Source organism: Polyodon spathula, chromosome 16 (assembly GCF_017654505.1).
Source record: "Polyodon spathula isolate WHYD16114869_AA chromosome 16, ASM1765450v1, whole genome shotgun sequence".
NCBI classification, from domain to species: Eukaryota; Metazoa; Chordata; class Actinopteri; order Acipenseriformes; family Polyodontidae; genus Polyodon; species Polyodon spathula.
Genome location: NC_054549.1, coordinates 35,407,404 through 35,479,492, shown reverse-complemented (window position 1 = coordinate 35,479,492; position 72,089 = coordinate 35,407,404). Strand labels below are relative to the sequence as shown.

General features: G+C 35.5%; 5 protein-coding genes across 9 annotated transcripts; 3 read left to right on the top strand and 2 right to left on the bottom strand.

Moving 5' to 3' along the window:
- Nucleotides 1-4,397: 4,397 nt before the first annotated feature.
- LOC121328517 (homeobox protein BarH-like 1) lies at nt 4,398-8,651 on the bottom strand. Its single transcript, XM_041273211.1, has 4 exons — nt 8,096-8,651; nt 6,399-6,672; nt 5,935-6,019; nt 4,398-5,583 (listed from the first exon to the last, which is right to left on the bottom strand). The coding sequence occupies exons 1-4, from the start codon at nt 8,295-8,297 to the stop codon at nt 5,416-5,418; spliced, it is 729 nt and encodes a 242-aa protein (XP_041129145.1). The 5' UTR covers nt 8,298-8,651; the 3' UTR covers nt 4,398-5,415.
- An 8,226-nt stretch (nt 8,652-16,877) lies between these two features.
- LOC121328316 (protein tyrosine phosphatase domain-containing protein 1-like) lies at nt 16,878-31,304 on the top strand. 4 transcript variants are annotated; one of them, XM_041272933.1, is made up of 11 exons: nt 16,878-17,064; nt 23,059-23,132; nt 23,564-23,659; nt 25,405-25,576; nt 26,084-26,164; nt 26,452-26,570; nt 26,954-27,091; nt 27,384-27,817; nt 29,475-29,660; nt 29,892-30,002; nt 30,366-31,304. In XM_041272933.1, the coding sequence occupies exons 3-11, from the start codon at nt 23,572-23,574 to the stop codon at nt 30,495-30,497; spliced, it is 1,461 nt and encodes a 486-aa protein (XP_041128867.1). In that variant the 5' UTR covers nt 16,878-17,064; nt 23,059-23,132; nt 23,564-23,571; the 3' UTR covers nt 30,498-31,304. The 4 variants fall into 4 exon arrangements, with proteins under 4 accessions (XP_041128867.1, XP_041128864.1, XP_041128865.1 ...); XM_041272930.1 differs by having other exon boundaries at nt 27,384-28,648; XM_041272931.1 differs by lacking the exon at nt 23,059-23,132 and having other exon boundaries at nt 27,384-28,648.
- Nucleotides 31,305-32,461: 1,157 nt separating this feature from the next.
- On the top strand, nt 32,462-34,943 carry LOC121328330 (E3 ubiquitin-protein ligase TRIM63-like). Its single transcript, XM_041272948.1, has 4 exons — nt 32,462-32,635; nt 33,022-33,180; nt 33,766-33,936; nt 34,284-34,943. The coding sequence occupies exons 1-4, from the start codon at nt 32,462-32,464 to the stop codon at nt 34,941-34,943; spliced, it is 1,164 nt and encodes a 387-aa protein (XP_041128882.1).
- A 9,517-nt stretch (nt 34,944-44,460) lies between these two features.
- Nucleotides 44,461-50,482, bottom strand: LOC121329296 (F-box/WD repeat-containing protein 12-like). Of its 2 annotated transcripts, none has more exons than XM_041274835.1 (10): nt 50,245-50,476; nt 49,872-49,909; nt 49,166-49,329; nt 48,693-48,805; nt 48,149-48,358; nt 47,815-47,979; nt 47,276-47,486; nt 45,689-45,870; nt 45,452-45,582; nt 44,461-45,166 (listed from the first exon to the last, which is right to left on the bottom strand). In XM_041274835.1, the coding sequence occupies exons 1-10, from the start codon at nt 50,341-50,343 to the stop codon at nt 45,067-45,069; spliced, it is 1,413 nt and encodes a 470-aa protein (XP_041130769.1). In that variant the 5' UTR covers nt 50,344-50,476; the 3' UTR covers nt 44,461-45,066. The 2 variants fall into 2 exon arrangements, with proteins under 2 accessions (XP_041130769.1, XP_041130770.1); XM_041274836.1 differs by having other exon boundaries at nt 44,462-45,166; nt 50,424-50,482.
- A 4,331-nt stretch (nt 50,483-54,813) lies between these two features.
- Nucleotides 54,814-71,363, top strand: LOC121329389 (protein Wnt-7a). The gene is made up of 4 exons (XM_041274974.1): nt 54,814-55,280; nt 56,959-57,185; nt 62,524-62,795; nt 70,260-71,363. Exons 1-4 carry the CDS (start codon nt 55,210-55,212, stop codon nt 70,737-70,739), a joined length of 1,050 nt encoding a protein of 349 aa, XP_041130908.1. The 5' UTR covers nt 54,814-55,209; the 3' UTR covers nt 70,740-71,363.
- The last annotated feature ends 726 nt before the right edge of the window (nt 71,364-72,089 follow it).

Here is a 72,089-nt window from a genome sequence, read left to right as displayed (position 1 = left end):
CTGCATACTCATAAAATATATATTTTATTGTTTATTTTGTATTTATGTTTTTACAGATCATTTGCAAGAATATATATTTAATGACATAACTATTTTTGAAAGAAGAACTATACATTTGGAATTTGTTTTATTAATGAATGAATGTTTGGAGGGCTGAAAGAAAACAAGGAAAACAACTGTTACTCTCTGACATAAACATTTAGTGTTAATCTATATATCCCACTTTAATTCAATCTTAATAATAGTAATTAAAATGTAGTAAATGTGTTTTATTCTTCATTAGGCCTGCTTGTAAAATGGAAGCTATTGTTCGAGTGCTGGTTATAACTGTTAAATTACCAAGTTAAGCTTTTTGATTGCCAATAACACATGATAAACGATCAAAGCCGTCAACTACCATGGACTACATACAAATATCATCAACAATGAATAAAAATTGTTTATGAAATATCTGATCAGTACATTCTGTTTAAATAAAGGCCATGTAGGGCTTACAGCTGAAGGAACATCAAGCTTTCCCGAATCAATACATTCATGGAGTTTATAGACAATCTAAGAATGTATAGAATGTAAGAATGTACAGCCTGTGTATCAGAAATTTATATTTAGCTTTAGATTTTAAAAAGCCACCTACACAATCTTTTAAAACTCGGTGTAAGACAAAAAAAAAACCCCAAAAAACATCCCAAACAACGTGCGAAATATGATATTTAGAACATTAAGTGAAATCATTGGAACAGCCGTTTAACTACTTTAATACGTTGCAGGCAGAGATACACAATTGTTAAATTGGGGTTGATAATTACGGGTAATTGCTTTCAATAGGATATTTATAACCAACAATGAATGTGGTTTAAAATACTGCTGAAGGAGCTTAGGAAGAGTGTAGGTGTTTATTTTTGGATGGAGGTATTCGCTCTGCTGATGCACATGCACAGTGCATTTAATAACTAGTGTTCAAATCAATCAGAGCAATCAGCTCCTATTCTGACAGGTCTGCTTCTGTGTGTCCTCTTTGTTCCTGTGGTGCATGTGAGATGAAGGGTGAAAGAGATGGAGTGGAGTGAGAGTAATCCGTTCATCTACATACTTAATAAGAAGTAATATGACATTGTTCCTGTTCTGAAGGCAAAGCCATCGCCACTAATACTTGACCATGTGCTGGGGTCACCAAGTTTTTTCAGCAAGGGAAAAAAGTAAAATATCAATAATAATAATAATAATAATAATAATAATAATAATAATAATAATAATAATAATAATAATAATATGAAGAAGAAGAAAAGAAGCAATGATAGTGTAGCAAAATATGGATGTTTTACTAGAAAACACACTAACCAGACTTCACGCATTTATTAAACCATTTTTTTGTAGTTTAGACTCAGTATGCTTGAAATACACATATTATACCGTCTTATGTCTGAAACAAGCTAATAATACAGCAGAAGTATCTACAAAGCTGGATAGATCAACCCATTTTAGCCAAACATGCTTTAAGAATATAGGTAAAGTTTTGTAAATAACAAATATATATGTGTATATATATATATATATATATATATATATATATATATATATATATATATATACTAATATATATAATATAGATATATATATACCTCAGCTCATAGTAAGGGGGTAATTTGCTGACTGGGTGTGTCTGCATTGTATTGCAATGACTGTCCTAATTACTGTACATACAAAGCATGCCATAGAGGTCATTTTATGTGATTAAACGAGTTCCATAAATATTTCTGCAAGAATAAATAAGTTGTTTCAAAGTTCTGAAAATGTTGTGTTAGTCAATGGCACATACCACATATTTACACTACAGAGTAAACAAGTTCTCCCTGAATTAAAGTTTTAATGAAAATTGGCATAGTTTGTGGATTTTTCACTGCCAAGTAGTTAACGTTAATTCTAAACACTTCTGCCCTAAATTAAAGATCTTAAAGGTCTTTATATATGATGTGGTTTAAGGTTATATATAACCTATTTTTAGACTATAAAAAACACAGACTCATTGAAAATGAAACTGAACAAATCACTACTCAGAAAACCGTCCAATGAAAAATGAATTTAAAAACTTTAACACGCTTAAAAAAATATATGCAAAACACAGACATTTCTTCCATTCCTGTGAATAATGATTTGTGTTTGAAATTTCTGTTACAATAAATAAGATGAAGGATTATTTAAAGTTGTTAACTTTATGGAATGATAACAATTGATGGGATTTTCAAAATGTCTTACAGAATGTCAGAATATCAGTCCAACAATACCAGCTTTTCAGAAATATACTGAGCATACTGGACTACACACAAGCGCTGGAACTAGGGGTGCTGGGGGTGCGGAAGCACCCCTTGGCTTTGCACGGCTTCCATCATATACTGGAGTTACAGTTTTGTTCAATGGCTTTCAGCACCCCCACTTTAAAAATTGTTCCAGTGCCACTGGGACTACAATGAAACAGTTAAGGCTTGATAAATGCACCAAAAAAACAAAAAAAAACAACTTACATATCCAGAAATAAACAAGCTCAGGCACTTAACTGTCTTTTTAGAAAATTTCTTTTCTAGTAAAAAAAAAAGTGTTTACTGTAGGCCTATATGCATTTAAGGCAAGTATGATGTTTACCGCTCTATCTTAAGTATATCAATTTAGCAAAGGAATCAATTCAACACAGTTACATTTTACTAGATGCAAATTCATGCCACTTTAGAAATGGCTAGTTGGAAATGCACTAAACCCAGATACTTGCCTGTATTTAAAAAAAAAAAAAGTATGGCCTTTGTGAAGTTGATCTATGGTGACAGCATAGTCTAATTTCATTTGGGCCTGTTTGTCACTTGGGGTTTAAAAGCACAGGAAGAAATGGACACCTATCAGTAACATTTGAAGCAAGCACCAGTCACAGCACACAGGAGAACTAGTCATTTAAAGAGGAGAGGCATGCTGGTCTCATGCTGTTTAACAAATCACACAAAACACTGCCATCTACAAGAACACATTTAGTGACATATTCACAATGCTGTTAACATCAGGTTTATTTAACATTAATTTTAAAAAGCATTGAATAAATAACTCAGGGTGTTGTATTACAAACTCCTACAATAAACGTGCATTTTCTTCCTATGTAAAGACTGCAGTGAAAACAGTAAACAGAAGGTCAAATTAATATACTACATATACAAATAAAAATGAAATTTAAAAAAAAATTGACACGCCGCTTATGTTACATATTTTGCCACTATACAGAGGTTATGTATAGAACGGAGCCACTTTACAAACACCTGTTTGTTTGCAGGTAAATTATGGACTATGAAATAAGTTTTGGTATAAGTACCATTGCTTATTAAAAAAAATAATTAGGTGAATGGTCCCAGTGCTTTAACATTTTTATCAATGATTTATACAATCAGTAGTCTTATTTCTAACAAATGACACTTGGAAAACCACAGCTAATTATGGTCCTCTTCATTCTAATGTAATCATCTCATAAGTGGTACCTATTAGCGGAATATGAATACGATCTGCATTAGCTAGGCCGAAATAGGAGTAATACTGTGAGCCGAGTTCGGCTCAAGTTTTCACAAAAGAGATATATATATATATATATATATATATATATATATATATATATATATATATATATATATATATAATATATAATATATTATAAGCTATTTATTAAGCTTTTAAAATTGGATTGTATTTTTGTCTTCTGTTTAAATTTGTCATAAAACGTCAATCAATATGATGTGAAGACTCCCCCTCCCCTGTCCTCTTCTGCCCTCCTCAGTATCCTCAGTACACACCTGTTTGCACTTTCGGTCACCTTTCGACTTCGTAATTTTCCTATACTTTGCCTAAAATTGAAGCCCTCCGGCAGCGTTTGTGTCAGATTTCCAAAAACTTCCTAAACGGTGCAGCCCAGACGAAGACTCACAATTGTTTTCATTGTGACGTAAGGGGGAAATCAACTTCATGAAAACAATAGACATCAGCTTGTAATGGGAACCCCGTTTCCATTTGATAGACATTACAACGCTCAATTAACAATTGGCCTATCGCCATCGTTATCGTGTCAGTTAAGCTATGAAGATACACCGTAGCTGTTTCTCATTAAATAATAATAATAATAATAATAATAATAATAAATAATAATAATAAGATAATAATTAAAATAATAATATTATGATATAGGATCTAAATGCACTCCTGTAGATTTACGTGCCACATATTCAAAACTGTGTGCTATTTTGAAAATGATGCACACCCTGCCACACGTATGGCCTTTTTCCCATACCGGTGGGCAAGCGGATCTTTCAACAAGAACGTTGGGCTTATTATTATTTATTATTATTATTATTATTATTATTATTATTATTATTATTATTATTATTATATTGTGTTTTTAATGCTTTAACAAATGCCCTTTGTTTGCATTGACCACTGCTGTTTACAAATGTAACAATAGGCAGTATTTGGAAATGACGTGCTTTTCAAACAAGAATAATAATCCAAATAATTTGAAGTTCATAAGCGTTGTGTGAAATAAGAAAAAAAGATAAGTAACATATGAGTTAAAGGGTGATTTAAAATATAGAAATATTTATTTTATAACAAGAAACCAAACAGAACAGAAAACATCATGCAGGCAATGCAGGGAATCGAAAGGCTAGAAGCGCGAAATGAGATCGGTGTTATTTACTGTTTATCTCAATTTGTTACAGTACAGACTGATAATGTCATTCAAGAAAATGGGGCACATTTGAATATAAACAGAATCCTACCTAATGGCTAACTGCCACGACCTTATGTATAATGTTATATAAATATATTTAAATAAGGAATGCCCCAATAACTCTAACTCTTCCGCTTATTACAGCTAGCAGTACCTTTTTATTGCATATACAGCATGTAAAAAATAGAGCCTACCACAGAACAGAAACAACCCAAATACTCGATGCTTGCAGTTTAAAAATAAAAATTAAAACACTCTCTGGTGAAATGCATAGACTATTTTACATGAAGAAAATGTGTGTTCGTGTGAGGTTCAGAAATAATACCCTTAAATATATTGGAAATTAAAAAGGTAGTGTCGATCTACTGACCACAGACTTATCTTCTTCAATTAAAGTCATTTGTTTTGTATCCTCCACTGGAAACAAATGTATAGGTTTGCATCAGACGAGTTTATCCGGCAAAAAACAAAAACAAATGAACTGTCCATATTGCGGGAAACAAAAACTAGACGCTTACAATACTTACAATATAAGATATGGCACATCAGTTATTATATTAGTTCCAGACTGCAAGCGGCGGAGCTGCAATCACAGTTTCCTCTCATTAGAGAAGGCGTTAGATTGCTACTGTCTCATTAGTCCACACGCTCACGGCCTGCAGCACAGTTTAGTCCTCCTGATTGATGTCCGAATGTGACGAAGAAGATCCTTCTGACTGTCGCTCTGCTTCTTTTGATCGCTCTTGCTCTGAAAGCTGTTCACTGGATGGAATTGAGTTTTTCTTGGGGCGCCCTTTGGGTTTGGTGGGTGATTCTAGGCCTCCACCTTGCAAAACCTGACAGAAAAATAAAGAAGTATACTATTAATGCTTGCATACAGTCTCCACAAATTTAAATTAGGATAAAATGGGTTTGGTTTGTGAAACGACAAAGCAATCAGTTAAGATTTGTAATTTAGAGTAACAATAATAATAATAATAATAATAATAATAATAATAATAATAATAACTAACATATATCCAGTATCACTTACTATAGTTCAATTCCAAGGTTACATTTTGATTGATATTCAAGAAGTCCCAGTTTTCTTTAGTCTCCCGAATGCAAAAAGATTGCTGCTCACATTAAATTCAGTCGCTATTAGTTACAATATAATGCAGGCTTATTATAATAAAAAATAAACTTACTATTTTCTTCCATTTCATTCTTCTGTTCTGGTACCATGTTTTTACTTGCAGTTGACTGAGACCCAGTGATTCTGCAAGATCTATTCTGTTGAGCAATATATAGAAATAATAATAATTGTAATTATGATGCCATATTTTCTAATAAAATGACTAATTGCCGATACTGTATTGTACCACTTGTAAATACACTGTGGGTATAAAGACAGAACGAGATATATTGATCTATAGATACACAGATATTGTAGATACATATGTGACAGTGTATTAAATGGTAGACGCTTTTAAATGGAACACTTTTAATATTTGAAGTGCACTAAAATGTTTAAAAACATAGTCGCCGTGTTTTGGTAAAAACAAACCACACGGCCTGTTTTATTGGCGTGCATTTTATTGGAAACAAAAATCTAGTGTTGGTATCGTTTTGCAAACATAACGTGATAAACATTTAAGACCTATCTGCGTACCTGTCTGGTGTTGAGAGGTATTTTTGCTTCTCAAATCTTTTTTCCAGCCCCATTAGCTGTAATTCAGTAAAGACAGTCCGACTTCTCCTGCCTTTTTTTGACTTGTTGGTTAGATCTGACCCCGGGTCCAGTTTACTCCGAAGGTGAAGGTCCAACGGCAGGTGATGGGAACTCGATCCGCCGGACAACAGCGCTGATCCGAGAGGAGCGCCCAGCGAGCAGGACAGAGGGGCCATGGGGAATTTAAAAACACTAGACTGGTCTGCCTTTAGAACTGTAAGACATGAAATAAGGCTATGAACATTTAAAAAACGTTTATATAGCAAGTTGTTCAGCAGTCATTTTTAAGACAATGAAAATGAACACAATTTCAAATATTTACAGTAAATACATTTTACAAGTAAATGATTCGGACACAGAACGATTATAATTTACTCTGGGGTATTTAATTTTCACACGAGGCTACAATTGTTCTGTTGCCTATAGTAGGCCTATCCTCAAAATGTCCCCTAACTTAAAATGTGAAAGTAATAGGCCTCTATTTGAGTGGAAACGTAACATATTGATGACGGACACAAATGTACAAATACCAGCAAATTGTTTTCATTCCATAAGGTTTGTCTGGATACTTTTTGCACAATCTGATCAATTGCTCCTTAACACTAAAGTCTAACTGTATGCTGGGAAATAGGAAATGAGCATAATCTCAATTAAACCATTTATTGCTTGACTAACAACTCCCTAATACAAAGCTTCTCTTATGCTATTAATTTTGCAGAGGAAACACTGACCTATCTGCCAGACCGCAGCATTCATAATTTGTTTTTATTCATGTATAATGAATTGAGTGCTAATATTTATGGAACAGATGACTCTAAAGTACATTACCAAAAAAGTGCAGAGAAGTCAACTTCCAAAAATAACACTCAACCCGAAGACTTAAAACTAAACTTGGTTTGTGCGGCACTGCGTACAGGACGAGTAAGTGCTTGAAACTGCCAACAAACAAACACCAATCCATGTTAATCAGGGTAACAAACCTGGCATAATAACCATATGGATGGAATGCATCCATAGCAGGTATTAATCATTTCTGGAGATATATTCAGTTATGGCTTAAAATGTGCCGTATACATTACAAAACGCCACGGTGGCATATCTTTATTAACAATACAGTATATAGTTTCCAATTGTTAAAATCATTCTATCCTTTTCATTTGTATAATTTAGATAACGTCATTCTATTTTATAGCCTATATATTTTACGTAAATTAACTATTTTACAGATTGAGACCTGTAATAAACAAACGAGACTGGTCTATGCTCTATGCTTGCGTGTTCACATCGACTGAAAAAAAAAACTCAAACAAAGCTGACTGTGCGAGTTTTTTTTGTATACTGCTAATATATATATATATATATATATATATATATATATATATATATATATATATATATATATATATAAAATCAAACAGATATATTTGAAAAAATCACACAACAGGTATTTTGCATAATACAATAATGCAGAAAATAAAAGACACTTGGGACTAAATTAATTCGCATAAGGGGAGTGAAGTAAACACGAATTTTAGACCACTGTTGTCAATAACTTGTGGCGTGCAGGCAATCCAGCCTCTCTAATCTGGAACGGACAGGCGTTATGCTTATTGCACCAGACTGCACCAAACTCGTACCTAAGTGATTGTGGTAGGGTCTCGCTGACAACAGAGCCTGCACTCCGAACTTGAGCAACTCTCCCGCGGGGGCTGAAACTTTGTGGTCCGGATGGTCAGTCAGGATCTCCTCGATCATAAAACTCCTGTAGCGATGGGACCTGTGGTCAGGGTGGGCTTCTGGTGGGAAATAATGAGCCCCCAGCTCCAAAGGATGCTGCATTCTTAAAGCGCTAATGGACTATTCCAACAAAACTCGAGTTCTTGAATCCACGCAGCGTTTTCAATTTTAACGATGTTCAGAGCTTCACAGATGGTGTTCGTGCTTCTGGCTAACGCGTATACATTTCCTTCAGTGGAAAATGTGGTTAAACAAATGCATCCTGATACTCCTTGTCGATTCGGTAAGTTTTATAATAAATTAAAAGTGCATTGGTTTAAGATGTATCCGTCTTTGTCTCTCCCCTATCTTTTTTAACCCAGATTGCGGACATGCAAAGGCTGTTGTTGTTCAGCAGTGAGGAACTACAAGTTGTACAACCCCGTCCAAGCTTGTCATACGAGAGAGTGGCTTTCCCCGCCCAGTCTTCAGTAAACAGCCTATTACTGTTCTCAGCAGGACCAGCCTTACCTATGGATAAACTGGATTTTTGCAAAGAACCTTGAGGCTTCAGTGGCCCATTGCTGCTTTTAACTGAAGGGTGCCACCCCCTTTCTCTCGCCAACACGCGTACCCAATGTGACAGGACCTCAGATAACATTTTAACATATAGTGTAAAGTTAAAAGGTTCTGCATTAGCCTGCAAAAAAGAAACCCCGTAGAGCGTGTGGGGTAAAAAATTGGTTATTTTATCGATAAATAAAATTCGATTTGAATTAACTACGCATTACTTTGCAAATACAGAATACGATCACATCTTCAATAAGCAGCCTATCAATGAGTATGTGGTTATTCAAAAAATAAAAAGGATAAAGTTATATTTATTTATTATAGTTACAGCGCATTTGAGTGGTTTTAAATTATGGTTGTATTATATTTAAATGTAATACAATTGCGTTAGTAAATATCACTTAAACTAAACCTTTATTAAACATTATAGAAATAGCAATATACTTCCAAAATGGGGCCTTAAAACGAATAGGCTTAATTGAGGTGTAATTTGCATTTTTACCCGTTATCCATGCATTTTCTATTGCTGCTTGAATGTTTAATTTTTTTTAATTAAGTATCTGTTAGGATTAAGACGAGTTTATAAAGTTATTGCTTTATACAACAACTCAGCCATTACAATAATAATAAAAAAATAATTGCTCAGTATTCTCAAACTATATAAAACGGTAATAGCATTTCACAATATTAATAAAAAAAACTACGTTGTCATAAACATAAAATAAAAAAGCAACAACTGAAATGTTGAAGTTTGTTCGCAAATCTAATTTCTCTTAATAATAATAATATAGAGGAGCGCAAGTTTCAACACGCACCGAATTGCCAGAGGTATGATGGGTTATTGTTTCCAGGCGACTCATATTACACTGCTAATTTATACTGATAAAAATACAAAACTAATAATAATAATAATAATAATAAATAATAATAATAATAATAATAATAATAATAATAATAAATGTGGGCCTATACATTCAAAAGAAAGTATAGTAATAAAAACGTAAAACAAGGAAATAATGTTGTTATGTATTTATTTTTTGAATTGACAGTAGGTTTTATTTTCTGACAAGATGTGCTCAAGCAACATTTTTTAACAGAAACCAGTGAACATGGAAAATGGCAATGGGAAATTCGTGATACCAGTAGTACTAAACAGATGTTACAAGGATACAAGATGAGGTAATGTTTTGTAGAAAAATTTGAAAACAAAGCCTTCTGTTTTTTTTTTTTTTAGATGTGTTTTTTTTTTTTTTAGATGTTATACAAGTTTAAATAGCAAGATGGGATCTGTTTTATTTCTTTGTCTGCCATTGGCAAAACAGCCTTGTGTTAATTATTTCAGATGATCAGCGGTGTATTTATATGCCAGTTCATCCTTGCAAGTAAACATCGAATATTGGTAAAATGTGGTGCCTTTATAATTGCTACGTATACTTGTCAGTTTCGTACGTGATAGAGGAAAACGCATAAGCTTTTAATAAACTTCTAGAAAACGTCTTCTAAACGTGCTTTAGGAGTGCTTGAAAAACAATCAAACTAATAATATATGAGGAGTCCATTCTAAATAGTCAATTATGCACTTGAGTACGCAATTTGTGCCCACAAAATTAGTTTTTGTTTAACTCGCGAATATCAGTTTTTTGTATGTATTTTTTTCCACGCTTTGCTACTAAATACAAAGCCAATATGTTGCAAAAAACAAAAAACAAAAACAAATATAAAAAATTAAAAAAGTTTCGCATTTTGGTAGACAGATGTCTGACTGTGTAGTATTTCTTTATTTGAACAGGACTAATAATACTATATATGAACCTAGTTGCGCAGCTGACATAATTATTAATTCAGTTAAGTTGCTGGACTGTAGTTTTCAGTAGCTTGTTGTAATACCCACTTCTGTGTTTAGTTAGTCATTTTGATATATATATATATATATATATATATATATATATATATATATATATTATATATATATATAGTATATATAAGGCAGTATATAGTTAATATATATGACGACAAGAGGCGCACACACCACAAACACACACCACACATTAAAATAAAGAATTTTAGCCAACATGATTATACAAAAATAATAATATAAAACAACTGTGGTGTGAAAATAGTGTTTTGGAATATGATCAGGTTTTTTCTTTTACATGAAACTTAATATAAATGAGTTATTTTAATGTGTTAAGAGACTCATATCAGAGTTAAAAGTATTAGTTTTTAATTTATTGCAATATTCAGGATAGGGCTCTTTAGAAATTTTGAATTACGTGAACCTAATAGTTTAGCACGAGAAACGTTTTAGGAGTAAGTTCTTTAATTTAAGAAATACAATAACACATTCTAAATCAGTTTCGTTTATTTGTTTAAATTGTGTATTGTTATAGCACTACGATAATAAGCCAACAACTTTAGTACAAAACCCGAAAGAAGCCGTCAAGTTGTGTTTTATTATTCTTGTCATAATTGCACAAACGTACTCGCGACACAACATCTGCACAAAGAGAAAGGATGCTCATATATTGTGTGTATATGAATTATTATATTATTAATATCTATACTTATATTTAAATTTACGACTGAAGCAACATTGTTACCGCGTACAGCCATTATAATTGCTTCAACAAGAAAACCGATCTCACAATTAGTTTGTCAAAAATGCAACGACGAATTTATCCAGCAGGGGCCGCTTGCACATTCTTAGCAATAATGAGGCAAACGCAAGGCCTACATATTTTTTCTTTTCCAGGTAACCTGATAATCATAACATCTGTATTTTCTCAGTTGGTGGTCCAAATATCAAATATCTGCTGTGCTGTTCAAAAAACACTAGGAATTTATTAATTGAATTACTAGTAGCCTAAATGTGGGAAATTAGGGACAAGGTACCAAAATGGATGGACACAACCATACACATATATAAAACAAGTTGCACTAGTATTCAAACGCCAAACAGAATCTGTAGAAGAACAACATTAAAACAAAATGTGCTTTCTGCAAAACTGCAATTTACTTTTGCTTCTCTCTCTCTCTCTCTCTCTCTCTCTCTCTCTCTCTCTCTCTATAGTAGATATATATGTATACATATATACATATGTATGTATGTAGGTATGTGTGTGTGTGTGTGTATATATATATATATATATATATATATATATATATATATATATATATATATATAAAATATGTTCATATTCTGTTGAGAAAAACACAAACAAAAGCTGTAACACTGCATGCCTTTCACGTCTTTTTGTTGTTGCATTAATCCAATGTCAAAGTGAGAGATTGTCTATGTTTAAAACAAACAGAACAAATAGACTGGCACGCTGTTGGCGTAACTGCAAAGTTTCGATATACCTGCATTTTTAGAAGGGTTTATAACAAACTAACCCGTGACCAGCGGTGGGCGTCATTGTATTTTAATTGAGGACGGGTTATGCTAAACTCGTATAGTTTAATAAAAGTTTAAATTAAAATAAATGTTGCACATACGGCATATTCCAATAAATATAAAATAAACGTATTGTTTACCATAGCAATATAGCACAGCATGATGTCTTAAAAACCTTGCCTGTACAACATGTATACCCTACTGTATATTTAGCATATTCATACCATACATGGCTTTTTTAAAAGTGCTTTCTGAACCACTGTACCACCACCTGTTGTCTTTTAAGAACGCACACAATACCACTGCAAAAGCCGACATTCTATCTGCTGTGGAGGAAGACTGTCCGTGGGGCTTACATTACATTGCAGCTAAGGCAATGGCAGATTACAAAAGAAGTGTGCGCGTATAATAACATCCATTTAACAACCCCATAAACACAAAACTAGTTTAACGTTCGGGTACATTATTGTACTGTCACACTTAACGCTTTGTTCAAGAAATATAAAGGTTAGACTCCGAATGTGTTCATAACTGTGAAAGAGTTCGATATCTGGAACGCTGGTACTCTACATATTGTGTATGCATTTAAATGGCAAGGTAACATCAACACTTATTACCTGAAGTTAAGGGAAAAAGTCTGCAAACTGAGTGTTTATAATGTACGCCGGTAATGCAGTAAAACTGCGAGTGTATTTTAAATGCACATTAATACAAATCACCCAGTCAACATTATGACAAATGTATGCCTGGGATTGTGGAATGAGACCCGTCTGTGTTTTTTCTTTTGTCTCACGCAGTTACACACACACACACACACACACACACACACACACACACACATATTGTTTGTACCATATCACGCACTTCATAAATAAATAAATAAATAAAAAAAATGTGGTGATAACGTCCCGTTGTGGCTTGCTAAAAGTCAAACATAGCCACTGATTATGATTATAGAAAGCGCATTCGGTCATTGTATTCACGCTTCATTGCAGTCGGGTCTAATGCATAGGCCTACAGTAAAAAGTATGAAAGGTTAGACTGGTCAAATGTCTCCATTTAACCCAAAAGACACACTACCAATCTGCGAAAATTATTTAAAAAAAAAACCAAACAAACATTAAAATCAAGTTTGAAAAGATGAAATGTGCAAGATAAACACAAAATAGACTTAATAACAAAAGCCACAAAAAATATAATATGACCAAATATAATTATTCGTTTAAAATTCTTGCACACGATTTAATACTTTGTATGTGTATAGGTACAGCATGTTCAAATTGTACACTTTTTGTGTACTTAATTATTTTACAAATGACAAAAAAATAAAAGTGTATCCACCGGGCCTGCATTTGAGAGCTATTTTTCTTTTCTGTGCGGTCTGCCTAATGTCGAAGCACGTGCGTATAACCTAGTCAGTATAAAGCCTATTTCCCGTTCCAGCTCTTTCTCACCCCTTCAGCACTATGCATGATGCTCTTTGTTACTCCTATGGTTATATTATATGCATTACAGGAGTTTAATTAAATGCACCCACACAGATCTGTCAGAAACCATTAAACAGAAACCAATGAAATATCCTGTCTTGTGTAGCTTGGTCTTGTGTTAGAAAGAGTGTTGCAAAGCCATTGGTTTTCTTAAATGCAGCATTGTGCAGGTATGTTGGTGGTGGCAGGCAGATTCCCTCTCTGCACTCTTTTCCACGTGCATCTGGTTGTAATTGCTTTTGACCTTTTTGCCACTCAAGAAAACACCAACCCCTTCAGGGCATCTGAACTGGGAAATTAGTCACTGTAACCCCTAACTTACTTTCTAATGGTATTTGATATTCAGGAAACCCTAACAGTGCCACCATTTAAAGTAAAACGTGACACCATACATTTAAATTAATAAAGCATTTAAGTATGGCTGTTATAGGTTACATGTGAGGGTCTATCTATCATAATAGGTCACCACAAATAACCAAAAGGCTTACAGCTCCATGCCATATTAGTAAAGCAATATAAATACAATGGAAAAGAGGTAACCATTCAGAGAACTCAGAGACACAACCTGAAATAAACACAATATTTTGTAAGCTATAATGTGTTTTTTTTGTCATATATTTTTATTGAACCTTTCACCTTGACATTTGTTACCTGTTAAATTGGTATATTGACTCATGATGTGTAAATATCTTATAACAAAGCTATGAAACTAAATAAGCATGTTTTATATTATGCAGATGTCTGCAGGATATCCATAGGCAAAGCATATTTACACTTTTGAAATTACAAAAAAATGAGTACATTTTCTCAAAATGTACTTACCCAATTTTGAAATCAGTCCCTATGTACTGATATTTGCAAATTAAAATGTATTTTTATTATATTTTAAAACAAATACAATTTTACAACCTTAAAAACAACATAAGCACAACATAAAATAGTGTACAATAACTTGAACATGTTAATTTGAGACTAATATTTTTGCCTCAAGCATGTTTTGTTAAGTTAAATGAACTGATTCATGTTTTTCTCCATCAAGCTGTTGGATATATCAGTAAAAAACAGTTTTAGCGGGGGAATACAGTCGTTTTATCCTTACCCTTTCAGTAACAATAAAGTACAAAATGAGTATAATGTAAACATGCAGTTAACACACACTGTGGTGAAGTAGTGTCAACAGGTGTTAGAGGAAACACAACCCCACAGCCATGTTAACTTTGGGGGTATTATACTGATGGGATGACATCATTCAAAATCAAGCATTCCGAAGCATTCCTCATGATATCATTCCAACAGATGGCTGACACCACCTTGAGGGATTCCAATTCGATCTCCCAAAAGATCTAGAACAGGTTTTACTATGACCTCTAGAGGTGAAATCTGCAACTGCTTTAAACGAGCTCCAAAGGACTACTAATAATGTCTACTCAGTCATTTTTTTTGAGTAGCTTGTTTTGTAACTTTCACAGAAGAACTGGAGTACAAACCTTAATAACAGGGCTCAGAGACCATTAAACATGTTCCGGTTTCATCTTAAATTATACAGTATAATACATTATCCATCCCTTAGCTTGCAGAAACTTCATGGAGCAGATATGCCACACAAGTAGAAAAGTAAATACTGGGTGTGGGGGTATATAATCAATAGGAAGCCCTTCAGATTTCTTACACTAGAACAATTCATTTACGTCCCAAGGGTAATATATACAATACATTTTCATTCAGGTAAAATGACAAATGCACAGATTATAGATAGACAGTTCAACCAACACGCCTGTTTGCATCTTTACATTTGAAAAGTAGGCTTCTCTGTGCATTTAAGAGAGGTGTTTCAGGAGTTGAATTTGGACACTGTTGCTGACAAATACAGGTGCTCAAGAAAGTGGCATTGAAGAAGCCCAGCAATAGCAATGCATGGTTGGATGTGACTAATTCTAATTCATCAACTTGGCCTCAGATGAGTCAATAGCTATGCCAGGATGATGCCACACAGCGAACAAGGCCATGGGAGGTTGCCACCAAGTATAGCTTGTATGATAAATATAATTAATTCTTAATAAGAGCCAAGAGGTGTGCAGGACTTTGTGTCCCTACATTCACATAGTCTTCTGGTAAAAACGTTTTTTTTTTTTTTTTTTTAGTTCTAAAGCCATTTGTTTTTGTTTATATTAAATATATGTTGGAACCACCTTAAGCAATTTGCTGAACAGTTAATGAACTTCAAGTAAGTGGACAAATGGGAGGAACACATTCACAGGAGATACAGACACTCTTCACATTTTTGGTAATCATTTTGATGGTACAATGTGGCTGCCACGTACAAGCTGAAAGGTATACTATTAAAGTAAAGCATAACAAAAGTGATCTACATGAATCAAAGGTACACTACTCAGCGAAATACATTTTAGATTGTATTTCCTTGCAAAGAAAATTTACAAGTATAACGTTTATCCACCAGGTGGCATAATGTTAACACTTAAGTATAACCCTTGGCCACAAGGCAGTTACTTATCCAAAGGCAAATAACAGTTTATAGGGAGGGGGAGTTGTTAAACTATGCCATTAAAATATATATATATATTGCACACACATCAATAATATATTACAGTGAATGTTTCCTTATTTGTATGGATAGACACAATTACTTAGACAGTGGAACAGTATGAACAATTAATATATTTATTTTGTATTAATTCCAGCACTATTTCTTCCAACTTTTTATATGATATTTTCGATTTTTTTAAAAATTACGTCAGGTTTTAAGTAATTTTTGGCGTATACTGTTGCATAGTGAAAACAAAAACTGTTACATAATTTAATAATCCAAATGTTAGGTTCTAACTTAAATTTTGCCTTTTTGTAAAGTCATCTAAAGTATACGTGTTTCCAACACTAATAAATGCATAATTAATCATTTGACAAATAAATACGATAACTTTCTACAGCTGCGCATAATATTAAAACACGGTTACTCAGTTTTCCAAAGTATATATGTATATACATTTAAAATAGTAAAACCTTACCTTTCAACTGACATTGTGTAATACATTTTGAAAAAAAATGTTTTTTTGAAAAATTTAAAAAAATAAACAAAAACGGAGACTGGGGAATGAACAGAAGCGATTTGACAAAGCTGCAGCAGAGTGTGCACGTGCCCCATGCACGCGCACAGAACCAATCCTTAACGGCCGTTAGTCGCTATAGCGTTGGGGTGGTCACATGTTAAACCCCGGCGAATGGGAGCTGCCGCTGAGGAGCAGGGAAAGATGTCATTGTATTGGATACATGACAGTACTGTAAATACAAAATGTACACAATTCTGTAAAATTGGCTAACAGCGCTCAGATATGAGCTTTTAATAACACAGTGCTGTTTGTTTTGAGTCACTATGGGACAAAGGGACCTGACCCAAGCTTTAAGAAATCAAGGGAAGAACAAGGTACTGTATAAAATGACTTCTGTTACCGTAGGTAGGCTAAGCAGAGGCGGTTGCTACACACAGAATTCTGCCCAGTCCTAATTGTATATTGTATTTTATTGTGAACTGTGCCAGACATTTCGAAATGTAACACATCACCTTCTTCCTACTGGGACTTGACAGTGAGAAAAAAAAAAGAGTGAAGGGAACATCACCGTTTCATTGTTACACTAAGATTTCTATACCGTGTGGTTAATTTTATTTTGTGTACGGGTAGTGACCGAGACGTTTTGTACTGTCACTAAACATTAAAAATCCAGTCTTGGAACGTATTAAATAAAAAATGAAGTAACCGATTTTAAACTCATTGCTTATTAATTGCCGAGGAATCCTGGTAAGATAGCAAGCTGTCATCTTGCTAGTTTGTTTATTTTTTTCCCCACTGAACTACATTTCCTCCCTTTACTACGTAGTGTATGTAGGGCCAAACACTGTATTTATGTTTTAAACTAATCTCAATTTAGTGTCTTGTAACACATAGCAGGCAAAGCAGTATATGATACTTTCCAAATACTTGCCGTGATAAGGAAATAGTGTAAGATCCCGCTTTGAAGTAGCTCACTTGTGAAGGTTTCTTCATCAAAAGGAGATTTTGTGCAGAATGCAAGATATGATGAGACTTAATTTTGCAACACGTGTGACACTGTAAGCGAGATATGTGCTGGAAATTCTAATATTTTAATTGTATAGTTGCTCAGGTATTCAACATCACACAGTTCACATTATATTCATGGTTCCTTATTACAATAGACCATGCACTATGTAGCACAGCAGCAAGAATCTAAAGATATTACTTAGGTGGTTTCAGATAAATTATTTGCTTGAGATTGCCCTGCTCCTCCATTAAAAATTGCCATTCAGTTTACTGTAGACAGTTTACACTTACATTTTTAAAGTGGCAAACATCCTGTAAACTAAGTTACATGTACTGTACAGATATTGTTAATACAAGATTTCAGAGTGGCCTTTGTAACTTTCTTCCAAACGCAGTGTCTCCTGTAGTCTTAGACACGGGATTATGTGGCTTCCCATACTCCTAGCAGCTGGAAAGACATGAGGGGCAATCTCTAAACAAGATATTCTCAAGAATGCATACGATAATGTTTTACTTAATTGAAAAACACTGCAATGAATACAATATTATGAAGTTTGAGTTAATTTTACTAAAGAAAAATGGATTAAGACATACTGTACTGTATCAAAGCTTTTCCGACTGTCGGGGAGGGCTTCTGTGGCAGGGTTTTAACTTTCTGACTGAAATGATGTAAAAACTGTCAGTTCCAACACTTTAAAGGTAAAAGCCCTGTGTCTCTTGTCAGTGAAGCTTTGCAGTTTCCATTAGTCAGCATTAGAGATAAAAAACAAACAAACAAACATATTTTGCTTGTTGATGTTCTAATTGATTAACAGCATATCATTTCTCAAGTCCGAACAAGCCCAAGTGCTAGCCTAACTTCTGCATAATTAATTTACAGTACATTATCATCTGCTTAATCTGACTAACAAATTACGTATTGTAAGAACTTCCAAGTCAAACCATTTTGCACATGCTATAGGTAAACAAGTTGCATCGGTAGATGTTTCTGTAAGTATAGGCATATACAGTACAATCCTTCTCTTAGTTTTAGAATTTGTTGACACAGTGAAGATGATTTTCAACTTCTGTGCTGAGTTGGAATGTAGAATCCTCCGAATTCTATATATATTTTTTATTGATTTCCCTTGGATGTAATTGAATTTGAGTTTAAATATATTTTTACCCAAACATTTTGTAAGACTATCTGAGAAAAAGAAAATACAGTTTCTGCTATACTTAATGCAATATATATAAGACAAAAAAAAAAAAAATCTACTTCTGTTAATTATTTTCAGGGCCAATGTTTGGCAGATTGACAAGTCTGTTGCTAAGTATAGATGTGGCATTTGCTCTTTGATTCAGTTTGATTCAGATTCAGTGAACTAAACATCAAACGGCAGCAGATATGAACTAGCTCCAGCCAGCTTAACAAGATTCATTCAGGCCAGTCCAATAGTCAATTGTATTAATTTATTCTGCAGTGTTTATTAGATGGATGTTTAATCAATGCAATATAATACTGTACATGTAAATGGAAAAACTAGGTTTAGAGAAATATTACTTTATTTACTGTTATTTTGCTATGGAAAATAGTTTTTAATTTGCACCTGATCCAGTCCTGTTTCATTTCCAATACGATTTATCTAGTAGCAGTACAGTGCTCACTTTCTCATTACTTATACACCAATTATTTATCACACCCTTTGGTTCAAAGTATTTAACATCAGTCTCTACAATTAAAGTTGTAATGCATCATGCATGTTAACCTTATTTGCTCCTTATAGAAACACTCACCTTTGAGCTTTGAGCTGCCTTTTTGTGAAATCCTATGTTTTGCTTTAGATCACTGAGGTTAACAGTTATGTCTCAGGCTCTCAAACGTACTGTAGATTGCATATGTATGGCCAATAATGAATAGAAATAGCAATACATAATAGGTTGTAATAGGGTAAAGGTTAAATAAAACATATCTTAAGCTGAAAGATGCTGTGACAGGAGTGAAAGGAGTCCCTCTTGTAATTTGCCCTCCCGACTACTGACAGAGCTGTGCAGGAAGGACCGAGACACAGGAGAATGGCCGAGTCATGGTTTGGGCAGAAGCCACAGTGGTGGTGGCCATCTTAACTTGGGGCAGAACCTCATGGTTGAGCCCCATTATTGCAATCAACTGTGCTGCGTTTGACAATTGACTGAGGTTGGGCAGTGCACTTACTGTAGGGGCAGGGCTCAGCACTATTTAAGCTGTGGGGTTCTGCCATTTGGTGGCTATCCTGGATGGAGACAGTTATGCTGCATGAGCTCTGTGAGTTTTGTTCTTTTGTTTGGTTTGTTTGTTTTTTTGTTTACACTCAGACTGAGGATTCCCAGACCAGCTGCCTGCGAGTCTGGACTGTTTCCCTGAGATCCTTGGGAGCTGCAGGAGTTACGTGTCCTGGGTTTTTTTTAAGAGGGAGCCCGAGCCACCTACTGTGGGGTGTGGAATACTGGAAAACCCTGTGACAGTGTTTATGTTCTGGTTTTGTTTTCATTTTTAGCCTCTGTTTACCATAGCTGGTAACAGAGGCATTTTTTTCTTGTGGGAATTATAAATAAAGAATCCAACCACAACTATGTGCTTCCCGTGTCCCATCACTTCCTCCCATAACCCACCACAGATGCAAATAACATTAATTATTCATATAAATACAGTATGTACTGTGGGTTTTACGCAGACTACAAATGACTAAGAAAGTATATTTGTAGTAGTTGGTTTATCTTTTATACCAGTAGCTGAGATCATCTGACTTGTAATTAAAAGCGTGACATGGGATAGTTCATATTCCCTGAGTTTATTGTCTCATCCAATGGATGGCACTTCTCTGACCCATCCCTCTACTATTCAGTCAGTCTTTATAGTGCAATTGCTGTATACTACTTCTATACTGCAGTATAAACCATGTCATTCAAATTGTGTCAAGCAACATCTTTCCATTCTTTCCATATCAAACTCGGGAGGCCTCTTCAATACATAGTTCTGATTATCTCAATATATATTGAAAATTAACTCTGTTACTGAGTAACAGTGATATGTTTGTGTACTGTATGCACAGTGTGTCATGGTAAATATCTTTCTTGCTTTGTAACAATGAGATTACAAACATGTATTCCTGATCTTTCTAATGTGTTTGCTGTTGCTATCACACTACTGACACAGCACACATCTGCTACCATACCCTTTCAAAGGTCCTGTTGCAATAGAAATAAATTAATAATCTATAGATTTTAAAGGTGTATCCATAGGGAGCTTTCAAACCAGCTGTTATGAAAGGATAAACTGTAAATTGGGTTTCCAGTGAATTTTCCAGTGTCTTACTTAGAAATCAGATTTTGCAACATTTTTTCAAAAAACGTGGTATGCAGTATTCATGATAATTCTTTTATTTCTTACTACCTGTACTGGGTGGTTAAGTCTGTTGATTTGAAATATGCCATTTGGTAAGAGTGCTGATCAGTTGATGCCTTAATTTCCTTTACTTAACTTTTTTTTTTTTTTTTTTTTTTTACTTGTATTAGCATGGGCAAATCAGGATTGACCTAAAATTACTTGGAACTAATGCATCATGCCACAAAACCAGGCATAGCCGTTACATTTTAAACCATTGTCGACCATTGTTTAAATCCAATATACTGTACTGTATGGTCATTGGCACATAGATGTTCACAGTTTAAAGGTTCCTTTAAAATGTACTTGCTAACATATCTTATTAGAGGTATACCTTATAGATTGTGTAGCTATTTTTGGAGTAATTGGATTAGGCTGTTAATTGAGGAGGAGTCAAAAATAGCCATTGGATTTGTTTTCCAAGTACTGTTTACACACTTTTGGCAGCCTTACATTTTTTTATAGGCAAACAAGAATTCACACACATCTCACAGCGTTACATTAAGCTTGTGTTTTTAACTAAATGGCAGATGCTAATGCTCGTGTTTTTAACTAAATGCCAGATGCTAATGCGATAAATTGAATTTTAGGATCTTATTATCCTCTCTGTTAGTTATTACCCAAAAGGATCAGTGAGGATAAATGTGAATTAAATAAGACAAGGAGGCAGCTGTAAATGTCTTTGACGCTGTTCTTTTACTGTGACTTTGTTGGATTGCAGTGGGTCTAGAATATTCTCTCTGGGTGTTTTTGAAGTCAAGAAGATATCAGGTTTTTGTTGTTCTGCATTTGTCTGCTGTTCTTTTCATTAGCTGCAGTACCTTCAAAGATGCAAATGACTGTAAGTCATTCCGTTGTCTGGGTAACAGGTAAATAATTATTTCTTCATGTTAAATTATCTAGTTGTCTAACCAAAATACAAATAATGTTTCAGCTTTCAACAGTTCACCATATGTTGGAATTCTTTGGCAAAGAAAATAGCCTTCTGTTTTTTTTTTATATGTGAGCAGAGGTGCCTATATGAACACAGTTAATGTGCAGCTAAAGTACAGTGTATCTGTATGTCTAAATGTTCACAATAAAAGCTTCTTCCATTTTGTTTTGAAAATCCAAATTTCAATAATTTAACATTTGAATAGAGCTACATTGAGAATAACATTGCTGCTTTTCAATGCCTCTTGATGTTCCTTGAACCACCTTAAGTGTAATCTTCTTGTTGTGACAGTGGAGCTTGAGGCTGATACCTTATTGCGTGACTCACATTATAGATTCAATTAATTGTAACCTCTGGGACATGACAAACTGTTCAAATGGGATCTGACAAAAAATGTGTTTATTGTACAAATTACTTAATTTCCATCAATTTCTTTCAGTTGTGGGCGTATTGCATTTCATCCTATACTGTATATTGATTTAAAGATGTATACAGGTTTAGACCACAATTACAGATTACACATTATTTATTGTTGTTATTTTTTTTATGGAGACAGACTTTTTAATGAAATCTGTGAATGGCCAGGTCATTTTTGTTTAGGCTTGTGTGTAAAACCACAAAAGATGAGGCTTTTTTGAGGTTTAAACATAAATATCAATGTAAATGAATGCATATTCATAACTTTAGTTTAAATGCTATACTGTAGTTCTGCCTTGGTATTTAGGTAAAAAAACCCAGACAAACCTTAAGCTAATTGGTGTTCACATTAGTACTTTACTGTATACCCCCATTTACACATAAACCTGTTGATGTGCACAAAATACATCTAGCGGCCACTCCTATCACTACTATCCTGTTACGTATTTTATTGGTCACTGGTATTAAGGAGGTAACATGGAACAACCGCTGAGAAATATTGGCAGTTTTTCAAATGATTAATTGAAATTGGCCCAGGTTCCTTGTGAGAGGTTGTTTACTTCAAATCTTCAAATCTGTACTGTAAGATAACTTTTCTCCTTCCAGATGCCATGTTCTACTTCCAGCACAGAATAAGCAACTGCACATCTAAGCAGAACGATCCAGACCAGGTTTTAAAGGTTCTTTTTTTTGTTATTTTATAAACCAAGTGTATTTAGCACCCACCTTACACATTTTATCTCTTAAAACCTGTTATGGACTGTTCTGCTACTCATCCCCAAGTTAGATATTCTGCCACGTTACACATCTTATTGGTGCAGCCCAAACTGTTTTGCTGGTTTGTTTGTTTGTTTTTATTATCACCACAGTACCTAGTTTTAGCTTTAAAAAATACAGTAATAATGTACTACATTATTTATTTTTGTGCAGTATTTGACAATAAATATGCAGCAGATCATACTGTACAGGTTACAGTACACAGTCATACAGTATCATAAATGTTTGTAATATAGTATAAACTGCACATAATCACATTCACGGAAAACTGGAAATTAAACCAGTTTTCACTTCTGAAAGTTTCAAATCTTTTGTTTTCTCTTTATTCTAACAGGTACTGCCATGGCAGCAGTTGTTTCTTTACAGAATGAAATAACTTACTCACCAATAGTAGTAAATAGTTGGGGATTTAATCCAGAAATGGAATCAGGTAATACAATTTAATTAACTGTTTAATTGTCCTGCACCACACTTGTTATTATTATAATTTTATCTTTAAAGTGGTATTAAAGCACAGAACAGACACATTGTTTACTACATTATTGCATAGTTTAGTTTGCTGTGAACTAATTTAACTCACCTTCTGCGTTGCTTTAAAAATTAAATGTCTGAAAAGCTCTAAATATCGATCTCAATTGATTGTTGACAATATGCCCTTCATGGAAAATAATCATTCGATGCTTGTCCACAGATTTGTTCTGTAGCTTTGCACTTGGCTAGGTAACCTAACTGCATTATTTGTCAGCTTGTCCTTTTCTAATGTTCAATTTGGGGATGACCTCTGATCCTCATTTGTATTGCTGACTCTGACACATGCCAACTAGCTATGTTATTGATATTTTAATACGGATATTGCTTCTGGTGGGATGTGTGATAGACAGCATTAAACAGTCGTTATTGTTACAGTACTTAATATCCTGTTAATCTTTTCTTAATGCTGTCAGACTGTGTGTAATTACATCTATAGCCTAGGGAAGTGTGGGATGTCCAGCATGACGCATCTAAGCTAAAATTAAGATGAATCTTATATAAATTAACAGTACTTCTCTAAAACGGACATATTAGTATAGTATTATTAGTAACTACTGTAATCACTACATTAAAATGTGATAAACAAGCTTTGATTTGTTGTTTCTAACTTTTGTGTTGTACCTTAACCTGTTATTTCAATGCAAGTCTTTGTGGTTGCTGTCCTTTGTTGTAATTGCCTAAAAAACGTTGCCCATATACAACAGTTGGTTCTGCAGTATTTTCATTTTATAAACCAAGAAAATATAATATAAATGTAAATATAATAATTTTTACACACTATATTGGGGCAATTAAAAAAAAAAAAATCCCAAACCACTACCCTTCTGCTCAGTATGACTAGTTCTGCCAGATAGCAGAATAAAGCAGTCACAGTATAACTGACAGCTTAGGAATTGGTTGTCATAGAAACATCTCAAACTCTGGTAATGAGCTGTTAGACTGGATTGGACCAACATAACAATGCTGTACCAGTGGGGAATTGCACTATGCTGATTCACTGTTAGCTAGAGTGTCATTCCATCTCGGTCTCATTGGAAGTGCAGTCAGATGAGGAAAATGGATTTGGGAACGCAGGGTCCCAGCAAGAGGTCCTCAGGTTTGGATTTTTTAAACAGCATCAGGCAGGGACAGAGACACTCTGCCTCAGATGTTCTTCTGAACGTGTTGCAGAGGCGGCGAATCTCTGCTGTCGAGAGGCTCTCGTCATCCACGCATCGGGTCATGGAGGTCGTCTTGTCAGTCAGCATTGCAGAGACAAACACAGACTTGTCAGGGAGTAAATGTAATGCCATGGGACTGGTCTGCTTGCTTCTTTAATTTGTGGAGCAACTGGCAATCATGTTATGTGTTAGTTTGTGCTATCAGTATCATGAGGGAATAATAGGTACCTCCTCAGGAATGCGACAAACAGACAGTTTTATTTAGATTGTTTGCTAAAATATTGTACAATTTCTTTGATGTTATTTTAAACCTTCTGTTAGTTTATCCATTCAAATAAATACAGTAGCAGGTATTATTGACCATTTTTTAAAAATGTTATTATTAGTGAAGGGTAAAGATTACTATCAAATTGTATAGCATTCAGAAAAGATTTACAGGTGCAATTTAAATGACAATGAGCCTTTTTTTGTTGTTTATGTTTAGCCATTACAAGGAGACCAACTGCAAAATATACAAAAGTTGGAGAGAGACTACGACATGTCATCCCTGGCTACATGCAGTGTTCAATGGCATGTGGAGGCCGTGCCTGCAAGTATGAAAATCCATCGAGATGGAGTGACGAGGAACAAGCAATCAAAGGACTCTATTCTTCATGGTAAACAATACATAGTTCTGAACATTCAAAATTTTGCAAAACAGCGCAAAATAACCCATCTATATTTACATATCGAAACACATATTGCAGTTAAGTATGTATGCTGTAATAAAAAATTTAAGACCAAAAAATATATATGTATACTGTGACAGACAAAATCAATTGTAAATTAATGTATTGACTAGAACTGTCCATCAGCAGGGATAGATTATGGTTATTATATATTTTTTAAAAGTCCATAGGACTTTTGTTTTAAAAACTATATTAACAAAGTTTAAATACATAACAGTTATCAGGATTGTAGGGATAAGGACTTTTGTTTGAGGGTTTTGTTTTTGTTTGTTTTGTTTACTGAACAGAGTTTGAGAGTTTGTATAGGTCAAATGTCTTTAGCAATACAGTTCCATTTGATCAGCTTTTCAGATGAGAAAAAAAATATAGCACAACCTTTATTGCAGTATGTATGACAGTAAGTTTTAAATTGGACAAAATTATTTTTTATTTCAGGATTACAGATAATTTACTGGCAATGGCACGGCCTTCAACTGAAATTATTGAAAAGTACAACATAATTAAACAGTTTCAAAGGTAAGGTTAACATTAATTGTAACAGAACACATGGGTTTTACCTTTGTATGTCATCATATATTGCTGCAGGAACAACGATATCTTACAGAATCAGTGACAAAAAAAACTTAAGTGTTGAAGAGACCATGGACTATATTGATTTGTTGTTTGTTTCTAGTTTACATCACCAGGTAGTGAGTGATATGTTCTCTCCCATACACGCTTGTTGAAATATATATCTTTAATGGCCTACAGTTGTGTAACTCAATACTGTAATTACTGTCTCACTGTGGTACTTGCTGATTCAGGTATGATGTAAAGACCATAATTAATCTGCAGCGCCCTGGAGAGCATGCAAGCTGTGGGAACTCACTGGAACAAGAGAGTGGCTTCACCTACCAGCCAGAGATATTTATGGATGCTGGAAGTAAGTCAATGCCTGTTGTTCTGTTGTTCTGCTCTTAATTAGCACATAACTAATAGATGTGTGCTTCATCACCCAGGATAAGGTTAATTTTTATTTATTTATTTATTTTTTAAATTAATTGACAAGTAGGATGTATTATTATTTTTATCCCCCTGGTGGGGTGAATGTCCTGCTGACAGGTATATGTTGGAGGTGTTTGTACCGCATGTAGGTAGGTAAAGAGCTTGCTGCTTAAATAATCTATGAATTCAGTTCAAAAGCAAGGTGAAATGTTCCTGTTTATAGATACATTTATTTTGTTTTATATATATATATATATATATATATATATATATATATATATATATATATATATATATATATTTTTTTTTTTACATTTTCAGTTTACTTTTATAATTTTGGATGGAAGGACTATGGTGTGGCTTCACTTACTACTATCCTTGATATGGTAAAAGTCATGTCATTTGCAATGCAAGAGGGGAAATTGGCAATTCATTGTCATGCAGGGCTTGGAAGAACAGGTAAAACAATCCTCCTGTACTTTTCATATAACTAAACAGACTATCTGTTAATTAAGTGATATGCATATTTAATAATACCAATTAATTCATCATTTTAATCACATTGTTATGTTTAGCTCTGCACAGATTGACCTAATTCATATTTAACCATAGAAAAGTAGAATATCATGCCATTGTGTAATACTTGATTTTTTATGATATTGTAACTTTTTTAAGTGACCTTACAAATGATTTTACCCCATTAATGTTACCACCTTAAATATGTAATTTCTTTCTTTTTTTTTTCTTCCAGGGGTTTTGTTAGCCTGTTATTTAGTCTTTGCAGTAAGAATGACTGCAGACCAAGCCATTTTGTTTGTAAGGGCTAAACGACCCAATTCAATTCAGACCCGAGGTCAGCTGTTGTGTGTACGGGAGTTTGCCCAGTTTTTGATTCCATTAAGAAACGTTTTTGCCTGTGCAGAACCCAAAGCAAATGCTGTAACTCTGTCTCAGTATTTGATCCGCCAGCGTCACCTTTTGCATGGCTACGAGGCCCGACAGCTGAAAAACGTGCCAAAAATTGTTCAACTCATTTGCAAGTTACTGCTGGACATTGCTGAGAACAGACAAGTTATAGAAGAAGAGGTTTTAGAGATTCCAGACCTTTCAGCAGAGATAGAGAAAACAGTCTCGCAGCTGGCTATCCTGCAGTTGGACAAAGAATTACATGGAAAGGGTGTCGAGGTATCCAAAATGCCGAAAGCAGAATTTGTACCTAGTGACTCTGTACTTCCCAGTGAAAATGAATTTGATCCTCTTTGGAAAAGGCGTAATGCTGAATGTCTCCAGCCATTATCTTACCTGAAAAAGCGCCTTAGTTTCAGTGACTCTGATCTGAGGAGGGCAGAATTCCTTCTGGAGCACAGTGGTCTGCCTCTGACCATGCCTGCAGGGATGCTGTGCCCCAACTCCCTCAATAAACAATGTTTGTCTCAGAACAACTCGCAATCTTGTATAGTAATAGATCCTTCAAAACCAAACTTTTCCACTCTCTTTGAAACATTGCAATCAGGCAACAGCAAACAAGATCCTTTTTGTTTAACCACATCAAGTATTTGGGACCAGAAAAAAGTAGCTAGCACAGTAGAGCAAAATGGATCTCCACTTTTCCAAAGGAGAAAACATCCAAAAGAAGTGCAGCGCAGCAGAACTTTCTCCCTTGGGTCCTCATCAGTAAAAACTAGCAACCAGTCGGAGAGACCTCGAAAAAATACCAGGAGTGAGGCACAGTTTGACAGTGGAGGTGATAATCAGAACAAATTTTCTGTTAATGGCAAAAGTGTGTTACAGGGTAACAGCAACTCCCAATCCCCATTAACAGAAGCTCCTACATCTTCAAAAACTGTCTTTCATATTGGAGAAGAAGATACTGATAGGTCAGAGGAGATCCCATTTATTACTTTACAGTCTGAGCTAACTCTTGAATCCAGAAGGGTGTTGGTAGCACAAGCACTTGCAGTTGACTTGGACTGTGATGAGGATGCAGAACTTATAGAAAAAGTTGAAAGTTGGCAGGTACATATTGTCTAACATCATCATGTAATCAATTTGGTCAGGAAGTAATGACATTCATAACATTTGTTACTGTTAAAAAGGTTGACAATGTGTGTACCAATTTAGTGTTGAGTTCTGGTTTTATTAGGTATATATCATATTCTGGTTGCTTCCTTTAACGCCATCCCATAAAAGCTATCAACACACCAGCTGGTTGGTATTCTCCAGTTACAATAACATGTTGTAAAATACCTTGAAACAGCCTCTGCTTTTGAGTTTTCCCAACTGTAGAGAATGAGTTGGTAGTAGAGGCTCAGGATTGAGCTGTGCTTGATTCAGGACTGCAAAGCTCCAAAACTAATTACATGTGATTGTTCTGTCTGTCTCAAGAAATCTCAGTAGCTGTCACTGAAGCATCAGCGTTCAGCTGGAGTCACAGCTGTTATTGTGAGTTGGCTTGCCTCCCCCAAAGATCTTGTTTCCAACCATGGTCCCCATGCAAGTAACCACTGTTACAGCTGCAGGTGCTGCTCCTGGCTTAGCAACTCTTAATAGCTGTAAAACATTCTTGTTCGTTAAAATATTTTGGGTGGTCTGACGATGTATGAGTGCAGTCAGTTGATGCCTCTGCAAGCCATTTTCCAAGCTAAAGATTGTAGAATGTCATTCACACTGCCAGTTTTTAACACATGAATAACATTTAATAACAATCTATACAAAACTTGATGAAAAAATTCAAAGGGCTTCTGGTTTTGTTGTTGCTTGGTTCTGGACATACAACTCTACAAATGGTTGAGGGTTGAGGATTATACTTTTTGTGATATGATTGTTTTATTTTACTTGACAGAGGGAACTTAATTCTAGAGAAGGAGCCTGGGACAGAATATCCACAGAAAGAGATCCCTTTGTACTGTCTGGCCTTATGTGGTCCTGGCTGGAGCAACTGAAGGAGCCAGTCATAACCAAACAAGATATTCAGATTTTAGTACAAAAATGTGATAATCTGGATGAGGCCATTTACACACTGGAAAAGGTCATATTTAATCCCCATTTTATATTTGAACAAACAGATAATACAGTATAGTTTTACGTTTTTTTTTAATATGATGCAGTACAACTACAGTCTACTTTAGCACAGTCAGTCTGTTAACTGTTATTTTAAAAATATTCATGTATTATATGTATGTAATGAACTGTAGCATATCTAATTGTTCTCAATTCTTTTGAATTAAGTTATTCACTATTTTTTATTTTTCCAATTTAGGGACCACAGCAAACCATTGTTTCTATTGTAGACTGTGTAGCACATTTACATTCGATACCAGAGGATGTGGATGAGGCTTTTCTTGCACGTATTACAAAAGCTTTTACCAAGGCAAGTTCAGAGTGTATATGTGTGTGTGTGTGTGTGTGTGTGTTTGTGTGTGTTTGTGTGTGTGTGTATATATTTCACATTTTAACTGTTTTGTTTGTTTTATCTATAATTTGTACTTACTGTTTAACCAAACTGTTTATCAATTTGTGTAATTTCTTTTGATAAATATATTTTAATAATATCCCATAACAATTTTTTAAAGCTTAATTTATGTTCTTCATGTGTTCAAATGTTTTTCTCGACGATAGTTGAAGGATACTTCATCAGTATAAATACAACATTGAGTTAACTACATATAGGTGTAATTACCTTACCTACATTTGAAATCATATATCTATATATTTATATAATTTTTTAAACCAGATTACATTTGATGCGGCTGATGGACCAATGGTATACAGCACCCTAAAAGCTATTTTAAAGCCAGTCCTGTATGAGAAGAGAAGAGCCATAGAAGAAGCAGAAAACTCCTGCCATTGTTTATATTGTCCCTAAGTCAGACTCCTGGGCTTGTCTGTATTTAATATGTTGGTTGTCACAGGTTTGGAAGTGGAACGAATACAGATAACAAGGTGAATTATAAACCCAGAAGATGGAATCAATGCTGTGCTGCTATTTGGTGATTTTATTTTGTTGTAAAAAGTAAGACGAGATGTGTTTTCACATCTGAACTAATTGTTGTTGTTTTTAAAATCTTTTTTTTATTCATAAACTGCCATATTGACAAGTGCCATGTTGCAATGCTAAAAGATGTTTGTTTATTTTTTAATATGCTGTAATTTAGTATTTACAGTAATTTTGGTACATTCTGTTCATTGTTAAAATGTAATGTTTTTATTATCTAGATGTATTTAATAATCTGTTTTTTGGTGTGTTGTCTCTATGTTAAATATTTGGCAAATGGTCATGGAATTGTTTAGAATTATTAGAAAAAAGTTGAGTTGATAAAATAAAAAAAGATATAGCACAGAATGTGCCATTGTATCAACAATTTGATGAACCTTTTTCAAACTGGACATGCAACTAAGAAAGCGAAATATTTTTACTGACCATTTAAAAAAAAATAAAATTGAATCAATTGGTACACATTTTAAACAGGTCATCATTCGTAGAAACATTTAAATTGGCCTGCATAGTCTTGAAAATAAGTTATTCAAATCTATTTTAGAAACATTCAACATTAGTAAATGATTCAATGTACAGTACTTCTCAGCTGCATAGTTTGTAAATAAATGACACTTATACTTAAGTATTCAGGAAATGGCATGGTTTTAAGTACCTGATATATATGGCTTTGTGTCATATATATATATATATATATATATATATATATATATATATATATAGAGAGAGAGAGAGAGAGAGAGAGAGAGAGAGAGAGAGAGAGAGAGAGAGAGAGAGAGAGAGGCAGGACGGAAGCAGGTGATATATATATATATATATATATATATATATATATATATATATATATATATATATAGATATATTATATATATATATAGATATAGATATAGATATACTGGTTATTAAATGTTTGTCGTAGATATGGATGAAAAATTCTAGACCTTTGATTGTCAAGTATTCCAACCTTTTAACCTCAGTTTCTCTGTAATGAGAAGCACAAATTGATTCAGCGATTATTATGCAGTTACACTTCTTATTAGCAACTAATAGATTTGTACAGTATTGCCTAGCTTGAATACATAGTTCTGGACTACTGAAAACAAGATCAAACATGCCAGCAGCAGTTGCTGGTACTGTATTTCTTTGATTAAAGTTAGTACAGCACTTAATGTAAGTCTAGTATAGAGTTGTTTCATATGTGTTGCTTTTTCAATGTGTGAGATATGGGATGACCATTGATTTGTACAGTAGTGTTATGTATCCTTTGGGGGAAATATACACTTAAAAAAAGTCTGCTTAATTTTATTATAAAACTATTACTCTATAAAAATAAAACTGTGCCTGGAGATTGCGCTTGAGGAACACATCTTCGGCTACTTCTGACGATATGTTTGTTTGTTCAGATATTAAATGTTATTGGAAAAAACTGGCATGTGAAAGTGTGTTTTTTAGCTATTTGAAACACACACAAATGTAATGACAAAAGGCATTTGTTTTGTTTATGCTGTACTTTATCTCAACCCCATATTCACTCTATTTATTGACAGAATTATATTTTCCAAATTCCAAAATGAATTAGACTAAAGTATCTGACTTCCGCCTATAGTGAGTATCACAATTATATGATGAAACATATTGGAAAAACAACCCAAATTATTTTTACATAATGTATTCGTAATGCAGTAGTTGCTAGGATAACTCTAAATAACAAACACATTATTGCTGTGTGAGTTACACAGTCAACAAGTAGGTTCTAGAATTCTGAAACAGGCTTCTAGAATGTACCAGATTATTTATTCAAGTCAGTTGTGAACTTGTGGTGAAAGGCTTTGGAGATGGAGGGTCTCTGTAAAGAGCTCTCCTGTCCTGTGTGTTTGGAGCTGTTCACCCCGCCAGTGCTGGAACTACCCTGCTCCCACAACTACTGCAGGCAGTGCATTCATGAGACTCTTATCTCCCAAAACTGCACTCATGTCAATGGGGAATTCTGCTGCCCCATGTGCAGGAAGGTAAGAGATGCAGGTTTGATATCACTATATACATCTGTGAAAAAAGGTGAAGTAGACTGTAAATGCAAACTTATCAATAATGCAAGGCAAAGATGATGTCAATAGTTTTAATGTATTTATCTACAACTATTGCATTCTAGCCAAACACATTGGACAGTTATTAACAGTAAACCCTTAATTAATCATACATAACCATTAGTTTGACATGTTAAAGTACCACATCTAAAAAATAATTAGTTTTAACAGCCATGTAGTTAAAACATTAAGTTTGTCTAATTACTTATTGTCATTTGTGCCTGTAGTCATAAAAAGTTCCTATAGATTGCATAGAAGTATAAAAGCTCTACAGCTTAAAAGCCACAGGTCATTTTTTGTGTTTATTTTAGGTTATCTGTTTGCGGGGAAGAGGAATAACTGGATTAAAAAGAAATATCTTTGTCGAAAATGTACTAGAGAAAGTTAAAGAAGAGATGTCAAAGATCCAAGAGAGAGAACACAATGTGAAATCCCAAACATGCAGGATACATCAAGAAGTGTTGAACCTGGTATGTGACTGACTTTTATAACCATGTCTTTGATGATTCTATCAACAAAGTAAGAATCATATTCAGAATGTGATGCTGATGCAAATTCTTTTTTTTTTTTATGAATTCTTATAAAGGTTGAAATTGGAAAAGACATATTTGCGGTCAGTGGTAAAAATCCAAGATACTATTTTACCAAAGACACATTATTGTAATGTTACGAATAGCTTTATTGTAATTTGCATTTCATACTGGTGGACCTCAAAATAATAAAATAATAACACATACTGTATGATGGTGGGTTACAACATTGTAAATAGCTCAGCCAGTTGGATGTCAGCATTATTAATATGAAAGTTACCAAGCAAACATAACACTGTATTGTTTTATTCTACTTATTGGTATTGCATTCTATAGATAAATATGTGACATCTGTGGAGGGCATCTCCTCTATATCCCCTTTCACTCGAAGATGCTCATCTGAGAACATTTTAAGACATATTTTCTGCATTCATGCTATGGGTGTGTTCTAGACATTAGGACTTGATAGATGAGTTTAGTCTGTAAATTCAAGATAAACCTCCTGATTTGTGTCTTGTTTCACAGATGTGTCTGGATGATGATATTCCGATATGCAGTATCTGTAAATTGTTTGGGGACCACAACACGCATGAAGTGGCCAGACTGTGCGAAGTTTATCAGGGAAGAAAAAATTGTTTTATAGAAGAGATCACGAAAATAGTTTTGAAATCTGAAACTACAACAAGAGTCAGCCAGGTACACAGATATGATGCCCTTTTAGAGTGTGCCTATGTAATGCAGTAGTATTAGGTTTAGCTTATAATCCTGACAGACATGTGTAGGTAGTGACACCCACACAAATGAACTACCAACAGAATCGTCTTTTACTGTTTGTAATTGGTTGAATGTTCCTAGTGAGCTGTTATTAAGCTTCTCTTTCGGTCATATCTGCGTGTAACAATCACTGATTTCTGCAGTAAATCGCTGATTGCAGTGATTTACTCATGAATAGTCTCCAATATAGAAGGCAGGTCTCCAAAGTCTAAATCAATGTTTTAAAACTGATCTTTGTGTAAAATTCTCACACCGTCTCTCTTTTACAGGGACTGGAAAAGTTGCAGGATGAACTTCTTTCATCTGCTGAAGAAACAAAAGCAATGATCAACGCAGTCGGGGACAGCTTGTTGATGGAATTACGATTCAAGGTATCATCATTAAAGATGAAAGTGGACAAGGAAAGCGCTGAGAAATGCAATGAACTGCAATCCGCTTTGGAAGAATTACAGGGATCCCGACAAATCTACATGAAAATGAAATCCCTCCTGGAGGAACACATCAATCCCATACAGTTTCTCAAAGAGGACAAGCAGCTGAAGATTGAAGTGGCAAAGCTGTTAAAAGATGACCATCCGCTGCCTGCACCCAAGAGGGATAGCATTTCAGTAGGGCAGTATATTGAAGAGCTAATTAAGGGAATAGATATTAAACATGTGGCCATATCAAAAGCAGACGATCTTCTTGTGAAAGTTGGTGATGAGTATGCAGCATGGAGTTCAGGCTGTTCGAATGCAGATACGTCATCTTACGATGGCTTGGATCAGATGATACGCAAAATTATGTCAAGTTTAACACTGAAGTCCAGTGACGCAAACCTTAGTTTGAGCTGGGAATGTCCGTCACCTTACTCGACCGGCAGTTCATCTGAAGATAGTTACTCCCCAGAAGAGGTTAAAGATATCACAATAGAAAAAAACTCTTTATAAATCCTGTGACATCTTGGGGACACTTCAATTGTACAATGTTTTACTTTACTAAGCTTACTAGTAAAACAGTCAATAAACTTGATTTTGATCTTACAGCTCCTTAATGAGCCTTATACTTTGTCAGATAATCTGTTTTCAAATGTTCCAGTGGATTGTCATTGTGAGTTATTTAAATACTGTAGTATGCATGAAATAATGTTTGCTATTCGTGTTCTTGGTTGACGTTAAATAAACAGAAGTCTGACAGTTTCATGTATTCAAACATTATGGTATTTGATCAACTGAAAATGTATTTTAAATAAGTCAAACATACAAACATTTAGCTAAATTCTTCATCCGAGTAAAATGTTTTTATTTTTAATTGTGTTTTTAAATGTTAGAGGGATTATTTGGTTGCTCCCAGGGAAACCAGGTTTTACTTGGCAGTGGTTGTTTTGGGAATGTGCAGGTGAGTTGTTTAGTATAAACAGTATGTGCACAAAACTAATTTAGTATAGCGTCAGCTGTAAATAAGTAGTTTGAAGTTCCCATGTGAAACAGCACCATCTAGTATATACATAAAGAACTTACACAGAAGATTTCTTGAGGACTCACAGAGCCTGATTCACAAAACTTTTCTGTTCAATTATGCACACATTATTTTGAAGTACACTGTTAAATTACAAATAGTTCCATTGCAAAATGAGTATTCCGTTTTTTTTTTAATGAAAGTATTGTTTGCTATTCATCCAAATAATAGAAAAGTGGTCCGGAACAGAGATTTAAAAGAGAACCAAAAATGTCATATCATGTCATGACAAACACACTATAACTAAACATTTCCTCAGCACTGCTCATTCGAATCAGTCTACAGCCATATAAAAAAGTGTTTAGAATCGTAGTCACCAGCTGTGTGATCTGGTCAGGTCATTTTGAATCAGCCATATACAGGATGAACTCATTAAATAAAGGAAAGGGACATTTAGCTCATTTTGAATATCACTTTTCTTGACGCATCTATGGATTTGACTAAAGTATAATATATATATATATATATATATATATAATATATATAATATATATATATATATATATATATATATTGTGAGTGGTAAAACTGGCACTGTGTGTCATCGTGTCCAATGCCATTCCCTGCTAATAGGAATTAACTGTGACCAGCCCTCTTCCATTTAATCTACTGTTGCTACCAGCCCAGTTACATTTCTCCTGGGTTCACATGTATTTCTTGTCATACTCAGTGTTTCTGAACTCCTTGAGAAAGCATCTGTTTTCATCAGTCATTTTGTAAGCGGTATTTTATAAAGCTACCCATATTAACTTTTCTTTTGTTCTTACGTTGTAACCTGGTTCCAGAGAACAAATCCTACCACAATCAAACTACTGCATTGGAAATCAGCTACAAATCAGCATACTCCTGTTTTATTTCATTACAGGGCTAATGGATAAAGCACCAACATGTGTATAGTTGCTGCACCAATATTGACTCATCCTACCACTAATTTATGACTTTTTTTTTTTTTTTTAATATATGCTTGTTCTGTTCTAGGAGGCACATTGTAATGGCTGTTGTGTGTGTGTGTTTAATAATTAGAGCAAAACAGTGCTGTAACCTTATAAGAAATATTATATTGATTATAGAGTATATAGTTTACACCAATAAACATAATTATTATACGTTTAGACAGCACATGATTACAAAATGAGTTTAAATGGGTTATCACCATAGTCTTAATTTAAAGCACAGTTTAAAAATATTTCACTGACGAACAGCAGAGCATTTGGATTTTGTAGGTGTGTGTGTGTGACTGGACTGAATGCTTGCAACATTCCAAGCACATGTACAGTTTTGAGACTGAAGCTATTGCACAGCCAGCTAGAAGGAGCAGAGTGAACAGCTTCATCCGGGCACTTCCATCTCCGGGTTACTGTACTGTACAGTACAGAGAGAGAGCAGAAGCAGGTAAGTGAGGGGGGACCCAGGAGGGAAGACTGAAAAAATGCAGAAAAAAATATATTTCTACTCGCCAAATATTTAATGCCACACACGCAGAGGATGCAGTTTTAGTTTTGAGGTGGATTGAAAAAAACGCAGCAGAAGACTAGACTGCGCGGTATGATAAACACGGGGTTTTCCTTTGGTCTTTTTACAGTTTAATAAAAAAAAAAAAAAAATGGGAATAATAATCGACAGTAAATTGCAGCCATGTCTTTGAAAACCGCCATTTTTTTCAGAACGGGGGAGAGGGTGTGCAAGGAGAAAGTAAAGAAGGAAAGTTTGTAGGAGAAGTTAGTGTTCGTGATCAGCTTGTGCACAGAATAATGTGTGCAGTTTGGAGGTTATTGGGTAATTGTGTTTAACAGAAATGCAGTGGGAGGGGAGAGGGATCAACGCGTGAGGTTTACAGTGAGCTGCTGTTACCGTACCCAGTCCCACTGGATTGAAAATAAATTGAGGAGACGGTAAGACAATTTTCTGTCAGTATTCTTCATTATCCATGTACTTAAAGTAAAGACTTACAGAACAGTTAGTAAAAATTAAAAATTAAAAAAAAAAAAAAGCAACAAAAAAAAAAAACTCTTGGCGTACACATTCCACAATTATATGGACCACATACAGTACTCAGTTCAGAGAAATAGTGTTTTTGTTATATACACAGTGAATTGATTCAATTTCATTTCTGCTATTTTGGTTAGATTTTCGATGTTGGCGACCTTTTCTTTATGGAAGGATATTAAAATATGCGGTCATAGCGCCAGCTTTACTTCAAGCCATCAATTAAAGGGATTGGCGGAGGATACTGTAAAGTAAAACAGTATTCGGCGTCTCAAAATGGGCGTTTTTAGCTCTTACATATGTGATTTATGTAGTTTTAGGTATAAACAGTTTATTTTCTTTCTAGAAAAACAGCCTTCTTCGAAAAAAAAAGTAGTAGTTATATTGATGATTGACTATGGTTTCGTTTACGTTTAGTAGTTGTTATACAGATGTTTTGTTAGTTGTATACCTTACTAAACCACATTTAATTGTGGCCCCGTGTGTATCACGGTATCACTCGATTTTTTTTTTTATTTCACTCGGTCACATTTACTGCACTCTACCTTCCTCTCAACCTAATAAAAAAAGGATGGATATCCCGACCCTTCTCCTCACGCATTGGTTGCAGGAGGTCAGTCTGTACTCCCGATTGGTGTAACGCATTGTCAATCTGGCCAGGCGCCGTCACTTCCACTGTCAAGCTAGGCTGAGTCGGAGACCTTGGCCTTGCGGGAAAGGGATTTAGAGGGGGAGGGGAAGGAGGTGTGCCTCATCCTTAATCCTTAAGGGGTGCATTGGTACCTCTAGTGCATGAAAGATTACCCCCAATAGAGTCCACTGCTGTTAGGACTCAGATATATCTTAACGTCTTTGAAACTGCTAGTAATAACGCCTATTGCACAGTATATAGATGTTTGCATGCTAAATGTGTTGAGTGATGATATAGCTAATGGCTTGTGAAATACAGAACTTGCATCATTAATATGAAGTAGATCTAATGCAGCCAATAAAACCTAACACAGCCAGTATAACCCAGATACCATATGTTAACAGTAAATGAACTATGTAGATCAAATATGTTTTACACAGTTAAGCGATTTATTAAAAATTGGACGAAAAGTTATTCATTATTATTAAGGGGTTCTAAGTTACAGGGGTGGACGTGGTCAATATGGAGCCCTCATGAATGCACTTCAATAAACTGGAATGGCTTAAAGGTACATCACAGCTTAAAATAATTTATATAAATATAATTCAATGTTATAAACCTTACCACACAATGTAGCGCTAATGCTAACTGAAGTGAAATACCCAAACACCATTATGTTACCAAGCAAAGCAAAATGTAATACAATTGTGAAACTGCTGGTGTAAAACTAGTTCGTTGTTCCAATTTTGCCTTAGGGTGGTTAATACATTTTTTGGGATAAATTAGTACATTTTGGGCCAATATTACAATGTGCATTCGTCATATGCATTGACTTGCATATGGCTTGAAACCTAGGATTAAAAGCAGTTTACTGCCCATGGCTCTAAACTAGGCTGTGATACATTGTTGCTACAGGAAAAAACACATACTGTAAGAGGCCCATTCAGTCATCACCATTTAGAAAGCTTACATCATTCTAAAACATTAAAACAAACATACTGAGGTCAGAGGAAGAAACTGTCGATGCCAGAGGTGAGCTCTTGGCTCAAGGATTCCCTTTCCAGAATAGAACCGTAAGGAAGGGAAGCACTGCACAGATATGTAATTGGCTATGAGAAAATGGCGAGATGTTACACTGGCAACTTCCAGCCAACTGCAACCCTTCAGACTTGCAGCGTCGGATTACGCAGACGGTCTGTTGACATGCAAGCGCACTGCTCTAGTTCATTTCTTTTGGCTTGCTGTTCATGTACTTAAAACGCCTCCTAATTTTCCCTGGCCTGCATTCTGCAGTCTTTACATGGATTTGAAATCGGCAAAGGTGCCTAAAACCGCATGTAATGGAAGTCTCTTTTGTATTGGGCTGCCAAGGAATTGGGACACGGCTATAAAACTGAATCTGAGCCAGTAGCAGAGGCTGTGCCACATTTGATGACTTACAGGACTTGATGGTTAGCAGTTGTCTTTTTTTTGTATATACCGGTATATATATGTTTTTGTATATAATTACTGAGATCTTTAAAAAAAAACAAACAAAAAAAAAAATGGCCATTTGTGATGGCCCGTTTTAAGAGCTCAAAAGTATTTGTTTATATAGACTGGGAGCTGCTCCATAAGGAGCATTTACGATCGATCAGAACACTTACATTTATTTACATATAAAAGCTTTGCATTATTTTATAAACTTAGTACATTAATGTATTTTTTTAGCTGAGAAATCAAGTGTTGTTTGATACCTCTCAGGTAATTCATTTAGTGACTTCTAGCATCCAGAATGCATTGACAGACCTATATTACATTTATTTTGCTATGTAATGCTTTTTAACATATGCATGTGATGTTTAAAAGAGACAAGAATGATATGTTAGAGGAATTATGAAGCCGTATTAGCTTTAGTGCACAGGCAAAACAGACTGACCTGCAAAATAAATAAAAAATCACTATATATATATATATATATATATATATATATATATATATATATATATATATATATATATATATATATATAAACTGTAGTGTCCTGAGTTGATATGCAGCATATGTATGTGATGTTATATATTTTTAAGGCCTAATCTTTGATAATATATACATTTGCAATGAACTTGTCTGATTTTAAGTGAAAGCCCATAGGTTTCGTTGTTAGCAGGGACAGGTTTATGACAATGTGGTTACATGGCTTATCCTCTGACGTAATCTGAGTCAATGAATCGGGAATGCATCAGCAGGTCTTATTAACAGGCTGAGCCATATGTCGCCATCCCAGGGCTTCCCGTGTTTACTTGGTAAGTATTTGTATACGGGCGATCAGAAGTTAGCTGAAATCTCCCAAAAAAGAAAAAAATGCTGCCTTTTTTGCCTTTGAATGGATTTACTTTGCCATGGGCCTTTGCGAAATCCTTTATTGAGCTAATCTAGTGAAGGCCTTGTGCCAATGTATCATAACGGCTACTGATCTTTGTCCCTGTGCCAATATATTCTGTATTTATCAGTTAGGGGGTAGTTTGGACCAACTGATCTGTTAGGGGGTAGTTTGGACCAACTGCTTACACCCATCTGTGCACTGGAATACTTAAAAAACACAACAGAAAAAAAAATGCTTTTGACTAGATTCTAATGATGGGCACTGTGGGTTTACGAAAGCACAGCTGGGACTTACGCCAAGCCCTGGCAGAATCTCAAATCATTGTTCATGTTGATGTAAAAGAATATGGCAGGTTACGACGCTTGTGGTGTGTTTTTTTTCTTTTTTAAACGTAAACATCTATGCTACTAAATGTTTGTGATTACGGTGTATGAAGGAACGTCATCTTTGCTTTTGAATATTAACGTAGCTGAATACGAGGCTAGTATTCAGGACATTAGCATGCATCAGAAGTACAGCTTGTCTTTTCATCAAGGCTTTGTTCAAAGATTTATTTATTGTATCAGAAGCTAAAGCAAGTTGTCTATGAGACGCATTTGAGAGACGCTGGAGAGGTATTGGGTATAAATGGACCAAATCCTTTTAATGGTTTTTACTGTTTATTTTTCTTTTGCGAAATGCTTATGGTTTCTTTTTGTTTTTCTGCAGAGGGGATGGTGCCAAAAAGTGGATTCCGAATTCTTGCACGTCTGTGTGGCAAGTATTTCAGGGGGGACAAAAATAAAATAAAATGAAATTTAAAAAGCTATAAATAAAATACAAAATATACAAATATACAAAAATATATATATATATATATATATATATATATATATATATATATATATATATATATATATATATATATATACATATATATACACACTGTATCAATTGTATATTTGTATCTGATTGAGATGACTTATTGCACTGAGCTTTTTGTTAACCGGAATGCAAAAGAACAGTAAAAAGTGGGTCACAATCATTTGACCAATTACTACCCAGTTTTTTTTTCTTTACTTCCTCAAAAAGATAGAAATTAGGAAACAATTCCACTACATATTAGTATTTATTCAAATTCTGTACTACAAATATTGTAAGGGGATACAGCTATTTGAACATTTGCCAATTTAATGGCGTTGGGAGAAAATTGTGCTTTGTAGAAATGCACGTTTTAATTCTGATTTCCATTGTTCCTAGGTTCTTCACTCCCTTTTCACTGGCAAATGAAGACAGTTACTTATGGGAAGTAGGGCATCTAAAGTGAATGACATTCATGCTTAATAGAAAAGTCAGTTAATAGTCAAAGCAGGCACACAATAAAAACATGGCTGCTTTCTGCAGTGAGGCACCCAGCGCCGCGCTAACCCTCTGAGTTTTATAGCACTGCGCATTTATTTTTGTGTGAACAGAAAGAAAAGTACACTGGACCACAAGAAAAAAGTTTCTAGTTTGTATTGAAAGGCAAATTTATCTTGGTTCCCATCCTACCAACTCCCTCCAAAAAAGAAGTCTAGCCATTTAGTGCTGAGAATGTTTAATTGCTTCTTTTTTTAACTCCCAAAACATATTAAGTATTCCTAGGCCGTGCAGTTTACTCTTCTTAAAAGCAGTTACTGAATGCGAAGATAAATCTCAGTTAATGCAATGACACGGTTAACATGCATTCTGCATCTCGTTCAGAATTGCAGTCCACAAAGTTGTATTTTTTTTTTTGATCAACTCCCGTCTAGCCAGAGTTATAAATGTAATTCCAGACAACACCTAGACACAGAAGCAGAGAGAAGCCGAGACCATTTACTTTTCTATAGCTGTATTAAGATTTTGAGATGGTACTTTGAAGCACTTGGCTACCGTATTTGTTTTTAAGTTACGTTTGGAGTTGACAGTGAAGTACAGTGTTCACGTCTTATTTTTCATGAAACAGGTACGAAGACGTTGCTTGCACTGTGGGATGAGGTAGTAGGTTGTATAGTTTTAGGGTCACACCCACACTGGGAGATAACTATACAATCTACTGTCTTTCCTAAAGTGTTAGAAAATCATCTGTGACATTCTCTGAATCATCAGTACTCCTCTTAAATTACAGTCTCCACGTTATTTTTTTTTATTAGCATTTTGAAGAGATTTTAAATAAAGATTAAAACTTATACAGCTGGACAAGGGATGTTTTTTATACTTATTATTTTATACTATGTTATCATTTGGACATAAGTGAAGTGAGGTAAGAATGATGGATTTAGATGCACTGTGTTTGTCTATAATAATGTGCTTTCCATGTTTTATACTGTATTCATTTTAAATGAATGGAAAAGTAATTTTGTATAAAGGTTCTGGGTGGAGAAATATTTGTAAAGTAAGACAGAAGCTCTTAATCATTGTATGTTTTCAACATAGAACCGAAAAAGCAAATTAAACCGGAATATGTTAAAAACTGTAACATGATTTTTTTTTTTTTTTTTTAATAGTCAAGCCATCCTGAAATTGTATTTCTATGCTATAGAGTATCTTCTCTGCAAAGTGTAATCATCTGTTGTCAATTATGCTTTGTCAGAGTGAGGTAGTAAATTGTATAGTTGTAGGGTAGTGATTTTACCCTGTTTAGAAGATAACTATACAATCTATTGCCTTCCCTGAGGAGCAGGAATGCAGCACTGTTTGTCAATATCATTGGAATGGTTCATTAAGAAAACAAGATGTGCATATAACCAAGGTGTTCATTTTGTTCAGGGTTTGAAATACATGGTCGCTAATGGGACTCTCTCATAAGAACAAGTCCCCCCTATTTTAAGGTGCAGTATTATTGATTTCCTGGGCAGGGCTGGGGGGTCTTTCATTTGCAACATTATAATATATACTAAAGGTTTCACTAGTGTTTAAGTTAATTTATTAAAGATCTTTCGTAATTCATCTGTTAAAAAATATAAATCACGCTTGATTTACAAAAAAGGTAAAGATATCCTTGGCCTGTCGGGCCCCACCCCCAAAAGTAAAAGAACATTTTGAGCCCTGCTTTTGTTAATTTTATTTCACGAGTAGTGTATGCGCATATAAAATGTATCATACAATGAATTACCTGAACATTAAAGTTTTCTTTTTTATCTGGATCAGTTGAAACAGTCTGAAAGACAACTGCTTCTTTGGAGAAACTGAAGTGAAATAGGGGCTCCTGGGTAGAGGTAGCAGGTTGCATAGTTGTAGGGCAGGGATTTTGCCCCAGAGGAGATAACTATACAAACTGCTGCCTTTCTTAGGGCTTCATGACTGCAACAGAATATCCAGGTATGTCCGCAATATTTAAATTGATTGGAATTCATATATATGCACACACATTATGGCTGGTTTCCTGTATTATTTCGGAGCAAACAAATGCCCTTTGGACAAGTTATTTTAATGAGCGTTGTAGCACCAGAAGAAAGGTTAGCATGGAAGACAAAAAAAAGCGACATTCATTTTAAAAGCGGGGTATGTTGAGAAGGTGTGGAAATAAATGATGAAAGGATTAGGAGAGTCAGAGAGGTCTAAAGGGTTTACCTGCATAAAGGTATGCAGGTGGCCACAGATTGTTTTACAATTATCCTGCTCTTATGGGGATTTTGATGTAGTTACTAAATTGATTTGTTGTATTGCTTGCACCACAGTATATTGCATGCAGTTATGCAAGCTACCCGACGAACCATTCCTAACACCTCGAGACTGAGCCTTTTCCATTTGTTGTTATGAATAGCCTTTCAGGATGTGGTGGGCACGTGTTTATACCGTATGACTTGTTTAAACATTCTTATGTTGGGGGTGGTGCTTTCAAAGGTTGGTGTTTGTCACACATTGAAACGAAGGTGCAGTATGACAGGTATGTTTTGTTTGTTTTTAAGTTTCTTTGTATGATTTTTTAAAATTTAAAATAAAAATAAAAAATCTGTTTAAACTGGATTGACTGGAGGGTTTTCTTTAAACAAATGTGTCAAACAGCCATTAACTGTAAATTAAATTTGTTATGTATTAAAATGAACAACCATTAGGCCACCCTTAAAAATATAACCGATTTTGGTTTTTAATGTTAGGTAGGTATTTTAGGCACATAGGCTATCACCCCAAAAAACAAACAAACATAATGAAAGCAAATAACTGAATTCATTCTCACGTCTTTTACTCACATTATCTGCTGTGGTTGACAAGAAGTTGAGTACACTGGTTGCAGACAAATAAAAGCAGACAAGGTGAGCTGTACATATCTACTGTAGTAAATAAGGTTTCATATAGAGGAGTGTTAATAATGCAGTGGTAAGTTGTTTGCCTTGTATTAGGCAGTATACAGCTATATAGCTGTTAGCAATATGGGGCATCTATCCTAGGATAATGGCTTGCTGAAAATCTGCGAGGTAATACAATTTGATATAAAGCAAGCCTCTTCCATTACAAAACAAGGAAACCATCTGCGGTGGTATTCAAACCTTTCTTAACACCTTCACAAAATCCTCTAAGCTCTTAACCTACATCTTTAACAGTTCATTTGGTTGACTGGTTTTTCAGAGTCTTATGCATTGAAGGAATAGGTTTTCAAGACATCTTTTCCATCGTTGGCTGCTACAGAGGCCACTATGCTTGTGTAGTCACAAGCCACATGTGTAAATCCCCTGTGAACAACAAAAAAAGAATGATTAACAAAAAAATGACAGGCGACTAGATTTTTTTGACAAAGTGGCTGTTGGAATTTAAACTAATGGGGATTTACTGCAAGTAGAAAAATTACTACAGTAACATTTTTAAATGAATTTCATTGTATTGTCAGTGGTTAATAATGATAGCTTGGTATGTAAAAAGCAGCATTTGCAGTCACATTTTTCTTTCTTTGTTGCCAAAATACAAAGGAGGGGTTCCAACAGCAACTAAACAAAAAATCCAGAACAGTGTGGGAATACCTAGAAAACATGTGGGATCCTCCCAGCAAATGGTAACGACTTTCGAGAGACAGGTCTTTGTTTTGTGCCTTTTTCCAAGTTAACACCCTGAGGGATAGGTCATTGGATGCAGTAACAACACGGAACGAGTCCTTTAAAACAGCACACAACACAAAAAAGTAAAAAGATTAACATTTAGCAAATAAACAGAATTATTGAAACAAATGCAAATCGATTAAAAGACAATGCTGGTCATACCACACACATGGCAGTGATTTGTTCCTTGTGATCCTGGAAGCTTGCAATCTGTGAACCCGCAATGGAATACAACTTCAGTTCTTTTCCTTGGGCAATAAGAATCGTGCCACTACCATGTGCTTCAAGGTGGATATCTGAATTCCAGCCATCAAATAGCAATTGAAAACCTCCAACCTGTTCAACTTGAAAACAGCAGAGCACAAGTGAAGTAACATTTACAACAAGACACTACGTGTATCTGTTACCCAGATACACGTCAGTCGCGTTTTACCGCCCTTTTATTGAGAATAAAATCGCATTATACACATGTAACAAATTAATGCACTTACCCGTCGTGATTTCTGACTCCGTCACCAGTTCTGTGATACAAGCCCATCTCTTCAATGTTACAATGCGCTTATTTAACCATCAGTCCCCAGTTTTGTTTTTTTTCATTTTATTTCTGGCATGGCAGATCAATCTATTATTGTGCATCAAGTTAATCATTTCACAGTTTTAGATACTGTGGTGGATTATTATAATTATTATTTATTTTAATCTGTGATCTTTAGTTGCTTTTGTGCATTTTAATTTGCAAGTGAACTGAAATTAGAGCCTTATCAAGCACTATATTTAGCAATTTTAAATACTGACTGGATACTGTTTTAATTCTGGAACCTGGTGTGTTTTTTTTTTTTCTTTTTTTTTTATCTTTTGCTAAATTGCATTGCCTTTTACATTGTATGCAGTTCTGTGCATTGGTAACATTTTTATTTCATTTTGCTGTTGGGTCATTAATGGGGAATTTTACAGAATGTACAATATGTACTGGATTTAAAAGAATGTACTGTATTACAGTCCACGTGTCATATGTTTTGTCAAATTATATTTTCAGAATCATATCGTTCTGAATAAATTACTCCTTTTATTGAAAATATAGTACCGTACCAACAAAACCAACTACATCAACAGGAAGCCTACTCATTTTAAAACACAGTCCTTTCAGCTATGTATTTTCTGACATTGCATCTTTTTTGTGTTCCCTGAAAAAACTGACAAGTGTTTGTCTTTTACTGCTGTGTTATTCCCCCAACTTGTGCGCTAACAAATTTCAAAGAAAGAATCAATGAAAGATCCCTCTGGGTGAAAAACGAAACTCACAGGAGGACCGTCTTCAAACAGTTAATCATTGGAGACAGATTACTGTAAATGAATCCTGCTGAATCAAATCTGCCATGAGCGATCTCTTGTCATGTCAGATATAAGCAAAAATAAGAAAAATTAAACAGCAACAGTGCCAAAGAAAAATATGCGCTACAATATACGTCTCCCTGTACAGTTCCTCAAATCCAAGCCACATTTCTTTTCTCTGTATGAAATGTGTGCATGTGTGTGCAGAGCTGGGGGTTGTTTGGGTGGTAGAGGGCAGGTTACAACGTGCTCACCTACATGCACTTCCAATCAGATGAAATAATCAGATATGCGTCACACTCATTTAACACTCGTCACTGAAGTCAGAATTTTATAGGGTCGGATATGTGAGTGCTGACTAATGTAAAAGCATTTAAAGCGAGCAGATGCATTATCATTAGTAAAAGTGCATCTTACCCATGATTTCTGTTTTGTATTTAGATTTTTTTGATTTGATGTCAAAGATGGAGATATTTTTTGTGTTTGACAGACCGTCACTGTGAACGATCATCACCCTGGCGGCTTCCGAGGGGAAGAAGCTTGCTGCCGTGCACCTGTTAACTGGTAAGGAAGCAGATACAGGTGGATCATCTTCACAAGGACAGCTTAAACTCTCTGTGAAATAGACCTAAAGAAAAAAAGCAAACTCTTACTAAAGCAAAGCAAAAATGAGCCAACAGCCGTTGATATTCTGATATTCTTTACACAATTTCCCCCCCTAACTCTGTCATCTATTCAGATTTTAAGATACCATTATTTTATTTTTTTTAAATGTCCTCACACAAGTGTACATCATGGTATAGAACAACATTTTGATTATTTCAGAATGCATGTTAGCGTTGTCATAAGTTTTAATAATAAATAAAAAACTTAATGCTCTTATAACATAGCCACATCAATCACACTTAAACAATGCCACCTATATGTTAACTTTAATAAAAGAGAAGGCATCTTACCTTCGGATGCAAATCTAAATTTTCCCTTAAAGCAGCCATTACCCAATTTTTGTCTGGTGACAACAGCAAAATATCTATCTTATAGGTATCGAAAGCTCTGATGTGGGAAACCTGAGACAGAGCTGGGATAGTCAATGTGTAAAGCACACCGCCTGATGTACCAGCCTGGAACAAAAGAAATACGAACATCAATATTGTGGTGTGGAGTGTGACATGCTCCTTTTACAAGTATTGTTGAGAAAACAGCCTTCTTAGCTAGTTAAACAAAAAACGCAACCGTCCTTTGTCTTTCTAGTAAATTTGAGCGTGCTGGCTAAATAAAAGAAAAGCTTACGATCAAGAAAGACTGATCTTTTCTGCAGTAGGTTAGCAATGTGCACGCTGACGATGCAGTGGGGAATGAAGCCACTTCATCTCCTGTTTGGGCTTTCCAGGCTTTAATCCTCCCCTGTGAGTCCGTACTGATCACAAGACCTGTCTGCTGATCAGCAATAATCTTTGTCAAAGGCACCTCTTGCACTTGGCTTGACCACAACTGAACGCCCTGAAAAAGACGAAAGCAGTATTCAGATTACAAAACATCACAAAACAAAACTATTAGGTTTTTTTAAGATGTAAAATTACATTAATTGTTTAAATGCATTAGTACATGGGGGTTATAGAGTTCAATCATTGTATGTTTTGCTGATTTCACAGAGATGACTATGAGCCTGCAAGTTAAATGAATGGTCTTTTATACTGGCGTTGGATGTAAGAGTAAAGGAACATTAAAGCCAGAAAAACAACACGTGAAATCCATGACTTGTGATAATGTGCATTGCACATACAGAATACATCGGAGCTGTGTGAATGCATTTTTAAAGACAGGAGGAGAATACCTCTTGAATGCTCCAAGCTCGAATGGTGCCATCACTGGAAGCAGAGCAAACAATGGACTTTGAGTCAAACTGATGATTGCTGTCGGAGAGGTAAACCAAGCCAACTATACTACCTATAAAAAAGAATTCACCCTTAACGTTAACTTACACAGCATTACTAAAAATGAAGTTAAAAAAAACAACAACAAAAAAAACGAATTTGTCAATGTCTTGGTATCGTACACTCACAAAAGGATGTCCTCTTTCTGAAGTTTACAGTTACCGATGTTTAATTGAACAGTGTCAGTGTATAATGCCATCCAAATGTGCACATACCACCTAGTGGTCAAATATTTGAATTACGGTAACTTTTTTAGAAAGGTTTTAGACAAATCCTAATTGAAAAAGCTAGAACTGTCTTTGCAGGAATGGGACGTTGTTGATTTATCGGAATGCTCCAGCACGCCCTGCTTACTTCAATGCATTGCACATACCGGTGTGACCTCTCAATGTTTTACAGGTGTAGTCTGCAGATGCTCTTCCTGACGTCATGTGTTGCTCCAACTTGGCCCGGCGAAGGTAATAATTTTTCCACGTCTGCATTTCTGGATTCAGTTTTGAGAGGTTGCAAAACGTCCAGCGCTGCAGGCAAATCTGTCTGTTGGTGTGAAATGCACTTATTAAACCTCACCATGACTGCCACATTATGTTATAATTATAAAATAATAAAGTTCAAAAAATTAAAAGGCAATTAACTCAGCATTAAAAATAACGACCTGTAAATCATAAATTACATGTATCATACCAAATTAACAAAATACTAATGTCATTATTACCATTTTTTTTTGCTATAATTACAGTCTGACACTTGAAACATGTATTTATAATCATTTTTTTTTATACTTAATATATATTAAAGTATCGAGGACATTGTGAGGTTGTCGAACTGTAAGCATTGCTTCATACTGTATGCTTAGTGTGCCATCGTGTGGCCAAAGGAGGTAACAACACATTAGTTAAAAACAAAAATGTACGCAAAACACTGCTGGTTCATAAAATTTGGCACTTGCAGAAATGTTTTTTTTTTTTTTTTTTTTTTTTTTTTTTTTTTTAAAACATGTTATTTTACGCAAATCCACTCACGTAGTTTTCACAATCCAACAGGCAAACACCACATAATTTTTCTGAGTAAAAACTTACCTCCACAACCATGTTGTTTCTGCAGCTCCATTCCATGACTATTGAAGACACAAAAACAGTTTTGAGAAAGTTAATTCCTCTTCTTAAAATATTGGATACAAAGCCACTGTTAAACAAACAATACGCTTGCTACTCCATTGAGTAAAGACAGGTGATAAAACCCCTGTCTGTGAGACCTCTTTTTACCTGAACTCTGTGGCTACTTTACCGTACGTCAAAGGCGCACCCACTAAGCGGACACAACACATGAGCTGCACCGATAACGCTTTGAAATGTTTGAAAGCGTTTGCTGAATAAGAACATAATCACGTCTCACACATTTGCATTGGTTACCGTCGTTCCTGTGCTAATTGATATGACTGTTTCTTTTCACCTTATTAACTAAGGAAACCGTGATCAGATCGTCTGCGTTTAAATAGGAGAATATGCAAACCAGACAGTCCAATGTCAGGGTGGGAAAATCGCACTCCATCTGTATTGCACTAGTTTAAGGATAATTTAAGATATTCGATCGGCTGAATACTAATTAAAACAAATGTAGCTTTGCTTTACTTAAACAGTAACCGTCGTCGTTTGACATGTAATGCTCGCCTTTACTTCCTGGTTTGTACAGTGTCTCCAAAAGAACAAATCAGTAAACGCGTTTTTATTTGCATTGCAGAATTGGTCACAGAGTAAACAATACTGTATGTATTGCTTGTGGGAAAACAATCATTTAAGAATTAGAAATAGAAAAAAAAAAAAAAATGAAATTCAATTTTTAAGATAAATCTTTCTTTAAAAATGTTGGATGTGAAAGTAAGATCTGGTTAATCAAGGAACAGAATCTTATTACGATTTCCAGTTGTCATTTTATCATGTTGGCATAAACTTGTGCCATCGATCTACCCTCCCCATGAACGACTTAATCTGAACTGATAAAGGAATGAAAGTGTTGAATATGGGGTGATTAGTTTATTTACTACATTTATTTTCATTCATAAGGGTTTGGGTAAAAACGTGTTTGTAATCTGATTTGCACTGGTCTGTGTTTAAACATGCTGATTAAAATCTGCGGGAAGAGGGGCCGGCTTTGCACTTACATTTGCTGACGAGGATTTGCACGCAATAGCTGCATTAAATATGATAAAAGTGAAAGGGAGAGATGAAAACAATAACATTTTTGCCTGTCTCTGACGATTTAATGAAAGTAGATACGGAGACTGCTTGATCTATCACTTTTGATCGAAATTTTGATCGAATATATATATATATATATATATATATATATATATATATATATATATATATATATATATATATATATATATATATATATATATATATATGTGTGTGTGTGTGTGTGTGTGTGTGTGTGTGTGTGTGTGTGTGTGTTACCTTAGTGACCGTTTGAAAGTATCTCCCGACGGATGTGGCGCTTGGTTGGCAGGTGCTTCTGTATTGAAAACTGCGCCAAATACTGACGTTTCTGCCTATTTCAAACATGTTGACAGGTCTGTACTGTTACTACGGTTAATGAAGGTGATTTCTGGCCATATATCACAGGTTTAGACACAATGACTCAGATATATATATATATATAAAACAACAAAAAAAACTGTTTAAAATGCCTCTGACTAAGTTTGAATTCGTCTTATCTGAAAAACATTATAGTAAAAACAAAGGGTTCTTAGTGTTCACAATTAGTTTACTTTAAAACTTTTCAGGTTTCTGTGTCAGTGTGTACACTTCCTATACATATCACAAGAAATTAAAATGTCAGTTAATGTTATATGATGTAGGCCTATTTGTTAAATAAAGATGTTCTTTCCACCTGAACATTTCCAATGTACCCTGCCTGTGCGTAACCACATTTGAAAATAAAGATGTAAAGTAGGCAGGTTGTATTACTGCAGGTAAGGGCTCCATAAAGAAACAAAGGGTGACATTATTCTAAAACTCATATTTCACAACCTTGTGACATTGATGCTAATGTGATTGAGGGCCAATAGTCTTCCAGTATAACCTGAAATGTCTACACTTCATATGTGTTTTATCAAAACCTTCCTTCCACAGATCTTCATTGGTTGATTCACCTCAAGTGCAAAACTGGTTCCTTTTCATCAGCAATATACTATTGTAATGAGTAAAAGGAATCACTTGAAATATACTGTACCACTCCCAAGTTGCAAGAAGACAGAAGATAAGAATTTTGTTTGTAATGCCCTTTTTCTAAAGTTGCTTTGAACCTTAAAAGAATCTGTGTGACGTTGGCTGCCTGCATGGAATCGTTTTCCACTACAGGTTGTTGTTGAGTTCTTATGTCAAGTATGAAGGCAAAAAAACTCCAGAGCGTGCATGTGAGCAAGTTTTCACCAGTAATAAACCAAGGAAACTTGAATGCATACTGGGCAATTATAGGAGGCTGTGTGGTCCCGTGGTTAAAGAAAAGGGGCTTGTAACCAACAGGTCCCTGGTTCAAATCCTTGCTCAGTCACTGACTCACTGTGTGACCCTGAGCAAGTCACCTGTGCTTCGTCTTTCGGGTGGGACTTTGTTGTAAGTGGCTCTGCAGCTGACGCATATTGCACACACCCTAATCTCTGTAAATCATCTTGGATAAAGGTGTCTGCTAAATAAACAAATAATAATTAGCAACATTACATAACAGGTCTAAAATAGTATTTATCATCTTACTGTTTATTTCCTCTGATAGGCTTCTTACCCTGATGTGCACCTCACGTGTTATTGTTTGCCATTGCCACATGATAATTAATGAGGCAGATAAAAAAAAAAGCCAGGATGTGCAGACGATAACTCGTTTCCACTACTGACAGCAGCACTGGCATCTCTAAGGACAGTGTGGCTTGTGTTTCCCCAACACTGATATGGAAATCGACTCCACCTACTTAGAAGCTACTGTACTCCGCGGCTGAGAAGTTCCATGGAGCTGATAACATCCTATTAGCAGTAGTTGGGTTGACCTTTAAAACTGACAGAGCTTGTAATAAGGGAAATGTGACCCTTGGCTTCCCACTTCTTGTCAAGGTGTCCAGAAGGAAAGTACATGTGTGGCATGAGCCTGACCCAGGAGTACTGGGGAGTTTGGGTATTCCCTATGAGTGAGGAAGGGCAGGGGGTTGGAAGATGAATCGTTTTAACAGTAAGAATCCAGAGGAAGGACCTTGACAGGGTGGACTAGCAGTGATAGCTGCCCCAGCAATGGAACTGCAGAAACCTTTAAACTGATCAAGGCTGGGGATTGCATTTGAAATATCCAAGAATATTTAGGAATAGCTATTACTGGATAGTTAAAAATATACTGCTTTTTTTTTTTTGTTAAGTTCTTTAAAGGAATATAATTTAGCTCTGGGACTTGATCTTTCCCATTAAAGGAAATTAGTTATACTATTCTAGCACATTACTGTAGTTCCTTAAAAATGCTGTATTTTTTTAATTAGCTTAGCAGATTTACTTCAAAGGCTGGTTATATTATTTTAGAAGATGCTGATGGAGGCAGTAGTAGAAACGTTTGTCTGCTTGATTTAGCTTACCTTACAGTCTATTTGGTATTTTTGAAGTTTTTTTTTTTTTTACTTAAACAGTGTACAGTGCAGCAAAAGCTTGGCTAATGCTACAGACAGGTCGACGCCGCTAGTTGAGTTTATAAGAGTTTCCAGATGGGGGCGCCCTAAGTTTACTCTACCTACACACTATCGGCTGGTTTCACACGCACCGATTAGCAGCTACCGTCCTTGGGCTGCTTTATCCAAATTAACATGAGCTATCCATCATTAGAGCTAATCGGTGCCTGTGACGCCAGTCATAAAACACCTTTAACACAGCCGTCTGTATACACAGGTTCAACTCAGAAATGAGATAGGATAAATTAAATGCACATCAAATATCACTGCGGTGGAGGCAACACCACTGCCGCACCCTATTGCTAAAATTGAACAGTTACAACAGATCATACAGTACCATAGGCTAATCTAAAAAAAAAAAAAAAAAAAAAAAAAAAAAGATGATTACACACACACACACACACACACGTGTGTCTCTGTATAGCATTTTTTAATTCACGTTCTTAACAAAGAGATAGAGGGTTAATGTAAAACCGTTAAATGGCTTTAAGCGAGTAAAGATCATTGTGATAATGACTTTTGATCCTTTTGTGTTGTGTTCCATTTTTGGTTTCTTGAGGCTCGTTGTGTTATTTTATGACATGTTTTGTACACTATATCTGTATTGATCATAATGCGTTAATAAAAAGACGTTTGGGCAATGACGTTGTTAAGAAAGCAACAAAAGCTTCTTTTTTTGTGGTCTTTAACTAGTCTCGTCTTCTTAATAAATCAGATACGATCGTGATTGTCTTGAATTAGCTGCAGTCCTGATCGAGCGCTCTCCCCCTAGCCTATTTAAAATAATCCCATTCAGTGGTCTGGGCGATGCTGCTGAAAGCGTTACTGGAGTGACAATTCGCTAATCCGGACTCGTAAATCAGATGAGCAAAAATAAATAAATAAAAAAATGAAATGAAGTCAAACAAATGTCAATGTAGAATGAAGGAGTAGCGCCTGTGTGGTGGAGAATAGATAAAAACAGCTGCAGAGATTACACAAGCAAGGGAAGAAGTAAAGAAAAAATAAAAATCCAAAAAAACAAATAAAGACTGAAAAGGCAATATATATTGCACAATTTAAGTTTGTGGGGATCAACGAAATAAATTATAAATTGCAAGTATAAGCATGCTTGCTGCGTGTGTGTTAAGACTGTAAGGACTCTAATTAGCAGTGCCTCACTGATGCGAGAGCCCCCAGAAAACACTCGCTTTTAAACAGGTGAATGCGCACTCGGGAGGCATTTAAGGGATTCCAGTGTAGGTCGCTCTATTCTCCAGAGAACACGCCCAAATAGACGAGATAGCTATATAAAACCTGAGGGAAGAACAGGAGCTGCGTGCTTGAGTCACTGCAGCCCTGCCTGTATGCATTAACATCTCTAAAGTAACGTGCGACACGCATACAAATACCAAATAAACTGAGAGAGAGAGAGAGAGAGAGAGAGAGAGAGAGAGAGAGAGAGAGAGAGAGAGAGAGAGAGAGAGAGAGAGAGAGAGAGAGAGAGAGAGAGAGAGAGAGACGGGAAGCAGGGTCGCTGGATATACAGTATTGTGATTCTCCACTGGGATTTACAAATGCACGCAGTCTGAGGTGACTGAGCAGAGAGGGGGGTTCTGTTTTGTCTGTACACCTTCACCTGGTGTCGAGACGTCCGGGACTGATCTTCAAAACAGAACACCGATAAATATATAGAATTATTATACAGAACAAACCATAGCTCGAAAGCAGACACCATGAACAGGAAAACTAGACGCTGGATTTTTCATATTTTTCTCTGCCTCGGGATTGTGTATCTCAAAATAGGGTAAGAATCTTCCTTAGTCTCAGCGTGTTCAGACCTGATAAATGCGTAACTTCTCAAGGTTGTGTGAGAGGAAATTTTATGTTTGTAGAAAACAGAAACGTTGTGGTAGTTGAGATTATTATAAATGTAAAATTTTAGTCTTCGTTTTTATGATATTACATATTCAAAAACTAAATAATCAAAAGGTAAGTGACTTGGTTAATTATTGCCGATTCTGCTTCAAACACTATGAATTACAAAGGTTACAATGAACATTTTAGAGTGACAGTTTTATGCATTTTAATCACAAACATGGTCATTTATATAAAAAATATCAAACGCATAGATATCAATACAGTTATTACATCCACAAAATGATTATGTACTTACATTATTTAGCTACGAGTTTCATTATGGACTGTCGTAAATTAAAATATAAGACTCCAAATTAAATAAAATAAAAAAAAAAAAAAATTAAATACGACTTACGTCATGAAAAGTAAAATATTATTGTATGTGTTACTCATTGTTTAACAGCAATAACCGGTTATTTGCCAATGAAGATAAATTCACATCGCATTGACGTCACAGTGAAAATGAGATGGATCGTTATAAATACAATACTAGGGCCATCATTATTAAACTCAATAGTGCTGAATTTCGATATTATAAAAAATAAACAAAAATGAAATGAAAAACGTTTCAACCTTGAAACAAATCTTCTGGTCGAAAGGTTTGTCATTGAATTTTAGTTTATTTTACACATCTTATCCAATACAACTATATATATATATATATATATCTAGATATATATATTATATATATATCTATATATATATATATATATATATATATAACCATATCGCATGTCAACGTACACATTGTACAATAACATAATATTGTATTTTAATAAAAAACTTTTGTATAAACTTTAGGTGCAAAGTCTAATTTACTGTTACATAAAACACATGTATTATTATTATTATTATTATTATTATTATTATTATTATTATTATTATTATTATTATTATTATTATTATCTGTCGAAGTTGGAGTAAAACAAATCTTCAAACTGTTAGACACATTCTGATTACACCTAGGCCGTTTATCTGTGTATGATTCAGGAAGTTTTGTCACGTTTTGGCAAAGGACTCCGATTCTTCATCTGTGTTTTAATTATAGAGAAAGTGATAGGGGAAAGGGAAGGCTGACATATCCATAACATCAACACAGCCTTTTCCTGAAACGTCATTAATATTTCAATTTCATGGTCAGATATATATAGCCTACAGTACAGATAGTGGAAAACGAACTAAACATGAATTGCACATAGGCTAATACAAGATAGCCTGCGTTTATGGCACTTAAATATTCTTCAGTAACACTGTAACAGAACTGCGTAAACATCTACACGTAAAATCGTGTTTATTATTATAATTTTTTTATATATGAAAGCACATCAGTTGTGTAATGTAGCATGATAAATATAATATTTAAAACAATCACACTGGCAAACAATATCATCAGGGAGATTACAAAGTGGAACAGCACGATTTTTTTCCACGTGTGAAATCTTATTCAAACATGGACAAGGAATGAGCCAGATCTTATAACTGTCCAACGTGGTTGTTCTTAACCGTCTGTCTGTAAATAAAATGCCCTTGTTTTTCTTATTTTCCGTTTTCTTTGTCTTTGGTAGGGGCTTTTCCTCCGTTGTAGCATTGGGAGCGAGTATAATCTGTAACAAGATTCCAGGTTTGGCACCGAGACAGCGGGCGATCTGTCAGAGCCGACCCGATGCTATCATTGTGATCGGAGAAGGAGCCCAAATGGGAATCAACGAATGCCAGTTTCAATTCAAAAGTGGACGTTGGAACTGCTCAGCGCTCGGGGAGAGGACTGTCTTTGGAAAAGAGTTGAAAGTGGGTATGTTACAAAGCTATTCCTCCATGCTCCATAATTGTCCTGCTGCTGTACGCATCACTTAATGGTGCGAGTTTTTTTTTTTTTTTGCAATTGAAATGAATTATTGTTGATAGTGCTTCATGCTTTAACTCCGTTTGGTTCTGGAAATGTGACATTCACATCCACAGCTAGCATTAAGTGTACTCCTACACACCTGCTACAACTGCTATACTGCTATAACTGCTGTTTAGTAAGAAATGTCTAAAGATGTCAAATAAGAATGTAGACCCTGGGGTATACAGGTAAGCGTTGCCCCCTTTTTAAACTGCGTTTTTTTCATCACTGCATTTGGTGCTTCAAAGATCTAACAAAGTCAATTCCTGCTGCAGACACTAAAATGCCACAGAAGCATTTTCAGAAAAGCAGGCATTGTATATAAAATGAGACATCTGTATAAATTCTGAAATGCCATTATCAAAAAAAAGTCATTATCACGTTACCAGGCCTTGTCCAGCTGCAACAGCTCCTTTTAGATATGGTGTGTTCTCAAAGAGTTTTATTGTCTTGATTTCGCATAACCTGTAACTACAGTCCAGGTTCTCTTATTGTTACTGCAGTATTTACAGTTTACATCACCCAGCTACAGTATTGCTTCTGTAAGGATCAGTACATGCTCAGCTATTCAGTATCACCTCAATATACCTATTAAGTGTCACTTTCTTAAAAGCATCACATCATAGTTAGGATGTGTAATGCACCCTCTTTCCCTGTACACAATGCAGCCATACTGTGTTTCTCCATTGCTTGTAATTGTATTACTGTAGACAGGTAATAAAATAGTGGATTAATGAAATGGAACTGTGTCAGTGTGTTTCAACATACCGATCATTATGACCCTATCAAAACAAGAAGGAGCGTGCTTGCCTTCACAGAATTGAGATTAGACTAGCCAGGAATATGAATGTCTTTATCTGTAGCTGAAGTGATTGAAGCAGCCACAGTAAATCACAGTTTTTATTTCTACCCTGACCTGCTGAGAAAGAGGGTGATCTTATCTCAGGTTCTTTAGAATCCAAACACACCAGGGGTGTAAAAACCCAGCCTGCTACTGTTTCAGTGTTAATGCTCCTTCTCCCATATAAACACTCAGTGGGACTATCACCAGGTTGTTGAATGTTTCATGAGAATGTGTTACAAAGACTGAAGAGAGATTGAAAAAAAGTAGGGATTAGACAGACAAGGAGAAACACAAGAAAGAAAAGCTGATATGTATATAAAGTGAGTGTTACAATTCCTCTAAACTCTTCCCTTAAAAGTAACGCTAGCCCTTTTCCTGAGGCACATTGCAGACTCTTTTGAGGTATTAAGTCTCAGTCCATTGACAAATTGCTGCTCGAGTGACATTGGTGGGAAGATCAGCCTCACCAGACAGAACAGTTTCACATGTTGGAAAATGCAGCCTGCTTATTGACTAGTGAGCTTTGGCAGGTGGCCAGAGGGGATGAGATACAGAAATGGCCTGTTCTTAAAGAAAGGTGGCTAGATCTTGTTTTAGTCTGTTTTTTTCTTGTTGTCTTGACATATTTAGAGCAAAGCCAAAAATCCTGTAAGAGGTTGTTTTGGGCGGTTGATTGGACAGCCAAGAAATCTGGGCCACACTGTGTTGTTGACCTTTATCTTAGTATAGTGCAGTGGGGGTGAACTCATCAGACTACTTAATTTAACAGAGGAGGAGGCCTGTGGCATAGAAAATGTTTCAGTGTCTGATCCTGGCAAGAAGCGATGCTGGAAGTCTTCCAATAGCCTTTGGTGATGCAGTTGCTTGGACATAAAAAAAAAAAAAACTATGGTCAGCTGACCTTTATAATCTTGTGTTTCTATTGGTTCTTTGTCATTCACTAAATTGAATTTTTAGAAAGAATGTATCCTTAGAAAGATTCTTTCCAAGCATTACCTGGTAAATATTAAATTCTATGAGTTCTGAATGCTTGTTGTTTGTTGTTTACCCTTCTATCTATGATATCATTCCAGCAAAAACTGGGGCAGTGAGGTGGGGAAGCATATCACATTGCTGGTAGACTGTGCTGGGGGAACAAACTTGACAGTGAAGCTTGGCAGCGGTGCTTCACTTGTCCCTTGTGTGTGTAATGGCAGATTGCTCAGAGATTAATACACTGATTTGAAGCAGAGATAAGGTACTGCTTGCACTCTTAAACCTGCCTCTGTGACTGAACATGCACTTGTCAGCTGCTTTTTAACTCTGCTGAATGGCTGGGCTTGCATGCCAGCACAGTAGCACACTGTTTCAGTGAAAGGAATAGGATTAATTCATTCAAACAGGGGATTTCACTACTGGTAACAGGTTTCATACAGTCTAACTGGCTGTTACTCTGAAAAAGGTTCTGAAAATGTCATCATTTTCATAGATGTGATGACACAGAAATTGCTAAACAGCAGGAATGGAAGATGGAAGTATACTTATATATATATAAAAAAAAAGTTAATTTTAAATTTAAACAAGCTAAGTTCTGAGGATTCTTACTTTCTTTCATCTTGTTTTTTAGTCCAATGATATATATATATATATACATTTGTTTTACAAAATAATATCCTTTTAGACTAATACTTACCAGAAGCAATCCCTTTTTTTGTTGCTATGGCAATTATCTGGTATGTACGTGCCCTAATCACTCTCCTGTCTTTAAAATGGTAAATCACTAATCTAAATATTAACCTAACTCTCTTTTTATTTTACAGAAAGAGCAGGGTATTTTTTTCTTCTCAAATGAGCAGAAAGCAGTTAAACAGGTTGTTGCTGTAAAGCTTTCAATGCACCTCATTTCTTCTTCTTCTTCTTCTTCTTCTTCTTCTTCTTCTTCTTCTTCTTCTTCTTCTTCTTCTTCTTCTTCTTCTTCTTCATATTATTTAGTTATTTAGCAGACATTTTTATCCAAAGCGACTTACAGAAAATGAAACAAAAACTAAAATATAAAATTACAGGCAATACTAATGCAAAACAAACACATATATACAAAATAATTAGAAATAAATCAAATACAAAAAGATAGATAAATAAAGATAGAACCACAGCAGCTGCTAAATCGTGTTGTGAAGCTACTATACCCGCTACACCACACCTCTGCAGTCTTCTGGCTGTCAAGTGTTAAACTGCCATTTTGAGTAATTCTGAATGGCATTTTTTTTCCTGATAAATTATCATGTCCTGACAAGCATATTGTGTGAGTTTATAAATGTACCTTTTGCTGTGTTGTAGGACTGTGTTTTAACAGAGACTAACTAACACTACTACATGTATGTTTTATGATTTTATTATCTGTCTTTCATTTGGGAATTGCAGTATTTGCACATTTTTAAAGTAGCTCAGGCTATTTTAATTATTGCCACACCTTCTTTTTTGGCTGTATGCCCATTCAAACTATATAAAAAATGGAGAACTGATGCTTAAAATGCCTTTTTTTGAACATTGTGAAAATAAGGCACCGGTCCAAGATGTTTATCAAAAACAGGTTAGCCCGTACTTCGTTCTCAAAGAAAGTAGTAAATAAGGTGTGTGGGACTTTTTCTCCCTATCTAGCAACAAAAGAATGAAGGTGAGCAGAGATGGAAAATGAATATATAACTGCATTATTTAAACTGTATAAGCCCAGGTCTCAATGTTGTGAGCAGGGGGTTTGAGGGGTCATAGAACATCAAACAGTGCCCCTTCCCCCCCGTAGACACTGTTGTCTGTGTTGTTCAGAAAGGTCTGCTGGTAGTCGCATGTTTCACGTTTCAGTTTTGCACACTTACCTTTTCACAAGCCACATTAAGTTCGTGACATGTTTGTAATGAGAACTGGGTCTTCATTTTTAAAAACCCTTAGTGCACATTCATTTTTCTTTGTAGTTGATTAACCTTTCAAATAAAATGTGTTTTACATGGAGATTTTTATTTATTTATTTATTATATACAAAACCGGCCATTTAATTACGGTGAAACCTGCATTAATATTTTTCTCAAAAAGTTAATACAAAGCAAAGCACAGATAAGCATGGTAAATCCCTGAGAGGGATGGTCAAGTATGTTAAAAAAAATTCATGGTTTTTGTTCCGTACAAAAAAAAAATACCAAACAATGGCGTATTGGTACCCCTTTGGGTAATCTTTTAACAAAATTGCATATATATATATATATATATATATATATATATATATATATATATATATATATATATATAAAGATAAATTGCGATCCTTGCCTGACGACTATGCAGCTTTACACATGGAGATCAATCGATTTAAACCAGAGCAGATCTTTGACAGATCAATCAAAGAGTTTGTTTTGTTGTTGTTTCTGTGTGGTATACTCCATAGGAATATGTAAGGAAGCAAAGCTGTTTGTGTCTGTAGCAGTGGCAGACATACTTAACTGTATCTGAATGGCCCTTGGGTGCTTAGAAAGTGGTTATCTCTGGTTATCTTCATGCATATTTCTTTGTTTTAGAATGCAGACAGATAAGACAAATCTGATCAATTGGGTGCATGATGATCCACTTTCAAGTTTAAGTGATTATTTGGATAATAAATACAGAGAAAGAAGCATATTGCATAGCATATTTTGGCTGTGATAAAGTTATTTTGCATTGAAAGTGAACTACAAATAATAATGCTTTATTCTAAGAATTTCAAGCACTGTTCCTGCCACTAAAGCTACACATTGCTGCAGTGCAAAGGGTGCACAATTTTCCAAACTTAGTAAAAAAAAAAAAAACAACAAAAAAAAAAAAAAAAAAAAAAAAAAAACATGTTTATCACATGCAAGGTTTATATTTTTTAAAATAATGTAAAAACATTCACACTTATGTAGAAAATACACAAACAGCCTGAATAAGGCTGACTTGTCATGTTAGATGGATGTATAAATCAACAAATCACTGTAAAAACGTATAGGGGCAAACTAATGGATAATGTTGGCTGCTTTAGGACATTTTTTAAGCCCATTGAGTACCAAGGACTTACAGCAATATATGCAGAAGACAATATGTGACTCTATTATACAAGCATTTCTGGCTGTCGCACAACCCTGCTTGCAAGTAGTGTAGCACTCATTGAGATTTGATGGTTTTGTGCTACCATATCAAATGGCAAGTGTCATGAAACTGTTCAAATCAAGGAGGACTGATTCTGGTTCACTGTTGTCGTTTGGGAACAAACAGTAACTCTGAAATCCAGGACTGGAGGCAAGGCTAGTGTGAGATTCTAACCCTGGTTCTGAAAAGTGTATTTAAAAAGTTTTGGGGGTAAATTTCACAATCCATCTTCTGCTGTTACATGAGATCTGTCCTTTTGTCTTAATCCAGGAAGTAAAGAAGCAGCTTTCACCTATGCCATCATTGCCGCTGGTGTTGCTCATGCCATCACAGCTGCCTGCACCCAAGGGAACCTGAGCAACTGTGGCTGTGACCAAAAAAAGCAAGGATTTTACACCCAACAGGAAGGCTGGAAATGGGGAGGCTGTTCTGCCGACATCCGCTACGGCCTGGATTTCTCCAAGGTGTTTGTCGACGCCAGGGAGATCAAACAGAACGCAAGAACGCTCATGAACTTACACAACAACGAGGCAGGACGCAAGGTGTGTATTGAGCGCATTGAGCAGAAACTCAATCAAGCGCAGCGTGGACAGGCCGATAATAATAATATGCTCTAAATCACCTGGCCGAAATAAGATACTGAGCGACAGGCTGCTTTTTAAAGACTTTTGTTTCAATTAGTGAATAAAGTTTAGAACAAACTTATTGCTTATCATCACTGTCTTCTGTCCTGTATGTATTCCTGAGCGTGACTTCCCTGGTGTTGTATCCAAGTACTACTGTTGCTGGCTTTCCGATTGCTTTCTAAGGTACCTGCTTTCTAACTTGTAAGCATAAAGAGCCTTTAAGAGGGACGAGAGCAGTTGGTAAAGAGGTGCATTGCATACAGTAGTTCAGAGGCAATTGCTTTTTTAAATACAGGAATTGGTTTGATTGATTAATATTGGGTTAATTAGAGCAGGAATAAACATTTTCAGCAACGCTGATAAGAAAATATGGCTGTATCTGTAAAGCACTGTAGTTGTCAATGCAATGGGTTAACAGAACTGCAGAGAGGAGTGCTGGCTAACCTTGGCAGTGTGATTTACAATCCCTGTACCAGCTGATAAAATTCACCAAGGATCTCTGCTCAGTTTGCATCCCACTGTATTGATACTGAAGTTTAACCCGATAACAGTTAGAGATTCCGGTTAGGTTTTCCATTTTTGTTTTAGCGAACAAGACGGTGAAGAATAGAAGAAGTTTGAGAAAAAAACTGCCAGTGAAGTAACATGTTTTTCTTTTTAGCAGATACACAGGTATTTTAAGTAACGACTGCTTGGCTACATAACTAATCCACAAAAGCCATTTGACATTTTCCATGGTGTTTGTAATCAGTTTTAGTGGGTCTGAGTTCTGTTCCTCCAGAGATTTCCTTCTATAGCTATCTCCAAGGGTAATCTGAAACTGTGTTTATACACACGAAACACAGTGGAGCCATCTAGGGGTGGGGAGGGGAATGGAAGGGAAGTAGAACTGGCACTCCACAGCAATGTAAAATACTAATATTTTCTGGTGTTACTGCAGAAGATTTATGAAAGGGTTTGTGTTAGTCAGAAAAAAAAATGTATAGGCAACAACCAGTCCCCACCAATATGGTCCTGATATTTTGTATTATATTTTGGTCACTGGCCTTACCCCGTTGTACGAGATTCTGGATAGATTTTGAGAAGTAGGAAGTGATTCATGTTTGCAAAGACCCAGAGCCTGAAGCAGATATATCTAGCCTATGCAAATTAGAAAGAAAAGCAAAATAAACACGTTTGAAGAGCCAAGTGAAATGTAACAGAGATAAGTGAAGCTCAGTAGGGGGTTGGGGCTCTGATTGAAACAGGAGGTGGAGGGCATGACGGCAAGAAGAATCCATGAACTCCATCCTTGTGTATTTATTTGTCTGTCTAACTTTTCCTATAACAGACGGATTGGGTGCCAAACTGGCAGTCCCTTAGGAGTGTTTTTTGTTTCCTGTGCTAATTTAAAATCTTTTTTTCTCATCTTTTACTCTTATGTCAAGTATATTATATATTATAATTATAGCGCAGCAAGGTTGTGTGATGTCAAAGTTATAGTGACCTTTGTGAACAAACTGTCAAACTATATAGGTTATTATCCTAGATATAGTCTCAGGATTGAAATAATGTAGTTTAATTAAATAACACAGCAAATGAATGCTCAATCCCCCTTATATTTAATGTGATAGACTATATATATGTATATATATATATATATATATATATATATATATATATATATATATATATATATATATATATATATATATATATATATATATATATATATATATATATATATATATATATATATATATATATATAATATATATATATTTAGTCTGAACATCGTATTGTTGCCATTCTGTGTAAAGTAAGAACAGACAGTAAGAAGCACTTTTTACACAGTTATAAATGCATGGAATGGCCTACCAGGTGATGTAGCAGGATCTAATACACTGGGAACATTAAAAAAAACAAAACAAAACAAAAAACAAAACAACGACTTCTGTGCTTTTAAGTTTCCCCCTGTGAGGGACAAGTCTTGATGGGCTGAATAGCCTTTTCTCGTTCTCAAATGGTCTTATCTTCTTATACTTACCACTACGATGGCTGAATCAAGGAATAAAAATGTAAATAACACTTGTTGTGACGTTTCCTTCAAGTTAAAAAGTGAGTTGCATCAAGCCCCTTTAACAGAGCATCATTAGGGAACATACCTGCATAGTCAGCAAATGCCATGGGCAACTCAAAGCAATAACATCTAGAAAAGGCTGGTTACATTCTTCACACTGCAGGAGGTAAGCAATCCTGTGCTGATAGCAGGAGTCTCCTGCTCACATTGGAAGAGTTGGCAAGTGACCTGTACCAGCAACATCGGGTGGTACTAGCTTCTCACTGCCATACCATAGAGCCAAATCACTGAAATCTTTTTTTTCAGTCATTTTAATATGAAAATCAAAAGAAATGAAACGAAAACCGTTGTGTTCAGTGTGCTTCAGGAGAAGCTGTTTCAGCCAGTGTACAGATCTGTGCAGCTGCGAGCTGGCATTATTTCCAGGGAATACATGTACAGAAGTGTGGATAACAGCCTGTAGAAAGGTTGCATCTGAAGGGAAGCTGGCAGAAACACTATTCCGTGTAGGACTTCATTCTCGTTATTCTCACCAAGATGTCATCCAAAAAAAACAAGGCTGGAATTTCTTTATTTTGTATTTCTTTTTTTATCTAACAGAATTATTTGAGTAATAGCATCAATGGGTGGCTGGTTTGGATTGCTTTTGTGGTCTGAAATTCTTCTTATAGCTTGTCTGTTATTTCCAGCAGTGCTGTCATCCCCATTCACCAGATAGGCGCAGGTTCACTGAAAACTGGGACTAGAAGCAGCAGATTATTTACTGGCAGCAGCCACTTTGGGGTTTCTACCAATACAACTTCTACTGCCAGTAAGAAACCCCAGTGCTTTAGCATCAGGGCTGAAGAAAGAGAAATAGTTCTATTTGATTGGCCTCAAGTGAAAGGGAAATTGGTAGCTATAGTAGTTAGATTGGCAGTAACAATTGCCTTTTTTATTATTGAAAGAAATCAAACAAATGTTTTCATCAGTCTTTGAGAATGGTAAATTTCAAGACTCTGGACAGGGCATTGGGGGGATTAAAACCCCCAAGAGCATTTTATAGTGGGGTTTTGAATAACTGAATCATAATATTAGATACAGCAGATTTAAATAACGGGTAATGCATCATAATAATCCTAAAGTGATGGGGCATTTTCATTTGCTTATCCCTAGCTGTTATACGAGTCTGACAGTTTCATTCAGCACTGAGGAAGACAGATTTGAATTGGAATTGATAGACTTTCTTGCTGAGCTAGTGTAGCAGTCTAAGCGAGCAGTTCTACTGCAGGTTTCCAGAGCTGGTGCTGCTGCTCTAGCGTACAGAGCCCAACAAGGTAACCCAGCACCGCAGAGGACCTCTGACGTGCCTGGAGCCCTCAGTGGGGCTATTACACCAGCCACAGCTAAGAGCTTTAGTGGAAGTGAGACCCAGGCCATTATCAATTCGGCAGTATATTTAAAGCTGTTGAAAATTGCTTCAACGACTCCAGAATGTCTAGGTACTCGAATAGAAAATAGAATAATTAAAAAGTGGGTGAGGCTGCCATGGCACGTAGAGTTCCAACTCATTGAACAGGAAACAAGCATCTAATCAGGGGCATTATCATCCCGAGCCACAGAGAGCTGGCTTTCACACAGCTGCGCCATCTCCGAGCGTAACGGGAGATACCGTGTAGACTGCAAGAAAGCAATCCACTGTGTTCGTTACGTGTAATTAAATCCACGCTCATTTAACCAGGCAGGTAAATCGTCCCTCAATAACAAACACTGTATTCATGATTAGTAGAAGTCGTGGAGCCGTTTTTTTTTTTTTTCTCCTCATCTGTCCTTGTGAAGAAGCCAGGAACTCTTATGCCCCATAGTTTTTATTTATGTGAATCAAATTAATAACATTAAAGCAGGAGCTTATTCATTCACACAGATCTCATAGAGGAAGATAAAGGGTGTCAGCAGTGCTTAGTCACAGTACAGTTGATGTGTTAGTGTGTTTGATGCCAAGCTATGAACTCTCTAGACTGTATGTTTTACAGTGCAAAGTGAAAAGTGTTGGAAACAGTAAGTGAGCATTCGCGGATTCCCTAGACAGTAACGCACAGACATATTGGAAAAGGTAAATGTGGACACTTTTTGGAGAAATCTTGAGTCTGTTTGTATTTTTCTACATCATGTGCAACAAAGCATATAGAAGCCTTGTAACACTTTAAAAATAATGTCTGCAAATCATGGATTCTATTGGTAGTGATTTAATTCCTATGATATTCCATTTGTGTAGGAAAGCATTTCTCTTAGTAACTGGGAGAACACATTAATTCAGTTTGTTAAAACTGTGAATTAAACTTCTCCATTGAAAAATAAGTAGCAGTGCTGTTGAAAATTCTATTAATCACAAACTACTAATAACATTATAGAGACATACTTTTTTTTGTCTAGAATAACATTTGTTTCATACAGGCAATTCAATTTGAAAACTTGTGGGTATGCTACAAATTTGATACCATTTATTTTATGAATAAAGTATTGAAATACAAGGCAGCAGCTCATTTATTAAGACTTATGTTACTTCATTACTGTCATTGGCATGATGTCTGTAAAATGGTAGTGACCAGTAAAGATCTTTTGCAATTTTGGTTTCAAAAAAATTAAGGCCAGCCGATATATTTCACAGCCCTTTGTGCAAACCTTTGAATACTCATTCTTGCGTTCAGGTTACTTTAACTTATTACAGACAGGATGAAAGAGGAAAAGTTAAGAATGTTTAATGTCTCTTAAGTAACGGCATTCTACACATCCAAGCTTGGTCGTGTATTGAAAGATAGAGATTGTCCTGAGTAGGCATGGAAGGCTGAAACTTGATGCCTTCACTTTATCTGTGTACAGTGTACACAGGGCTATTGTTTTTAGGCAGTCTGTGAACATCTTTCCCAGTCTGTTTATTTCAGATCTATTATGCCTGTTTTGCTAGGCTCCCAGTGCTTGGTTTAGGAAGAATGTCTGCTCATGTTTGATTTGTTTTTTAAACCTGCTTGATTGGTGCTTGTGGTTCTTCGCAGTGGAAGAAGTGTCTTTCTTTATGCATAATGGTTTGAGAAGTTTAGCGGAGGTGTACTGTGTACTGCATGTTGATCTGTGAAGTTGGTAGTTGCTGTTTTGATTTTCGTTTATAACCCATTTTGCTTTCTGGTTTATAGCGTGAAGCAAACCATATCCTGGCACAATGAGTCTAAGAACTTTTGCATTCTTCACTTGGAATGTTTAAAAACCTTTGTCTCAACCTGTAAAACAATTTAAAAAAAATAAGCTTCAGTACTAAGCCTGTAGACACATATTCCACAGGCCAAGAAATCTCTGCAATGCAAATCGACATGTTTTTTAACTGTCACATGTGGTACCCTGGCTTTAAAAAAAAAAAAAAAACTTGAAACGTGGTTTAACTTGTCTGTCAGACTTAACCTTGCTCTCGAATTGGGTCTGATGGACATAAAGTTGGAACAAAAAACTAGGAAAAACTGACAGTGGTACTCAACTGCCCCTTAGAACTCTTGTGATTGGTTGCTTTCCACAGTGGTTACCGGTTCTGAGTGGAAATAGGGCCACAATTTAAAAAAGCACCTTTTCACGATCAATCAATGTAAATGCTGGGTTTAAATAATGAGTTTCAATAATAATGCAAATAGGGGGTTAATCGGTGGTCTTTATTACCTCCAAGAGTAGTTACAGTACTTATATGGCTCAAACTGTACAGTTGCTGAATTCAATTCCTAGATAGGTGGTTTCACCCCTTCTTCAAATCATAAAAGCTTCAGCCTCCCTAAGTCCTCCCTTGCCACTGCCCCAGGCTTGATCTCACCTTACTAAGACACTGGGTGCAGGACAGTGAATTTCCCATCCTAGAAGTCCTCCACAATGCATTTGCTGCTCACGAAACAGAACTGGATCTGTGCAGTAGAATGGGCTGCTGTACATCTCCCTTATCACTGATTATACCAAACATTTATAAACACTCAGAGGTGTAAAGAAGAAGCTGTTCATAATATACCGTGTTACTGACTGCAGACCTGTTATTTTCAATCATTGCTCTCTTTAATACATGATAGTTTGACACAGCGTCACTTTCAAATGCATACAATTACTTGGATCACTCAACATATTGCATATTGTAAAAATAATTCCCCTGAAACAGCTTCCAAAAGGCACTGAAAGGATTAGGTTGGATGAAGCTAATCTACATCAACAATGTACCCTGAAATTTCCTAAGGAATCCCCTATCCAGCTTTGCTGTTTTTACTCCTGTCTGTGTTTTGAAGGACTTATTTAGGCCTTGGCCTCTTGCCTTTCTCATGTACTTGCTGACATTAAAGATGATCTCAATTCTGATTAAGCAGAAGAGGATTGTTGTTCTTACAGACAGCTGTGTTTGCTGAAAAGCATTGAAACGTTTACTACAACGCATTTGGGCAAGTTTAGAAGCACATATAGGTAGGTGTTTATTTGATCTGAATCACAGTTTATATTTAGGGCTGTTCATGGTGATTGTAAAACAAGTTCACTTGATTGACACTGTGATTCTGTTTCGTTGATAATGTAAAAAAAAAAAAAAAAAAAAAAAATGCAGCTCCTTAAACAGCGAGTGAAGCTAAATTGATTTAATTAAATCGCAATTATGAGCAAACTATTATTTGCAAAACAGGTTCGAACATAAGATTTTAAATCCAGGAAAAGTAATTTAACTGAACTTGCTTTTTGTGTTCGGTTTGAATTAAAAACAAGGAGACGCTTTTTAAAATTTTTTACATTATCAATGAAGCAGTATCCGTGTCGTTCAAGTTACGGGAGAAGCAGAAGGGATCTTGTTTCACAATCAACGCTTTTCCAAGAGTTTAATTAAGAAACTGAGTCAGCTCAATATGTCTTTAAATGGACATCACATGACCAAAAATAAAAACAGAAAGGCCCTATATATATATTACATTACTTACTTATTACATTACATTACTTGTATCAGTCATTGTGGGGTGTCTGCTGTGTACCTCTATATTGCTCCTTAGCGTGTTGTCTGCCTCTCATCCTCACGGTAAGTGAAAGGTAGTGTTTAGGACCACAAGGGTTTCCAAAGGCTGCTGGGAGATACACAAATGACGTATATCTTATGAGTCACCTGACTACAACTCTTCCATGGTTCCAGTTACCAGGAAATAGCATTACATCATTAGTATGGTCATCATACACTAAAAACAACACAGTCCTGTATTTGTATGTGTCTGTTTGTTTTGTAAGGGACATATTTCATCCATACCTATTTACTATCCGATGTGTTAAAACAAATTTCACTTTATTTTTAGATGCTTGAAGAGAACATGAGATTAGAATGCAAATGCCATGGAGTGTCTGGATCGTGCACCACTAAAACCTGCTGGACGACACTGCCCAAGTTCAGGGAGCTGGGTTACATTCTCAAGGAGAAGTATAACAAGGCAGTGCAGGTGGAGCCCGTGAGGGCAACCCGCAACAAGCGCCCCACCTTCCTCAAGATAAAGAAGCACCCCTCTTTTCTCAAGCCCATGGATACAGACTTGGTGTACCTAGAGAGATCGCCCAACTACTGTGAAGAGGACCCATTGTCGGGCAGTGTGGGGACGCAGGGGCGAATCTGTAACAAGACGGCACAGCAGACCAGTAGCTGTGACTTGATGTGCTGTGGCCGAGGCTACAACACACACCAGTACTCTAGAGTGTGGCAGTGCAACTGCAAGTTCCTCTGGTGCTGCTACGTCAAATGCAACACCTGCAGTGAAAGAACAGAAGTTTACACTTGTAAATGAAAACAACAAATATTTATGCTTTTTTATTTTAAAAAAGGGGTTCTTTCGCCCTGGAGGAAAAAAAAACAAAACATTTGCACATGATCACAACTTGTGATGTACAAACTTTGCAGCAAATTCCTTGCTGTTTATTATAGTGGAAAGCTACTAGCGGTTCCAGTCACAAGTCTTGAATTGCAAGATTTATGTGAAGCTGCAAAGATGACGCCGCAAAGATTATTCGAGAAACACAAGAGGGAAGACCGCAGTCATATGCTAGCCTGGGACTCTAAGGCAGATGTTTTAGAGAGAACACAAAGTCCTATTGACCACGTGAAGAGAATGGCACTTAGGTCTTGCTGAATTTTGAGGATTTAATGGCGGAATACTGCATGGGTGTCCTGATTAAAAACCTTGAATGTGGACCTCACAGGGAAGTGCCTCGACAGTGCCCACAGAAGGACTGCTTTCATTGTGGATTATGCAAATTTAAGTGTCTGCTTGTTTGGCCTGGATCTCACACGGACTAGATACAGAAAGCATGTTTTTCCAGAGATTAAGGGTTACCAGCTTCTTTTACTGTGTAGCTCTTACTAGCACCTAGTTTGTGGATGGACCTTTGAGCATGATGATTCAAACAAACAGTAATGGTAATATTTAACAATTTGTTTAGATAAAACTAATATTAATTTATTTAATAATAATAATAATAATAATAATAATAATAATAATAATAATAATAATAATACAAAAATCTACTGATATTTGTTGGGACTGTTCTGCAGTAAAAAAAAAAAAAAAAACCCAAAAAACCCACTGGAACTGTACATAGTAGGTCTTAATCAGACATTTCTAATAGATGTTTTTGGCACAGGCATATTTTTTTTCTTCCCTGCAAAGCCAGGCTTTTGATAATGAAAACAGACATCTATTATAATATTTTATTTTACTGCTGTTTGCTGCTAGTTGTCTGGAAAATCAAACTGGTCGTGCTCATTATTTTCTAACTACTGTATTGACTTTTCTAGTTCAAATATAACCATAAAATGTATTAGAAGCCCATTTCAAAATTCTATAGAAGCAAAGGTGATACTCCAGACACATTTCCAGCATGTGGAAAAAAAATGAACCATAGGTTAAGAGAATATATTTTGTGAGAGACTATTTTTATATGAATATTTTATTTATACTATTTCTGCTTGTATAACTCCATATCATGTTTTTTTTTTGTGTGTCTCTAAGCAGGCGTACATGCTGTAATTGTTAAGGTATTTAACTACGTAGAGGCTGTTTATATTGGGGTCACATCATCAGCAAGGCTGATGCATCTAATTGGTTGTTGTGTTGTTTTGCCCTATTACTCTCCTGTTA

Bases quoted from the DNA above. Each gene is read 5' to 3' on its own strand.
- LOC121328517 (XM_041273211.1), bottom strand. From the start codon at position 8,297: ATGCAGCATCCTTTGGAGCTGGGGGCTCATTATTTCCCACCAGAAGCC. The intron at 6,673-8,095 runs GTACGAGTTTGG...CATGTCTTACAG, and splicing joins ACCCTACCACAATCACTTAG to TTCTAAAGGCAGACCAGTCT. The intron at 6,020-6,398 runs GTACGCAGATAG...ATTGCTCAACAG, and splicing joins TACCTCTCAACACCAGACAG to AATAGATCTTGCAGAATCAC.
- LOC121328316 (XM_041272931.1), top strand. From the start codon at position 23,572: ATGGCAGCAGTTGTTTCTTTACAGAATGAAATAACTTACTCACCAATA. The intron at 23,660-25,404 runs GTAATACAATTT...GTTTATGTTTAG, and splicing joins TAATCCAGAAATGGAATCAG to CCATTACAAGGAGACCAACT. The intron at 29,661-29,891 runs GTCATATTTAAT...TTTCCAATTTAG, and splicing joins CCATTTACACACTGGAAAAG to GGACCACAGCAAACCATTGT.
- LOC121328330 (XM_041272948.1), top strand. From the start codon at position 32,462: ATGGAGGGTCTCTGTAAAGAGCTCTCCTGTCCTGTGTGTTTGGAGCTG. The intron at 32,636-33,021 runs GTAAGAGATGCA...TGTTTATTTTAG, and splicing joins GCTGCCCCATGTGCAGGAAG to GTTATCTGTTTGCGGGGAAG. The intron at 33,181-33,765 runs GTATGTGACTGA...CTTGTTTCACAG, and splicing joins ATCAAGAAGTGTTGAACCTG to ATGTGTCTGGATGATGATAT.
- LOC121329296 (XM_041274835.1), bottom strand. From the start codon at position 50,343: ATGGAGTGCGATTTTCCCACCCTGACATTGGACTGTCTGGTTTGCATA. The intron at 48,806-49,165 runs GTATGTGCAATG...TCTTTTTTATAG, and splicing joins AACATTGAGAGGTCACACCG to GTAGTATAGTTGGCTTGGTT. The intron at 45,167-45,451 runs GTATTCCCACAC...TGTTGTTCACAG, and splicing joins GGATCCCACATGTTTTCTAG to GGGATTTACACATGTGGCTT.
- LOC121329389 (XM_041274974.1), top strand. From the start codon at position 55,210: ATGAACAGGAAAACTAGACGCTGGATTTTTCATATTTTTCTCTGCCTC. The intron at 55,281-56,958 runs GTAAGAATCTTC...TGTCTTTGGTAG, and splicing joins ATTGTGTATCTCAAAATAGG to GGGCTTTTCCTCCGTTGTAG. The intron at 62,796-70,259 runs GTGTGTATTGAG...CTTTATTTTTAG, and splicing joins ACAACGAGGCAGGACGCAAG to ATGCTTGAAGAGAACATGAG.